Genomic DNA, 72,089 nt, shown 5'->3' with positions numbered 1-72,089 from the left:
AGATTGCCCTTTTTTTCCAGTCCGTATTTTATTTATTTCTGCTCTAATCTTTATTGTTTCCTTCATTCTACTGGCCTTAGATTTCATTTGTTCTTTGTTTCCCAGCTCTGTTAGGTGTTAAGACTAAGTTGAGATTTTTCTTGTTTCTTGAGATAGGTCTGTATTACTATAAACTTCCCTCTTAAGAAGAGCTTTTGTTGCATCCCAAAGATTTTGGACCATGTTTTCATTTTCATTTATCTCCATATATTTTTTATTTCCCCTTTGATTTCTTGGTTTGTCCATTTATTGTTGCATATTACTTAGCCTCTATGTATTCATGTTCTATCAGATTTTTTTCTTGTGATTTATTTCTACTTTTATGCCATTGTGGTCAGAAAAGATGCATGATAGGATTTCAATCTTTTTTAATTGATTAAGACTCATTTTGTAGTCTAATATGTGAACTATTCTGGAGAATGTTCCATGTGCACTTGAAAATAATGTATATTCCACTGTGTTGGGATGGAACATTCTGTATATATCTATTAGGTCCATCTGATCTAATGTGTCATTCAAAGCTGCTGTTTCCTTGTTGATTTTCTGTCTGGCTGATCTATCCATTGATTTAAGTGGGGTGTTAAAGTCCCCAACTACTATTACTGTCAGTTTCTTGCTTTATATCTGTTGATAATTCTTCTATGTATTTAGGTGCTCCATGTTGGGTTTATTTTATTTACAATTGTTATACCCTCTTGTTGGATTGTTCCCTTCATCATCATGTAGTGTCCTTTTTCGTCTCTTGTTACAGTCTTTGTTTTAAAGTCTATTTTGTCTGATAAAAGTATTGCTACTCCAGCTTTCTTTTCACTTCCATTTGTATGGTTAATATTTTCCATCCTTTCTTTCACTTTCAGTCTGCATGCATGTTTAGGTCTGAAGCAAGTCTCTTGTAGGAGCACATAGGTGAGTCTTGATTTTTTTTATCCTTAAGTCACCCTATGTCTTTTGATTGGAGCATTTAGTTCATTTACATTCAAAGTAATTTTTGATAGCTATGTACTTATTGTCATTTTGTTACCTTTTTATGGTTGTTTTTATAGTTCTCTGTTCCTTTCTTCTTCTCTTACTCTCTTCCCTTGTGGTTTGATGGCTTTCTTTCATGACATGCTTGGATTAATCCTCCTAGTTTTTTGTGTATATATTATAGGTTTTTAATTTGTGGTTACCATTAGTTTTATATATAACATGCATATAGCAGTCTATATTAAGTTGATGGTTTCTTAAGTTGGAACCCATCCTAAAAACACTATATTTTTAGTCCCCCCATTTATGTATATGATGTCATATGTTAATCCTTTTTTTGTGAATCCCTTGAAGATTTTTTAGATGTAATTGATTTTACTTCTTTAGTGCTTTAGCCTCCAAACTAGTTTTATAAGTGATTAATGTATTACATGTATTATATGTCTGCAATTACCTGTGAAAATTTTCCTTTCATAATTTTCATATTCCTGTTTATGGCCTTTTATTTCCACTCAAAGAATTTCCTTTAACATTTCTTGTAATCTAATTTAGTGGTGATAAACTCCTTTAACTTTTGTTTGTCTGGGAAACTATTTATCTCTCCTTTAATTCTGAATGGTAATCTTGCCAGGTAGAGTATTCTTGGTTGCAAGTGTTTTCCTTTTAGCACTTTGAATATATCATGCAACTCTCTTCTGCCCTGCAAAGTTTCTGCTGAAAATCAGCTGATAGCTTTATGGGGTTTCCCTTGTATGTAACTGTTTTCTTTTCTCTTGCTGCTTTTAAAATTCTCTCTTTATCACTACTTTTTCCATTTAATTATTATGTGTTGTGTCAACTTCCTTGAGCTAATTTGGTGGGGAGGGTTCTCTGTAATTCCAGAATCCGGATGTCTGTTTTTTTTTTTTTTCCTAGATTAGGGAAATTTTCAGCTATACTGAAAATAACTTTTCTACCCCCTTGTCTCTTTTATCCTTCTGGGATTCCTGTAACATGAGTGTTATGTTTGATGATGTTTCTGAATTCCCTTAACCTATTGCTTTCAATTACCCTGTGTTCCAGATTGCTGATTCATTCTTCTGCATCTTCTAGTCTGCTCTTGATTCCCTTTAATGTATTTTTAATTCCAGTTATTGAGTTCTTTATCTCTGACTAGTTCTTTTTTATATTTTCTATGTCTTTTCTGAAGGTCTCACTGAGATCTTCCACTCTTTTCTCAAGTCCAGTGAGTATCTTTATGACCATTACTTTGAATTCTTTATCAGCCACATTGCTTATCTCTGTTTCATTTAGCTCTTTTACAATGGCTTTGTCTGGTTTTTTCGTTTGGGACAGATTGCTCTGTCTCCTTATTTTGTCTGTCTACATTTGCTTCTATGAGTTGGGAAAGTCAGATATATCTCTTGATCTTAAAGTAGTGGCCTTGAAGAAGAGGCCGTGTGGTGCCCTGTAGCACAATGTCCCCTGTTCACCAGGATCAGGTGCTCCAAGGCTGTCTCCTATGTGGGCTGTGTGCACCCTACTGTTGTGGCTAGGCTGTGTTTGCCTTTAGTCCTCTCTGCCTGTTGGGGGCAGGATTTGGTCCCTGTGGTATTAAGGGACCTATCTGGGGCCAGCACAGGCTTGTGGTTGGGTGGTGTCAGCAGTCAGACCAGATGCTTGCCCTTAGTTTGTCTGTTGGGACTGCAGTTGCACCAAACTGCCGGGCACTCTCTCTGTACTGTGAGCAGTGCAGTGTTATATTTGGCTGCTGGAACTGCAGGCACACTGATGTATGTGGTTATCTTCTCCTTCCCCAGTGGAAGAGTCACTTTGGAATGGTGCTGGCCCCTGCCAGGCTTGCTTGTAGAGTGTGTCTGGGCAAGAGTGGCTTTGGAGGGACACCTGCCAAATGGGGCAAGTTGGAAGGAGAGGATCAGGAAGGGAACACAGGGACAAGGGTGGGGTATGCAGTGCTAGCAAGATAGTGAATGGTTGTTCTTAATAGGATTATTTCCCTCATGTTATTTTTTGAGGATCAAAACCTTCACACTAGTTAATCCTGACAGAAAGAAAAGTAGTAGCAAAAGTTATAATTCTTATTTCACCAAGGTCAGATAAAGATACAGAGAATGTATCAGTGAAGTCCATCTTCCACAATTTTCTTTGGTAAATATGCTAAAAATTTCTTTGATAAATCTCCTTTTTTGTTGTTTGTTATCTTTAAAGATTTACTTATTTTTAGAGAGAGAGAGTCTGGGGGAGGGGCAGAGGGAGAGAGAGTCTTAAGCAGACTCCAGGCTGAGCATGGAGCCTGACATGGGGCTCGAACTCATGACACTGAGATGATAACCTGAGCCGAAACCAAGAGTCAGACATTTAACTGAGCCACCCAGGCACCCCAGTAAATCTCTTTATAATATACATAAAGAAGTTTATTATAAGGCATTGGCTCATGTGATTATGGAGATAGGCAAATCCCAAGATCTGCAAAGTGAGTCAATAAGCTGAAGACCCAGAAAAGCCAATGGTTTAGTTCTAGTCCAAATCAGAAGGTCTGAGAACCAGAGAGCAAATGGTATAATTTCTGTCCAAAGGCTAACAGGCTCAAGACCCCAAAATAGTCAATTTTTCAATTTGAGTTTGAAGGCCAGAAAAAAAGTTGATGTCCCAGCTTGAAGGCAGTCAGGCAGGAATGCTCTCCTCTCAGTCAGAGGAAGGCCAGACTTTTTCTTTTGTTCAGGCCTTCAAGTGATTGGATGAGATCGATCCACGTAAGTGAAAGCAATCTGCTTTATCCAGCCTTCCAGTTTAAGTGTTAATCTCTTCCAAAATACCTCACTGAAACACTTAGAATAATGTTTAACTAAATATATAGGTACTCTTTGGTTCAGTTAAGTTGACACATAAATTAACCATCACAGCCATGGTATCTAATTTAATTCTTTTCTGTGAATTTTAGATATGCGCTTGCCCCTGTCTTTAGCAGAGTCAGCATTTTATAAATGTTATAATAAAAAATGTAGGTTTTAAAAATGGCATAGAAAACATTCTTTTACCATATTAGCTGGATCATAAAGCCCAACAAATATTTTGAAATTAATACTGGCAATAAATACTTTTTTACCATAGAATGTTATCTGATTTTTTGGCTAGTTTTATAATGCAAATAGATTTCAAGGCACAGACTGTTTTGAGAGTTTTAAATCTTAAATATGATAGAGACACTATACTGGACTGAAAAATCACCTATGATTGGTGTTCTGTATCCCAGTATCACTTAGCTCAAGGAACACAGAAACAAAGAGTTGAGCATCTAACTATACGACACCAAAATTAAAAACAAGACACTTCATCCTACACCTGTGACTTTTACCTGATTAGATCTTGCCTTCTACATTTGCATTTCATGACTACACATTAAAAAGTCTTTCAATTAATGGAGATGGTGCGTGTTGTTCCTTTTAATTATTCTGAATGTAGAATCACTAGAGGGTAGATTAGGCCCATACTGAGTTTAAATTCAAGGATTATATATGTTTTTAAAATGTCAAGGCAAGACAAGTAGGACTTATCAGAGATATAGGAAAAACAGTTTTCCTCTTTCCCCTATTACCTGTCCAAACTCTCCTCTGTGAAATTAATTCTGCCTTTGTCCCTTGATTAAATCCCAGGTTGGCTCCATAGGTTTTCTTATCTCTCATTTAGCAAAAAGAACATCCTCTAGTCTTAGTTCAATAATGACACAGCCAATCTGGGGAAATAATCAAGACTTTGAATTTCTAGATTATTAACTCACATCACACCCACCCCCACACACATAAATTTTAAATGCATGAGTTCTAATTGTTAAGAAAACAAAACAAATGTGGTGAGACAGCCTCCTGAACACCACACAGTTATGATCCTATTTCAGTCTAGAATTGTTGCTAAATTGAGGCGGTCAGCCAGGGATTACATTTCCCAGCCTTCCTTGCTTCAAGGTAGTGCCAAGGGAATGAATTCTGATCAGAATGTGTGCAAAACTTATGTCTCTACTTCCAGTATTAGCCCGTAAAACCTACCAAGCTATTCTTCCCTCTCTTTTTCTCCATCTGCTGACTGAATGTCAACCCTCAGGGCAATGTTGGAAGCCACATGTTGAATCTAACTGATGGGTATTTGGATGTTCATTGTATTATTTTAAAAACTTTCTAATTTTGTTTTATTTGCTTTCACCTCCCCAGCCAGGCCTAATTTGGGAAGACTATCTTCAGTGGGAGAGCAGTCACGCCCAAATCCTTCTCAATTTCCCTAACTTATCCTTGTATCCCTTCTCTCCCATATTGCTAACCATGGTTTCTGACATGTCCAAGGTTCATGTGGAGAGGAAGAAGATGAACAAGGGAGATATAAAAGAACAGAATATTTCTCTCTTGACTAGTGTTATTCCAAGCTGTTATTCAATTCTCTAGATGGTAGGAGAGTAAGGACTACTTTTTCTTTTTTGAAGTGCTGTGTGTGGTCTTTGGTGAACACATCAATATCTGAACCTCCTGTGTATAGTTTCCTTTCAGATGAGGTCTCATCTCCCCTCCAGTTAGTTGTTTGGGGGTCTTTCTAAGACAGATAAATGGCAGTCCTCTAATAATCTATGTCTGGTCTGGTGAAACCAGGCCCTTGGATCTAATGTCAGCAGGAGTACACCTACTTCTTAACTGAATCCTCCCTTTCTGATGGTATGGGTTGCTTCAGGCAGCCTCTGTATTTCTCAATTGGGAGTCATACATCAGTCCTCCAAATTGCTGGGATCATATCTAAATCTCCATTAGTGCTCACTTAAAGCTGCTATCACTAGGCTTCAGTTGAAGTGGGCACATCCACCGCTTCTTCTCTGTAAAGGTAGGGACTCACAGCACTTAACTAGAAGTTAATTCCAATCAAATTAACTCCAATCAAAATTTTTGTCCACATACAACTTCTCTTTGCTTCTTCAACTCCTTTTCCTTTTTAATGCCTTGGCACATGTGAGGGAAAAAAATAAACTATATATTCAACTTGCGTTAGATGTGCAGTGAAATACTGCCTGCTGAGAGTGGGAACCAAAGCCATGAATTTAATAAAAAAAAATCGTGCAGTAATTCAGTAATTAATGCTGGGAAAAGTGGCTATCCATACATTTTTAAAAATCTCTTCATAAAGTAAAAATAATTTCGAGATGATAAAATATGCAAAATTATATTTTAAAACTTTTAGAAGGAAACATAGAAAATGTCTTCATGACACTAGAGTAGGGAGGGATTTCTTAAATGATTCAAAAGGATAAATACATTTAAACATACCACTATTAAAAACTCCTATGTATAGCAACCCACAGTACTGGGAGAAGGCATCTACAATGCACGTAACCAGTAAAGGATGGAATGGACACATACATGAATATGTATCTTAGAAATTCAATAAGAAATATAGAACAAAACACTATTTAAAAAGACGAAAACAATGCTAAATCTGAGTAGAATGTAGAGAAAAGGGAGTTCTCATTACTGGTGAGAATATTAATTGAAAGCATCTTTTTGGGAAATAAAGTTTGAGATATGCATATTCTATGACCGACCAATTCCCCATTTAGGCATATATAGCTAAAATAGGCCTCATCTTAATTATTCACTGATGGAGGTAGAATAATAAATTACTATCAACTCACATGATGGAGACCCATACAATAAAATGAATAAACTGAATATAAATTAATCAAGAAAGGATCATTTCCAAAAACTAAAAAAATGTTTGAAGAAAAACAAAGCCAGACATTTCCTTCTGTTCAATCAATGCATGGTGGCATTTGTCCTGAAGCTTCTCTGCCACATTATCCATATTCTCTCTCTTATTATAGGATTTAGATGTGTTTCAAAGAGTCTGTTTTCTGGATTCAACCATACATGGGCAGTTCCTGTGAATACAGAGATCCTAAAAGTATTTGAATCTCTGAGATTCTCTGTCTTTTAAAATAATGACTTTAAATTTGTTCACCGAAGGTATCTGTCCATTGAGCTTTCTGGGCACATCACAGCTTTTTGTCTCACTAACTTTACTCTGCCAAATTATCTCTATTCCTTTCTTTAGGAATGGTGTCATTTCTCCCTCCTTAATTTGAGATATAGCCTCTGCTTTTCCACCTTTTTGTCCTACTAACATATTTGTTTTTATCAGTAAGCCTCTTGTGATTTCTTTATTCCTTAACGAATTTGAACAGTAACTATTTCAGGAAATTATCTTAAGCCTCTTCTTTGGGAATTATTTTGAATCCTGTGCCCTGAAGGCTGAAAACAGAATAAATAAGAAACATCAGTTCTGTTGACTAATTTTAGTTGCTTCTAATAGTTCCCACACTGGATTATCCCTACCCTTAAGAGAAACAAGATTTGGTCATCTTTCACAAACATAAATCAGACATGTTGTCTCTCAGCTGGTAAACTAATCTGCATTCAGATGAGAAAAAATGGGAGTTATTTTATATCTTACAATTATTCAGAAGACATGCTTGGAAAAATGTATCATCTATTTCTGGAGATCTTAAACATGCTTTATAGTCACTGGAGAAATTTGTTCAGATTTTGCATTTCTGAATGTATTCACCAAAGAGTAGAAGTTTCTTGATTTCTAAGAACCCATTTTGCAATGTGAGAAATTTTCTTCTAGATTGCTCTGATTTGAGCTAAAAACTTCCCCAAGCCTCTAAGACCAGTTAAACCAGGTGAGAGGAGGCATTACAAACTTGTCTGGTGAACTTAATGAAGACAATCAATCTGACTTTAAAAGACAAGAAAGACTTAAAAAGGCTCTTCTAGAGTATGCTTTCCTCTTGATTTTTGAATGATGTATTTTCCCAAATAAAATGTCTCAGTGTTCAAAAAAATTGAATGTCCAGAGATCCAAATATTTGGTCTGCATAACTGCCAAACATCCAGAATTTGGGGAACATCTGGACAGCTGTTTCAGGGTATCTATTACTATACTCCTAAATCAACATCTGTCCATTTATAAACATTTTTGTGAAAAATTTTTTGTTTCACTGTTGGTTTTTTCAGTGAATCCCTTTGATGGATGACTGATAGTGTACATATTGAGATAGCGTTTTTGAGAACATAGGATACCACAGTGGTTGTGCCAGTTTCCTCCAGGAATCTGGGCATATAAACATAATGGCATGGGGCATAAGACAATCCCTTTTTCTTAGACATCACAACTGTAGGCTGTGCAATATTAATCATAAAAGCAGATATTCTAACCTGAATCTTTAAGAACACAGAGATTGCTATAGCATTTGAGTTTTTAAAAAAGCTTTGAGAAAAGATAATTATTTTTAATCTATCATGATTGATATTAGCAAATACAATAATTAACAAAGCATAAATTGCCTTTTATTAGTAATTGCAATGGAGTGGCTGGGAACATGGTAAAGCATGAGAATGTATTATTTACTTCATATATTCTGTCTTGTTATTTAATTTATTGTGTTTTGAGATGAGAATGTTTAGAAACATGCCAATATGAGAAATGATACCATATATAGAACAAGCATGCTTGTTCAGGGCTTGCTAATAGAAGTGTCTTCTCGCAATCTACAGCTTCATTATTTTTTCATTTCATCTCTCCTAGTTAGCAGAGTCATCTATCTAGTTTGCTCCTTAGTTTAGAAACCTTCGGTGAATCCTCACAAACTTCAGTATTAAATCTATCTCCCAGACTGACACGCTTAAGTGGTGTTATACAACAGAAACAAGTGGCCCCCAAATGTCAATGACTTACAGTAACAAAGATTTATTTCTTTCTCATGATAATGCTTTTGCATGTTGACTGCAGTTCTCCAAATTATTTTTATTCTGGAAGCCATCTGAAGGAGCAAACTCAATCTGGGCAGGCATCGAAGAAAAAATGTATATAGTAGACTGTACACTGATTTTTTTTAAACTTTGGTTTTTGCTCTTTTGCTCTTATTTTATCGGTCAAAAGAAATGACATAGACAAGGATATCAATGGAGTATGAAATCCTCCTGCAGGAAGGGATGCTAGAGGGAGAAGCAAAAATCTAATCCATCACCCTCTTCACAAGCTTATTTTTATGTCTGTCAACTGAAAGTACTATTATCTTTCACAACCTGCTGTTTCCTTGTTGTGTTTGCACATAGATCTGAAAATTTAAATCTGTCAGAATCCCTTAGAGTATCTTCCTGGCAATTTCCTACTCATTTTTAGGAACTGTAAGATCTATAAAGGTCCTATTAGCTTAAAGAATCTATGTGGCATATTTAGAATTACTTTTACTGGGAAATTTCTGTTACGTGCATAACCCTTTTTCATTATAGCCTTCACTATAGCCATAGCTGTGAATATCAGTCTGGTGCTCATGCAGTCTGTTTCAAAGCTTCCAAAGTTTAAGTCTCCTAATTTTGAAACAATACCATGTTTGTTTTATTATAAGGTGGTGTAGGCCAATTAAATAGATGACTGATAGATACCAGACTTTGCTTCCATTTGAAGGCAAATATATTTATTTGTTGAGTTCCCTAATGCGAGGGAACAAACCTACCACTGGACCTCTTCAAGTAGAAGATTTTCTCGCATGTCATGTGGGCTCAGTATCAAAAGATCACTATATAATTAGTATAATTTTTGTATATTAATATAGTATTTGGTGCATTAATATAACATGTTGCTTTGTATATTATTAAGCATATTACTTTTTCTTACATGTAGTAACTGTTGAGTGGTTATTCTGTCTTTCTTAAAGTAACAGCTGTCCCTTATGTCCAGTCTTTGGTTCAGCAGTCCTGTTCTTCCATAAGAATAGTTTGATGGTCTCCAAACCATCCTTCATTCCATGGAAGAGAGACCATTTGATTGTAATCATTAAAGTTCTGCTGTTACAGAAGAACATAGGGGTAAAGAGTTAGACATATAAGATAGAAATGTTAACGTTATAAGATTAGAACACTCTTGTTCTTCTCCCATACTTCTGGGAATTTCTCAGACTTTCCATCTCTGGGGGCTTTAATTGGCTTTGGAATTTCCTAAACATGAGCATATCTGAGATTTATGAGGCTCTCATGGTCTTCTATATTTTAAGGAGAGATGAGAACTAGCAGAACTGCCAGCTACTAGTAAAAACCAGTAGGCTTGTTGAATACATGATGAATGTCTTAAAAGATGAAATTTGAGAGCTGAAAGAAACTCTAGAAATGATCCAATCTAGAGGAACTTAACGTAGCTGCATATCTGAATCACCTTGGCAGATTTAAAAATTACGGATGCTGCAGTCATAACTGCAGAGATGCTGATTTTGCAGATCTGGAATGAGGGGCACAGAAGACTTAGTCAGTGAATCCAAGCCTCTCTTTACACTCTACCAATCTCTTCTGTTATCTCCCACAATATACAATTGAGAAAGCTATAGAAAGTAGGTTCATAATAAATGTGACTGAATGACATCTAGTATAAATTCAGAATACATTTTTTACTGACAATATATCCCATGCTTGTCTTGTAAGAAGAAAGACAACTAGGATATTCTTTTAGTATGTAACATTTAAGTCAGGTTCTTTAGTTTTGATAAATATTCTGGTTCCTACCTAGTGGTTCCCACTTAGATTCCAGAGGTGGAGAGTAACCCGAATACCACCCCAATACCACCACCAAAAAATAAAAAAATCTGAGAGGAACTCCTATTTAACATACTCAACCAAAAAAGAATGCTCATGAATATCCTGAAGTATCTTTCAACATCCCATCCTAATAAAAAAATTCAACCTTCTAATTCAATGTAATCAATAATTTTGAGCACTACTATATGCCAGATACTCTGCTAGGTGATGGATTATATGACCTTAGTTACTCTGATGAAGAGCATGCAATATCAGAGCAGAAGACTGAGCTAGTTACCATCCTATCAGCACTCTTGCCCCTCACTCCAGCTTAACTATGTGCCCCTAACATGTTCAGGGATCCAATTCCAATGCCTAGGTATTATTTACTCCCAGTGCTTTTATCTTTTTCAAGGTTGCATTAAACAAATATATCTCTTTTTACTCTGTCCTCTGATTTATCCTCCTTTTCTTTTCCCAGGATCCAGTGTACTTTTTCTCCCTCAATTCTGCTTATGAAATCTAACATGCTTTATCTGGTTTCTGGATTTTTTTACCTTTTGAAAGTACTTACATTTAATTCTTATATAGTTACTTAGGAGAGAACACCACCACCTACCTTTTAAAAGAATCTGAATTAAATTGAAAGTTTCTGTCACACGCATTCAAGTAGTCATGTTGAAGATACCACCAACCATCCAAAATCAGTCTAGTTAATTTTTAGGTGCCATACTGACTGGTTCCAGGACAAATTTGTTTTTGTTACATACTCTTGCCATTGTTTGTGTCTTGCCATCACTGTTGGCCAAGACGCATCAATACATAATTGTTATCACCTGATCTTATGTGAATTTGGTAAGGTGCTATTCACATTGTTGTCACATCAACTGAATTATGTTTGTAGTTGGTATGACTCATGTTGAATTTAATTGATTTTCACAATGTCTTCAAAAAGATTGTTATGATTTACCACTGAAATAAAAAGTGTATGTGTGTACAATGTCCTGGACACAGAACAACATGATATATGATAACATTCTAAATGTAAACAAAAATCTAAAAGTATTCTTTCAGTGATTATCAAGTAAATGTTCTAAGTGGAAAGAAAATCATGCCATAGTTTCACTGGCAGGAGATTTTCTTTTTCTTTTTTAGGCGTATATAAAATGATGTGTTTTTGTGACTCAATTTGCTGGAGGTGACTTTACGCCCAGCAAAGACCATTCTCCAAGTTTGCCTACTGATTAACATGGCCATGTAACTTCGTTGTATACCTAGAAATATAAACAGAAGTTATTTGGTTGATATTTTGGAAAAAAAAAAAACCAACTCCTTTATGTGGGCAAACTTAACTGAGAGATGGTATCTTCCTTTCTCCTCATTGAAATGGGGACTTGATGCTGGATCTTGAGTATCCTTCTTAAGACCAAGTGACCCTGAATACATAAGAATGACTGAGAAAGATGGAAGTAGCCTGAGCATTTTATGACCCTGTAGGACCAAGAAACCAGCCTTAGACTTCTTACCTGTGAACCCCTCGTGCATTAGAAAAATAAAATCCTTAATTTTTACTATTTTTCAGGTATCTAAACTCACTGTTGATGACAAATCTTGACTCTACACATAGAATCAAATGCATAACATGAAATTCATAAAACTTTTGATAGCCCCCTAATGAAATTATTTCCAAATGATTCAGTAAGAATGGTTTTCCAGGATATTTTATTATTTTTTAATTTATGTAAGTAATATATCACCATTGTATTAGAATAGAAGGATAAGAACCATATGATCTCCATACATACAGAAAAAGCATTTGACAAAATACAGCATCAATTCTTTATTTTTTTATTTTATTTTTTTATTTTTTATTTTTTTAACAGCATCAATTCTTGATAAAAGCCATCAACAAAGTAGGGGTAGAGGGAACATACCTCAACATCATGAAGGCCATATATGAAAGACCCATAGCTAATATTATCCTCAATGAGGAAAAAATGACATCTTTTCCTCTATGGTCAGAAACAAGACAGGGATGTCCACTCTCACTACTGTTGTTCAACATAGTACTGGAAGTCCTAGCCTCATCAATCAGACAACAAAAAGAAATAAAAAACATCCAGATTGACGAGGAGGAAGTCAGACTTTCACTCTTCAGGAATGACATGATTCTCTATGTAGAAAACTCGGAAGATGCCACCAAAAAATTTCTAGAACTGATACATGAATTCAGCAAAGTTGCAGTATATAAAATCAATATACAAAAATATGTTGTATTTCTATATACTGATAATGAAGCAGCAGAAAGAGAAATCAAGGAATTGATCCCTTTTAAAATTGCACCAAAACCTATAAGATACCTAGGAATAAACCTAACCAAAGAGGTAAAACTCTAGAACACTTATGAGAGAAATTGAAGAGGACACAAAGAAATAGAAAAACATTCTATGCTCATGGATTGGAAGAAAAAATATTGTTAAAATGTCTATACTACCCAAAGCAATCTACACATTTAGTGCAATCCCTATCAAAATACCAACAGCATTTTCCACAGAGCCAGAATAAACAATCCTAAAATTTTTATGGAACCACAAAAGACCTTGAATAGTCAAAGCAATCTTGAAAAAGAAAAGCGAAGCTTGGAGGCATCACAATTCTGGACTTCAAGCTGTATTACAAAGCTGTAGTCATCAAGACAGTATGGTACTGGCACAAAAACAGACACATCAGTGGAACAGAATGGAAAACCCTGAAATGGACCACAACTATGTGGTCAACCAATCTTCAACAAAGCAGGAAAGAATATCCAATGGAAAAAAGACAGTCTCTTCAACAAATGGTGTTAGGAAAACTAGACAGCCACATGCAAAAGAATGAAACTAGATCACTTTCTTATACCATAACAAAAATAAATTCAAAATGGATGAAAGACCTAACTATGAGACAGGAAGCCATCAAAATCCTAGAGGAGAACACAGGCAGCAACCTCTTTGACCTCAGCGAGAGCAACTTCTTACTAGACATGTCACCAGAGGCAAGGGAAACAAAAATGAACTATTGGAACTTCATCAAGATAAAAAGCTGCTGCACAGTGAAGGAAATAACAAAACTCAAAGGCAGCCTACAGAATGGGAGAAGATATTTGCAAATGACATATCTATAAAGGGTTAGTATCCCAAAATCTATAAAGAACTTATCAATCTCAACACTCAAAAAACAAATAACCCAGTCAAGAAATAGGCAGAAGACATGAATAGGCACTTTTCCAAAGAAGACATCTAGATGGCTAACAGACACATGAAAAAATGTTCAACATCACTCATCAAGGAAATACAAATCAAAACCACAAGGAGAAACCCCTCATACCTGTCAAAATGGCTAAAATTAACAACACAAGAAACAATGGGTGTTGGTGAAGATGTGGAGAAAGGGGAACCTTCTTACACTGTTGGTGAATGCAAGCTGGTGCAGCCACTATGGAAAACAGTATGGAGGTTCCTCAAAAAGTTGAAAATAGAGCTACCCTATGACCCAGCAATTGCACTACTGGTTATTTACCCCAAAGATACAAATGCAGTGACCCAAAGGGGCACCTGCACCCCAGTGTTTATAGCAGTAATGTCTACAATGGCCAAACTATGGAAAGAGACCAGATATCTGTCAATGGATGAATGGATAAAGAAAAGTGGTATATGTGTGCAATAGAATGCTACTCATCCATCAAAGAGAATGAAATCTTCCCATTTGCAACAACGTGGATGGGACTAGAGGGTATTATGCTGGGCGAAGTGAGCCAATTAGAGACAGACAGTTATCATATGATCTCACTCATATGTAGAATTTAAGAAACAAAACAGAGGATCATAGGGGAAGAGAGGAAAAACATAAAACAAGACAAAATCAGAGAGGGAGATAAGAGATAAGAGACTCTTAATCATAGGAAGGGGTTAGGGGTGGGGGGATGGGGTTACTGGGTGATGGACATTAGGGAGGATACATGATGTAATGAGCACTGGGTATTATATAAGACTGATGAATCACTGAACTCTATCTCTGAAACCAATAATACATTATGTTAATTAGTTGAATTTAAATAAAAATAAATTTTTAAAAAAGTGGTATATATAATATACACACACACACACACACACACACACAGTGGAATATTGCTCAGCCGTCAAAAAGAAAATCTTGCCACTTGCAATGACAAGGATGGAGCTAGAGTGTATAATGCAAAGCGAAATAAGTCCGTCAGAGAAAGGCAAATACCATATGATTTCACTCATATGTGGAATTTAAGAAACAAAACAGATGATCATAGGGAAGGGGGAAAAAGAGAGGGAAAGAAGTGCCTCTTATGAGAGATGCTTAATGATAAAGAAAAACAGTTGATGGAGGGAAGTGGGTGGGGGATGGGCTAGATAGGGGATGGGTATTAAGGAGGGCACTTGTGATGAGCACTGGGTGTTATATACAACTGAAGAATCACTGAATTCTATACCTGAAACCAATTTTATCAAATATTAACTAACTGGAAATCAAATAAAAACTTGAAATCAAAAGAAAAAAAAATAGGTGAGTTAATTGAAAATAAATTAACACCATCTAAATTCCCTCTCAAAGATTACTAATATTATCCAGTGGAAATATTAAATATAAACAAATATTTAAACTTTTATAAAATGGATCAATATATGTTGTAATCAAAGTGAGTGATTTAAGGGTGTTCATTGTACTAAGGATGTTTTTTCTCCATTTTTCAGCAGGCTTAAAAATTTTCAAATTGGAGATTCAGATCTCTAATGTGTGTACATATATGTGTGTGTACATAACTTTGTACATTTTCCAAAACACTTGATTGACAAATATCACAGTTGGAGAAACTTTGGCACTTCCTTCAGTGCTGCTTTGGGCAAGCTCAGGGTTCCCATTTCACTGAGCCTTGTCGCATAACTATCTCCACACAGAGACTTGAAAAAACTCATTTATTTATCCTTTTCCCCCATCTTAGAAATAACATCCCTCAAACATATTCCCACTACCAATTTTAAAATCTGAAATGAAAATCCTGACAATGCAGAGGTGAGTTATACTATAGGACTAATTAGAACCCTTTGAATTTCAATGAAAAAAGAGAAACTGCTGTACTGAGACAGAATTATCAGAAAATGCCTGCTCTTATACCCAGTAGTGCAATTACTGGGTATTTACCACAAAGACACAGATGTAGTGAAAAGAAGGGCCATATGCACCCCAATGTTCATAGCAGCCCTATCCGCAATAGCCAAACTGGAAAGAGCTGAGATGCCCTTCAACAGATGAATGGATAAAGATGTGGTCCATATATACAATGGAATATTACTCAGCCATCAGAAAAGATGAATACCCAACTTTTACATCAACATGGATGAGACTGGAGGAGATTATGCTAAGTGAAATAAGTGAAGCAGAGAAAGTCAATTATCATATGGTTTCATTTATTTGTGGAACATACGGAATAGCATGGAGGACATTAGGAGAAGGAAGGGAAAAACGAAGGGGGGGAAATTGGAGCAAGAGATGAACCATGAGAGACTATGGACTCTGAGAAACAAACTGAGGATTTTGGAAGGGAGGGGGTGTGGGGGGATGGGTTAGCCCGGTGATGGGTATTAAGGAGGGCATGTACTGCATGGAACACTGGGTGTTACATGAAAACAATGAATCATGGATCACTACATCAAAAACTAATGATGTATTGTATGGTGACTAACAAAACATAATAAAATTAAAAAAAAAGAAAAAGAAAATGCCTGCTCTAAGTATATTCAAATTTGATAAGTGAAATGGCTTTCAGTATGTTGTTTAGGAATCCCATAGTAGAGCATTAATAAGTCCCCATAGCTGATTACAAGTCAGTTCTAGCAAGGGATGTAATTAAAGTCTCAGATGTTTCGATTTTCACAAATAGAAGTTTGTCCTCCCTTGGTGCCTTTTATCCATGCTCAGAGTTCTTTGCAATTATTAGCTCATTAGTCCTAGTGGATTTTTTAACTTAATTGTAAATTAATAGACCCTACAGAGTTAAATATAAAACAAACAGAATGTTAATAGCCCATTTCATGAATATATATACCAATGGCTCAACCTTTATTATCTCAACATATACATTAATAATACCACCAGTGATTCCACCTCTCCTCTAAAGCAAGCACAATTTCATGTGTCCTACATATCAGTAGTACACAAAATGTGTTTCAACCTCAAAACTACTTTTCTTTTTGGTACTTTTTTACATGTCATTTCAAAGTTTAGCTTTTTGAGAATTTCTACATATCTTCATCCTACTACTTTGCAATATGTATAGCAAAATTGTCTCATACATTATGGACAAATAATAGAATGTTTTCATCAAATATACTGATTACTGAGATATCGTTTGATTTATCAGGCATCTTACATTAACATTACTTCCATTAACACCTTCAATCTGGGAAGGAAATCATGGGCATTTTCAGTGTTTCTAGGGCCCTGAGAAATATTTGGCCTTGTGCAGAATTTGAAGGACTGAAAGAGAGCAAAGATTTATCACATGGATAAATGGAGAAGTGAATCTTGATGCTCCTAAAATTGAGAGAAGAGAAAGAACTATATAGTTGAAAGCTGAAATTTTTTCTAACCAGGTTCCATTCATCCTCTAACTCCAACTTAACTCCTGCAAATCACCCCTTCCCTCATTCTGTTCCAGTGCTGTCATTCCATTCCTGGTATGGTAGACCTGCACATGACTTAAGCCTGGCCAGTGTATTGTTTTCACTGGATTATGGTGATTGGTCCATGTAACAAAGTACCACAAACTGGGTGGCTTAAAAACAGGTTATTATAGTTCCAAGATCAAAGTGTCAACAGGGTTAGTTCCTTCTGGATGCTGTGAGGGAGAATATGTTCCATGTCTTCTCCTTAGCTTCTGGTGGTTTGCAGGCATTCTGTGGCATTTCTTGGGTTTTGCTGCATCACCCCAATCTCTGCCTTCATTTTTCTGTGGTGTTTTACCTGTGTGCCTGTTTCCAAATTTTCCCTTTTTGTAAGGACACCAGTCATACTGGATTAAAGAGTCACACTACTCCCATAAGACCTAACCTTAACTAATGACATCTGCAACGACCCGATTTTCAAATAAGGTAACATTCACAGGTACTGGGTATTAGGACTTCAACATATGAATTTGGAGGGGCACAATTCAATCCATAACAGTCCAATATAAATGAATAAGCCATTAAGATCCAATAAGGCTCAATAAAAATTTCATTGTGAATCCTCAAATATACTCCCAATTCTTTTTTTTTTTTTTTCACCACATAAAAGCATGCAGGGACTGATTCTGCTGCAGTCATCTTACAACCACTGGCTGGGAGTGGGGAGTTTGCTGAAGGTAAATATAACTGTGGAAGTAGAGCCAAGAAATGAAGATAGAAATGTCTATTTCCTTCTTACTGAACACTGGGTAAAACCATAACTGAAGTCAAATACTCCCTTAATTGTTCAGTTATATTAGCTAGAATGTACCCTCCCCTAACCCTGTCTTAGTATCACTTTCTGCCCATTGCCAAAGAAATAAAGTCATAAAGGATATGATTAAACAGTGGATTAGGGGTGGGGTATCCATGGGAACTCAAGAAAAAGGGTGATAGAATGAATAATTCCTTTCTACTTTTGTATTATTTTAAATCAGATTCAGTTTGATGAGTTCCTCCATAGGAATATGTAATACCTCAAAGGCATAAGGAATCTAATCATTCTGTTCTATGAAATATTGAATCCCTTCACACAACAGGAATACACAAAGGTGCAGTTTCCTGTAACAACAAATCTCCCAGTGAATGATCGAGCTATATGTTTCCAGATGCTGGGCCTGCATCTTCTTGGGAATAAAGAGACAAGCTAAGGGCAAAAGGATTAGCACAAAGCTAACAGAGGATCAGAGGTCGAATGCAGACATTGTCAGTGACCACAGAAAGGTGGTCTTCAATCAGAGATAGTGTCTAAACAGTGGAATTAGAAATGCAGGCTAATTCAAAAGGAAAACTATTCTTGGGAATGGGGTGGGAACTTGACTTTCAAAATGCATACTGGTGATGATGGTATATAAGGTGAAGTAGGTTTATCTCTGAGAAATATTTGGGAGCAGTGATGAAGAGGAGCAAGGTCCATCTTCCAGAAACATGGCAGATAATAACAAGCCAGGCAAATGTGTTGTGGCAGGTTCTCCACAAATGTCATTGACCATGAATCTTCAGAATATTGTTGACACTCCATCATTTTACTTGTATGCCTTAGGAACCCAAGGAGCCTGGTGTAGGAGCACCAGATAGTCTTATTATCTCTAGTGGTGTTTGATAGTGAGGTGATACTAGTCATAGAGGAGACTTATACCCAAAAACATCATTGAGGTGCCTGATATACCCAATCTAATTTCCATATCTTGTTCATTTTCTAAATGTATACCATAGATTTGGGGATTAACTAGCTTCTCACTGGTCACAGGTGAAATAGAAAACAATTGCTCAATAGAAACAGAGGTGATGGGGATAAGAAATTGACAGTATGGGAGGAAGGGAGCTGCCATCGTACAGACTCCCAATGTACAGTATGTAAGGAGCATAACTTCATGTTAATTTTGGTAATTTGGAGAGTTATGGGAATATTTCAATACATAAATCAGAGTATTCAGCCTTGGGAATCTCACACCTCTAAAGTGCAGATTCACTACAGAACAACAGCCTCCTGGATACATGCATGACTGTTGGACAACTTTTGTGCCTTGTCTATGGTCTTCTTGGCCCACCTTTTAATCTAGCCATAATGTAACAACCAGCTTCATACAAATATGTAACCTGAGAGCACTTCACCTTTTCCTGCGGCATACCTTCTGTTTTGTGCTCCAGGTCTTTGACATTGTGGTGTGGGATGCTTGTGGGAACCGGGTAGCACTCACACATGGACACACTGGAGGGCCAGAGAATAAACATCTGATGAGGCAATCCTTGACTAACTGGAAGTGGGAGCTTATGCATGTATTTCCTCTTCTTTCCTTCCAGTGAGCAATTTTGAGGCATATTCTACATTGCTTCTCAGAAGATCCAGCATAATCTTAACTCCAGTGCCAACAGCAGTGACCAAATTGAGAACACATCCTCGTACTAACTTTTCTTCCTTCCATGTCTCACTCCCTAACTTCTATTCCCTGGGATTACTTCCCCCCAAAATTATCTGCACTCAAGCCCTCTCAGACTCTAATTTCTGGGGGGAACCTAGGCTATCAAAATAACCTTCTGGGTTCTCTTTATGTTTTATAGCTAAAATCCCATTGTAGTTCAAGGTACTTACTTATCACTTATAAATCTCTACATCTTTTTACAGTAGAGGACACTAAAAAGCGTTGCTGATGTGTGAGTCACAACAGATCACAAATCAAAGCTGGCAATTGAGAATATCAAGCCTTGTGATTTACACTTGTACTTAATATTTTACTGTTTATTTTCTTTATAATGTATGTCCTGATCAGAAGCCACATAGTTCTGATCTGGTACTATGGTTGCAATAGCTATGGATGATGAAAGATACTGTTTTTGGATTGCCCAATGGGTGCTCCAGAATTTTGTGTGTCCTTTGTGAACCAAATATTAAGTCAGACAATTCAAAGTCTAAGTTTGATAACTGGCTTAATTTTATGTAGATTCTGTTTTTGGAGTATGTGGAAGAATTAATGAGGATAGCAGGTGATGGTAGGAGATACTTATCTAAAATCTATTCTCAAATTTGGTTATACATCAGAATCACTTGGAGAAAAAAAATTTAATACAGACTTTTGGGATGGCTGTGTGGCTCAGTTGGTTAAGTGTCCCACTCTTTATCTCAGCTCAGGTCTTCATCTCAGGGTCGTGAGCTCAAGCCCCACATTGGGCTCCATGCTGGACGTGGAGCATACTTAAAAAAAAATACTGATTCTTCAGTTTTATCCCCAAAGGTTCTGGCTCCATAGACCTAGGCAGATATCCTGAGATATATATTCTTAAAAGCTTCCCAGGAGATTTTGATGCACAGTCAAATTAGGGAAACAGTGATCTAAATAATTCTTGAATTTTAAGAGAATTTGTTACCAAAAACTATAAATTTTTCTACCATAGATTTGGAAGCTTGGGCATTTTAAAATTACATTTTCTTTTCTTTTTTTTTTTTAATTTTATTTTAAAGATTTTATTTATTTGACAGAGAGAGACACAGCAAGAGAGGGAACACAAGCAGGTGGAGTGGGGAGAGGGAGAAGCAGGCTTCCCATGTAGCAAGGAGCCCAATGCGGGGCTCAATCCCAGGACCCTGGGATCATGAACTGAGCCAAAGGCAGATACTTAACGACTGAGCCACCCAGGTGCCCCTAAAATCACATTTTCTTATTTTCAGAGAAAAAGTCTAAATTTCTTGATTTGGAAAGGGAACTTTAGAATTAAATTTTCAAAATAAAAGGTCTAATTTCATATATTTTGATATTTCTGAAAAATTAACATGAGGTTTTTTTTACATATTTTCATTTATAGACATCTATAGGCAGGCTTAATTTAAAAGAAATCTAGGTGTAGTAGTATATAATAGAAAGTATGTGTGGTTAATTATAAATACTTCATCGACTAATTAGCATTAATTAACTGTATAATTAAGACTTTGATTGACAAAGATAAGTAAGTTGATTCTCCTTAAATATACATGTTCCAAAAATGTTCATTAACTATTTTCAACCATAATACATTTCCTAATAGACTATCAGATATGGATATGGTATTTTTTCTTCTTTTTAGAAACTACCTTAATAAATGAGTGTAACTTTGTGTCCAGATGATTCCACAGCTGCTTGAGATTGCTGAAAAAACAGTGAGTTCAGGTGCTTAGTTACCAAGAGAGTATGGGACATTCCCTTTGTTTTTGTTTTCTTCCTTAATTTTTATTTAAATCCTAGTTAGTTAGCACACAGTGCAATATTGGTTTCAGGAGGAGAATTCAGTGATTCATCACTTACATATACACCGAGTCTCATCACAACTAGTGCCCTTCTTAATACTCAACACCCATCTAGCCCATCCTCCACCTCCATCTCTTCATCAAGCCTCACTTTGTTCTCTACTTTTAAGAGTCTCATATGGACCTACACATTCAATGCAATCCCTATCAAAATACCATCCACTTTTTTCAAAGAAATGGAACAAATAATCCTAAAATTTGTAGGGAACCAGAAAAGACCTCGAATAGCCAGAGGAATGTTGAAAAAGAAAAGCAAAGCTGGCGGCATCACAATTCCGGACTTCCAGCTCTACTACAAAGCTGTCATCATCAAGACAGTATGGTACTGGCACAAAAACAGGCACATAGATCAATGGAACAGAATAGAGAGCCCAGAAATGGACCCTCAACTATATGGTCAACTAATCTTCGACAAAGCAGGAAAGAATGTGCAATGGAAAAAAAACAGTCTCTTCAACAAATGGTGTTGGGAAAATTGGACAGCCACATGCAGAAGAATGAAACTGGACCATTTCCTGACACCACACACAAAAATAGACTCCAAATGGTTGAAAGACCTCAATGTGAGACAGGAGTCCATCAACATCCTAAAGGAGAACACAGGCAGCAACCTCTTCGACCTTAGTCGCAGCAACTTCTTCCTAGAAACATCGCCAAAGGCAAGGGAAGCAAGGGCAAAAATGAACTATTGGGACCTCATCAAGATAAAAAGCTTTTGCACAGCAAAGGAAACAGTCAACAAAACCAAAAGACAACCAACAGAATGGGAGAAGATATTTGCAAATGACATATCAGATAAAGGGCTAGTATCCAAAATCTATAAAGAACTTCTTAAACTCAGCACCCAAAGAACAAATGATCCAATCCAGAAATGGGCAGAAGACATGAACAGATATTTTTCCAAAGAAGACATCCAAACGGCCAACAGACACATGAAAAAGTGCTCAATATCGCTCGGCATCAGGGAAATCCAAATCAAAACCTCAATGAGATACCACCTCACACCAGTCAGAATGGCTAAAATTAACAAGTCAGGAAATGACAGATGTTGGCGGGGATGCGGAGAAAGGGGAACCCTCCTGCACTGTTGGTGGGAATGCAAACTGGTGCAGCCACTCTGGAAAACAGTATGGAGGTTCTTCAAAAAGTTGAAAATAGAGCTACCATACAATCCAGTAATTGCACTACTGGGTATTTACCCCAAAGATACAAATGTAGGGATCCGAAGGGGTACATGCACCCCAATGTTTATAGCAGCAATGTCCACAATAGCCAAACTATGGAAAGAGCCAAGATGTCCATTGACAGATGAATGGATAAAGAAGAGGTGGTATATATACACACACACACACACACACACACACACACACACACACACACACACACACAATGGAATATTATGCAGCCATCAAAAAGAATGAAATCTTGCCATTTGCAATGACGTGGATGGAACTGGAGGGTATTATGCTGAGTGAAATAAGTCAGAGAAAGACATGTATCATATGACCTCACTGATATGAGGAATTCTTAATCTCAGGAAACAAACTGAGGGTTGCTGGAGTGGTGGGGGGTGGGAGGGATGGGGTGGCTGGGTGATAGACATTGGGGAGGCTATGTGCTATGGTGAGTGCTGTGAAGTGTGCAAGACTGTTGAATCACAGATCTGTACCTCTGAAGCAAATAATACATTATGTATTTAAAAAGAAGAAGAAGAAGAAGATAGCAGGAGGTGAAGAATGAAGGGGGGGGGGAATCGGAGGGGGAGACGAACCATGAGAGACTATGGACTCTGAAAAACAAAGTGAGGGTTCTAGAGGGGAGGGAGTGGGAGGATGAGTTAGCCTGGTGATAGGTATTAAAGAGGGCACATTCTGCGTGGAGCACTGGGTGTTATGTACAAACAATGAGTCATGGAACACTACATCAAAAACTAATGATGTAATGTGTGGTGATTAACATAACAAAAAAAGTCTCATATGGTTTGTTTCCCTCTTTCTCTTTTTTCCCCCTTCCCATATGTTCATCTATTTTGTTTCTTAAATTCCACATATAGTGAAATCGTATGTTCTTTCTCTTTCTTTGGCTTATTTCACTTAGCATAATACACTTTAGCTTCATCCACATCATTGCAAATGGCAAGATTTCATTCTTTTTGATGGCTGAGTAATATATGCAATACATATATATATATATCACTTCTTTATCCATTCATCAGTCAATGGACGTTTGGGCTCTTTCCATAGTTCGGCTACTGTTGATAATACTGCTATAAACATCAGGGTGCATGTACCCCTTCAAATCTGTATTTTTGTATCCTTTGGGTAAATACCTAGTAGTACATTTTCTGGGTTGTAGGGTAGTTCTATTTTTAACTTTCTGAGGAAACTCTATACTGTTTTCCACAGGGGTTGCTCCAGTTTGTATTCCCACCCCTAACAGTGCAAGAGGGTTCCCCTCTCTCCACATCTTCACCAACACCCATTGTTTCTTGTGTTGTTAATTTTAGCTATTTTGACAGGTATGAGGTGGTATCTCTTCATGGTTTTGGTTTGTATTTCACTGATGATGAGTGATGTTGAACATCTTTTCATGTGTCTGTTAGCCATCTAGATATCTTCTTTGGAAAAGTGTCTATTCATGTCTTTTGCCCATTTCTTGACTGGATTATTTGTTTTTTGAGTGTTGAGTTTGATAAGTTCTTTATAGATTTTGGGATACTAACCCTTTATCAGATATGTCATTTGCAAATATCTTCTCCCATTCTGTAGGCTGCCTTTGAGTTTTGTTGATTATTTCCTTCACTGTGCAGCAGCTTTTTATCTTGATGAAGTTCCAATAGTTCATTTTTGTTTCCCTTGCCTCTGGTGACATGTCTAGTAAGAAGTTGCTCTCTCTGAGGTCAAAGAGATTGCTGCCTGTGTTCTCCTCTAGGATTTTGATGACTTCCTGTCTCATTTAACAGAAAATCAGCTTTTAGTTGTTGTTCATTTGTTTATTTTGATTGTGCTTTTGTGAATGGGGAAAAAAGTGATGGAAATAGGGGCACGTGGGTGGCTCAGTTGGTTAAGCGACTGCCTTCGGCTCAGGTCATGATCCCGGAGTCCTGGGATCGAGTCCCACATTGGGCTCCCAGCTCAGCGGGGAGCCTGCTTCTCCCTCTGACCCTATCCCCTCTCATGCTGTTTCTCTCTCTCTCTCTCTCAAATAAATAAATAAATAAATAAAATCTTTAAAGAAAAAGTGATGGAAATAAATAACTATAAAAAATTTAATAAGCAAGATTATAAATATAAATTGGTCTCTGGATGTGATTTTTATTGCATATATGCCTTAGCTAAGGGATTTTCTGACATAACTAACTTAATTTAGATGAGGTTTTTATGAAAAAGTTAATTTGTAGAATTGTAAAACATGAACTGTGACTGGAGTTCCTTTACTGCTCTGTGGCAGAGATATATATTTACCATGGAAAATAAAAAGGAAATTACAACCATTGGTGGATTCAATCAAACCGAATGAAAACTATAAAAAAATAGTAAAGCTACTAATCTGAAATTTCCATTCATTTACTCATTCAGTCCACAAGTATTTACTGAGTGCCCACTCTCCCAAGTAACTGTCCTAAACAGAAATATCTGGTATTAGTGAATAAAATAGAACAAAATCCCTGCCTGACTAGGGACTTACATTTTATATTTTCTGCTTCTGCATTTTATTAGAAAAATCTCTGTGATATCACAAAGGGTAACTGAGAATTACTTATTGCTGCTTGTCTGAATATAATGTCAAAGCAGAAATGCACCTGAAATATGGTGCAAACTGCAAATTACAGTACCTGTATTTTACCTTCACCTTCTTTTTGTTGTGATTCATGGAGACACCAGCAACACTTGGAAGTATACTGGACTTATGGAAATTGTTCTGTGTCTTGAGAATGCAGAGTGTATGCTACACCATTGATGTAATTTATGAAACCATCTCAACTGAACTGCCTGTATGAGAAATTTTGATATCTCATTTGGCTATATATCTGATATTCAGAAAGTCTCAAAAGAGTATATTTTAAGTGATGTATTTGACAGTATTAGACTAAGATAAACTGTAATAAGGGTCTTTGAGAAATTAGAGTCAAGTTAGCAGTTTAATAAAAAATTTAATTTTCTGAAAGGTAACCTCATAATGAGTCTGATCTAAGCCCTTGGCTCTCTCCAAAAACAATGATTCAAGTTCAGTCTCTTTTGTCTAATGTTGTTTTGCCTGTGACTGTTCCTTTACATCTGAAAATCCCTTATTTGTGTCATTGAATCTCAGAAAAAGAACATTATGACTCATTAGTGGAGTAGGGCCCTCAAAGGAGTGGACAGTCTTGATTGTGAAGGGCAGCAGCAAAACATGGTCCAGAATATTCCTGTACTGATAGTAGGGTATTCTAATATTGGTATTTAAAAAAAAGAAAGAAAAGGAAAAGGAAAATCCACAGTGAAAGTGCCTCTGAAACAAAGGATGAATAATGACTGTGCATTTTGGCTACTATGAAAAGGCAGGATTTTTGACAAGCCCTTTTTTATCCTCATTTTTTCTTCCTTTTCCTTCTTTTCTCTTTTACCTTCTCCTCTACTTCCTCCTGTTCATTCTTCATCTTTGTCGTCTTCTTTCTTCTTTGAATTAAAGGAAGAAGAAAGTTTTCTATAACTTATTCTTTGGGTCACTTTGAAATGCTCCTAAATGGGAAACTTGGCTCTCATTTTTCTTTACAAGTAGCTTATGCTGTTGTGTCTAGGCTCTACATCCTACGGCCAGTGAGAGCCAAGTAAGGATATCTACATTAAGATCAGGGCCATGAAGTACAGGAATATCAGACTCTTCTCACGCTTTAGTCATATGTGGAGGTCTACAGACAATGGCGGTCTGGTCAAGCAAGCCTGATGGGGCTAGAGGTGAGGATTCTGACTTAAAGTGTTCGTTGATTTATGGTTTAAAGTACTCTCACTGTGGCTGATTTCAAGTATCAACATGATATAACTGAATTCAGAGTTAGGAAAAGAGCCACTTTGCATTCATGTTTTATGAAGGAATTTTTTCTAAAGCCCCAAGTGAACTACTTGGTGATTGATATAGGACTATTTAAGTTTAAATGTAAAGAGCATGCGTCACTATAGGGAAAGCAAAAGGAAATTCTAATATGAAAACTACTTAGGGAATTTTTTTGCAAGAGTTTTAACTGAAATTGGGGGAGCTATAATCTCCCTACTGAAAGATACGAGGAACTAGACTCAAATTTCCTGGAACCAAAAAAAAATTTCCTGGGAATGTTATTTCTGGTCTCCAAGATTAGACACTAATACAGCCTTCTATTATCTAGTGTATTCATATGTGGTATCAGCAGTTACCTGCTATGTCATTTATCTCAGAATATTTTGCCTTTCTCTTTCTTCAAGTGTAGAACTTATCTAGCTTTGGATGCCATCTGATTTATTGAGAAATAAATAGGGAAGGCTCCAGGTGATACATCAATACCCAGATATTCAGAGTCCAGATCCATCTGGAAATATTTCAATGCTTAGGTCAATAAAAGTTTCCTAAGATTCTCCAAGGTCAGTGGCTATCTATTTTCTCTACATTATACAGGACTTAAAGGGGCTGCAGCTTCTAAAGTAGGACAGAGGAGAGGGAAAAACCCTCATTAGTACTTTCACAAAAATTTGGTCAGATTCATCTGTTATCACAAGTTAAATTTCCTATTTAAGAAGTTGTATTGATTTAGTCATAAGCTTTTTTTTATATGAATCTCCATCCATGAGAGATATGTCTTCATGAGGACTGAGGTTAAGTTTTTTCACTTGAATTTATGCTGCCCCTTATCACTGTTTCACTTAGGTGTAACTAATTATATAATAGGACAATAGAAAATAGAATGAAGATCCTCCTGACTATCCAAATATGTCATGATACCAAATGCCTATTTTAAGTAATTTGAAGCAGATTCATAATCTGAGCAAAACAGATCAGTTCTATGGTGATTTTAGTGTCAGGAATCATTCGGTTCATTGATGTTTCTAAAATCCACTTAGTGACCTGAGATATATGTATGTTAAAATATCACAAAAATTATAAGAATAAAAATTATATGTACTCTATGATTCTAGTCCTATATATAAACTATAGAAAATATGCTGTAATGTTAATGTATAGTAGTACTATGGATAATTCATATTTTTTATTTTTAAGTTGTATATAATAGTATATTACATAAAATTTTAAAAATTAAAAACTCAGTTGGTTCATAATAAAAAGTCATCCAAAGCAAATCACAATCTTTTAAAATTTTGGCTTTATCTCTGTTTGAGAATATATGAATTTCTTTTTATCCTCATCAACTTTTAAGTCCTAGATCAAGAATTTCAAGCCTGCCTTTAAATTTCTCATAAAGAAGATTTACAGGGTTTTAGAAGTGAACAGATATTACTCCCCATGATATCTATTCATCCCCCAAATCGAAACCTTCCAAACCCTTTGTGTTCCTGAGTCAGAGTTTCTGATGACTTAATTTTCAGGAAAAGTAGGGCAAAAGTTGATGATCAAAGGACATTTTTAGAAATCAAATGAGGTCAGAGATCACTGAGCATATCCATACCATCTGGGAGGCCAGAGCCAACAAAAACTGTTAAATCTTGAAAACACAATTTATCAGGGGCTTTGAAAGTTCTCTGAGGGTCACTTATAGCTTTATGCATTTCAGCTTTGATTTTATTCCAGGTTAAATGAAGTTATTGTGTTTTTAATTATAAAATATGTACACATATTTTATAGGACACAAACTATGGGAAAAGAGAAAGTTGAATAAAATCAACAATCTACCCCATGAAGGCAAAAATGACAACATTTTGTTGGATTTCCTTTCAGTATTTTTCCATGAATATTTTTTCTCACAGATAAAATCAAAGTATCACATTATGTACAACTTAAGTTTCTACTATGCTTCTTAACAACTTAACAGAAGAGTTTCTCCACGTTATTTATAGAGATACTAAATAAGTTTAGATTGTTGGGCCAGAAATGGAAAGTTACACAATGGAGTGGAAACCCCACCCCAACTGGGAGTTGAGAGCCATAGGTTTCAGTCCCCACAGTGTCTCTATTTGAGGGTACAAGTGTGGGTACCACTTTCTTTGGATGTCAAGGAGGATGGAATGAGTGGACAAGGACGAGAATAAGGGTCTTAAAATACAGATCTGGACTCTAGCCCCAGATATTCTGATTCAGCGCCCTGAAGTAAGACCCAAGGATCTGTATTTTTAATAATCCTGGGTGATCATGTTGTAAGAGATTCTGGGAGCACTCACTGAAAAGCAATGCAGTAGATCAGTCTTAATTTTCAGAAATTGTTATGGAGGAGTTGGAAAAATCCACAGACACTAGAGGAGGTGCAGGAGAGATACTGAAGTTATCAACAACTGCTTCTCTTCAATTCAAAAAACCCAGGATAAGTGGCACCGCAGGCATAGCATAGCTGGCCAAAGGGCAACAGCCACAGCCTTCAAGGCCCTCAGTCTCTCCCCCACCCCCCGCCAATTTGTGTCAAGCATTCTTTCATAGCCCCCTTGCTTTTCCTGTCTCTTCCCTTTCTGGCCACTTCCCCTCGCCTTTCAAGTCGCAAGTTTAGTTAATAGCAGAGTTCATACTGGAAGCTACGTCCCTCGACCCCTTTCCTAAGATCTTCCTACTGCACCATCCTTCAAATCCAGATTTTTTGGGTTCCCAAGCAATAGCTCTTTCAAGAAGCCTTTCCCAGTTCTCCAGTCTTTTCTGTGTTTCTTTCTTTTTTTTTTTTTTTTTAAGAATTTATTGATTTGACAGAGAGAAAGTGCACAACAGGCAGAGGGAGAAGCAGGCTTCCCGCTGAGCAAGGAGCCCGATGTGGGACTCCATCCCAGGACCCTGGGATCATGACCTGAGCCGAAGGCAGATGCTTAACCGACTGAGCCATCCAGGCATCCCCTTTTCTGTGTTTCTACAGTAACTTCCCCCACCCCTCTGTGCTTGCTTCTTTCATCATGTTTATAATATAGTTAACTCCCTTACTATCCTTCCCTACTGCCCTGAGTTATCCTGAGCCTAGCACAGTTGCTGGAACAGAACATACACGCAATAATATTTTATGAATTAACAAATAAATATACAATCTCTTCTTAAGGCATTTATGGTTAAAAGGGCCTAATGTATTGTAGTACATCTATGTAGTATGGGTCTTCCCTCCTTGGTTAAGCTCTATTTTTTTTCAGATGCCAATATTTTGAAGTTTCATCTCTTGTTTAGGGAGCATTCATAGTAATTGATCTTTTCTGAAACAGCAGGAGTAAATCATTTCATGCTATTACACATACAGCTTGAGGAGGGATTTCTTTTTAAATTTATTTCAATCGGTTGGCCTGATTTCCATCAGAGTCTTCATTTTAAGTTTTTATTTTATCCTCTGATCAGAATAACTACTCTGTAAAGGAAAAGAATAAAATGTTCAAAGAAGATAGTTATATCATTGACATTGTGTTAAAATGCAAATGCAGTGCAAACTGGAAGAAGTCAAACTGCCAAATAACCTGGATCATTTCCGAGTTCAGGAGAAAGATTCAAATTACTCATTTTCTGTATAGCAAACCTCTGTATGCATATTCTTTGCAAGAAAAATGGAAGTGAACTGGAGGATATTCATTCTTCATGCTTGGTTACACAGGGAGAACACCCACTGACATTTTCTAACAGATTTTCAAAAACAAACTTTCATTTAAAAACATATGTACCATGCATAATTATTTCAGAACCATTTTGGGTTTCAAGGAAACCCCAACCCCACCTTCTTAGCCCCAAGCTGCCTCCATATTCCTTTCATACCTGTCAATAGACCTCAAATATTTACCCAGTTTTGTTCACCCTTGATAGGTTTTGCCTTCGGGATTCCTTTCCCCTTAGACTAACTGAAAAGTTGTATAGAATCGCTCTAGCTACTTGCTTTTTTGTATAAGTCAGATATAAGCCTTCATAATTTAAGAATTTCCTTCCTAACCCTCATCTCACTATGTTCCCTGGCCCCCGATTACCTCTGATTTTATCTCTTACATTCTTCCTTTGCCTTACTTCGCTCCAGCTTCTTTGATTTCCTGGCTGCTCCTTAGCGACTAAGCACACTCCCAACTCAGGGCCACTGGCCTTACCTTTGCCTCTGCCTACGTGCGGTCCTCCTTTCCCTTGGAACAGGATAGCCCACTCCCTCACTTCCTGGGGGCCTTTGTTCAAATGTCAGCTAATCAAAGAGGCTATGTCCTCTATTTCTTCACTCTGTTTTTTTTTTTTTTCATAGCCTGCATCACCCACTGACACATTATATATTTGATTGCTTTATGTCTATTACTGTGAATCTGAGAACATAGTAACATGAAAGTAATGACTTTTTCTGTTTTCTTCACTGCTCCTACCTTAGGACCTAAAATAGTGCCGGGCACATACTAGGTGCTCAAAAATAATTGTCAAATAAAGGAATGATTACAATGGGAAAATAGGCAGTTTCTGTAAAGGGTAAATGACAAAAGTTCTGAGGTTTTTAAATAGCATTTAAAATATAGTTCCTGACCTTTATTCTCTAACTCCTTTGGAGACAGCTATTAGAACCAGTGGCATTTATGGACTCAGCTTTCATTTCTGAGAGGAATCTCACCATTACTATCTCCTCTCCACACCCTTGACTTTAAAACAGAGTTCCATTCTCTGCAGGAATGCTGATTTGTGTCAAAAAATGGTGTATAAAAATGGCATCATGAGCACATTGTTTTATAGCCTCTTGCTGCATAAAACTAATACAAGAGTACACTTCGCTGTAGCTTTGAATGATGAAATAGTTTCCTTGGTAAATCCACAATGATCAGACATTTAAGTTGTGCCCAGTTTTTTAGTTTTCTAAACTATACTGAGTTGTCTATTCATGTAGAGAAATCTGTAAATGCATCCATAGATATTACTGTTGGATAACCTCCTAGATGTGGAATTATGTCAAAAAGCATGACTTTATTTTTAAAGCTATTTTTAAAGCCAAATTCCCTTCCAGAAAGGTGGTAGCAATTTACCATCAATGAAAGAAAGTGACTATTTATGGTGTCTGCATTAGTTAGGGTTCGCCAGAGAAACAGAACCAATGGGATATAAAAGGAGATTTATTATAAGGGATTAGCTCACCCAATTATGGAGGTTGAAAAGTCCCACTGTCTGCCATCTACTTGCCGGAGACCCTGCAAAGCCAGTGGTATAATTCAGTCTGAATCTAAGGCTTGAGAACCAATGATGTAAATTCCAGGGCCAGAGAAGGGATGAAATATCTCAGCACCAACAATGAGGCAGAAAAAAGGGGCAAATTCTTCCTCTTCTGCCTTTTTGTTCTATGTAGGCCCTCACCAGATTAGATGATGCCCGTTGGGGAGGGCAATCTATTTTATTGCACCTATAATTCAAATGCTAATCTCATCCTGAAACACCCTCCTAGTCATACCCAGAAATAATGTTTAATCAAATATCTGGGCATCCCCTGATCCAGTCAAGTTGACATTTAAACTTAACTATCATGGGGCACCTGGCTGGCTCAGTCAGAGGATCATGCAGCTCTTCATCTTGGGGTTGTGAGTTCGAGCCCCATGTTGGGTGTAGAGATTACTTAAATAACTTTTTTTTTAATTTAAACAACTATCACAAATTCATTCCTTGTCAATTTGGCATTCATATCCCTGTCATTAAACTATACTTAATTTCCAAATAAAAACAATAATGAGGTTATAATTTCACCTAACATGATACAACTATCCTGCCTACAACTGAGAACCCACTAACTCTTTCCCCAGGAGAGGACGCAAAGTCAGGGGCACCTGGGTGGCTCAGTCGTTAAGCGTCTGCCTTTGGCTCAGGTCATGATCCCAGGGTCCTGGGATTGAGCCCTGCATTGGGCTCCCTGCTCAGCCAGGAGCCTGCTTTTTCCTCTCCCACTCCCCCTGCTTGTGTTCCCTCTCTCACTGTCTCTCTCTGTCAAAAAAATAAATAAAATCTTTAAAAAAACCAAAAGAGGACACAAAGTCCTTGGGTGATGTTTACTCTTCTTGATACCATGTAACTTAAATACTATAATGTAAAACTAGCAATACTTAAATACTATGATATAAAGTCAATACATCTATCTTATGTTACATGTTAAGGGAATGATAGGAAAACAAAGGTATTTGATACACACACAAAAATTGTGTTTTTCCTAACAGAATAAGGAGGACTGCTCATGACTCTTATAGTCCTCTTTTCTGTAACTGGTCACATGACTGTAGCTGATGTATAGCTACCTTCTTTCACTACCATTCTGTATTCCCTTGTATGACCAGTTCAGCTGGCCATGGTTTTCTTACTGGTGTGGTGAGACTGAATGTTTGTATCACACCCAAATTTATGTTGGAACCTAATCCCCAGGGTGATGGTAAATGGAGGTGAGCCTTTAGGAGGTGATTTGGTCATGAGGGTAAACCCCTCATGAATGAGATAGTTCCCATACAAAAGAGACCCCAGAGAGCTCCCTTGTCCCTTCTGACCTGTCAGGACACAATAAGAAGGCCATGTAAAAATCAAGTCCTCAGGTTAGTGGGCCCTCACATGTCACTGAATCTGCTAGCAACCTGATCTTGGACTTCTAGCCTCTAGAGGTCTGACAAGTAAGTGTTTGTGGTTGAAGCCGCCCAGTTTATGGAATTTTGTTATAGCAGCCTGAACAGACTAGGATGATGTCCATGAAAACTATTCTGATTCCTTAAAATCTTTGTTCAGTTGATAGGTGAAAACTTGTTTATTTGCATTTGTTTCACTCCTCCTGTGGTTGAAATTTTTATGTCTCTTGACCATTTATGTATCTTCTTTGTAATATATTCTTTTTTCTTATTGAATTGTAGGAAATGTTATATACATTATGACTATTAAATCTTTGTTATATCTATGCAAAAATTTTCTCCCTTTTTTGACCATTAATTACCTTTTTTTGTGATAGTCTCATTCCTCTGTTTTGTTTTGTTTTGTTTTTTATATTTCTCTTATTGGATTTCAGGAAACTTTTATGTATATTATGACTACTATAAAAAATTTTCTCTTTTTCTTTTTCATTAAATTGATTCTGGGTATTTTTTTCCCAATCAAATCTGTCACCTCTCTTTATTGCTTCTGAATTTTGTGACATGTTTGCTTAGAAAGTTCTTTCCAAAAATTTTTTTTGTGGTTTTTTAAAGAAATATCAAGATGTTTCAACAGCCTAGACATTATTTTGGTCCAATGATTAGTCTGACATTTGTTATTTAATCTTTCTCTATAGGTGTAGATCTTTCATCTACAGACATCTCTCAAGTGACACCTTTATTATATTCTAAATTATTTATATTTACATAGGTCTTTTTCTTGACTTTCTAGTCTTTCCATTGTCTCTTTCTCTCTAAGCTCATATTGTACTACACCAATTACTACTACTTTATACAAAGCCTTCTTTTTTTAATTGTGCAGGGCCATAGCCCACTGTTTCCTCTTTTCAATATTTTCCTCACTAGTCTCAAACAATTGTTCTTTCAGGTGAACTCTATGATCATTCTAATAATATGCCAAAAGTCTCATTGAACCAAATCATCTTTCAAAAAAATGTAACATGTCAATAACATTTTGTTATCTGATATATAAAGTAAAAGTAATAGTAATAAAAAGCATGAAGCCCTGTCCCACTTACTGCATTGCCAGGTGGATGGACTGGGTGCCCAGAGGGCTCCCTGGTGTGCATGCATTTCTGGCACCATGGCGGCCTGACCTCACTTCCAGGTCTCCCCAAGCAGCATTTCACCGCAACTCTTTAGATTTAGTTGTTGGTAGAGAAAAGGCAAAATATTCTTCCAATAAAATGATAACTTGAATAATCTAAAAAAGGTTTATTAAAATAAAATTTGTGGGGCACCTGGGTGGCTTAGTCTTGATTTTGGCTCAGGTCATGATCTCAGGATCATGAGACTGAGGCCTGTGCAGGCTCTGGGCTCAGTGGGGAGTCTGCTTAAGATTCTCTTCCTCTCCTTCCCCCTCTGTCGCTCCCCCCACACATGTGTGCTCTCTCTTTCTCTAAAAATAAATAAATCTTTTCAAAAATAAATAAAATTTTCTACAGAAGTCAAAGAGGTCACATTGAAAAGAGAATCATGGTCATCTTGGACCCTATAATTAAGGTGTTTACATGTACACACAATCCCTATCAGTTGCATGTCTTTGAAACCTGCTGTAACCCTGCCTAACCCTTTGTGTCTTGTATTGTGTTAGTAGCAATTCTTTTTTTTATTTTTATTATGTTATGTTAGTCACCATACAATACATCATTAGTTTTTGATGTAGTGATCCACGATCCATTGTTTTTGTATAACACCCAGTGCTCCATGCAGTACGTGCCCTCCTTAATACCCATCACTGGGCTAACCAATCCCCCCTCCCCCCTCCCCTCTAAAACCCTCAGTTTGTTTCTCAGGTCCATAGTCTCTCATGGTTCATCTCTCCCTCCAATTCCCCCCGCCCATTTTTCCCTTCCTTCTCCTAATGTCCTCCATGTTATTCCTTATGTTCCACAAATAAGTGAAACCATATGATAATTGACTTTCTCTGCTTGACTTATTTCACTTAGCATAATCTCCTCCAGTCCCATCCATGTTGATGTAAAAGTTGGGTATTCACCTTTTCTGATGGCTGAGTAATATTCCATTGTATAGATGGACCACATCTTCTTTATCCATTCATCTGTTGAAGGGCATCCCGGCTCTTTCCACAGTTTGGCTATTGCGGACATTGCTGCTATGAACATTGGGGTGCATATGGCCCTTCTTTTCACTACATCTGTGCCTTTGGGGTAAATACCCAGTAGTGCAATTCCTGGGTCATAGGGTAGCTCTATTTTTAAATTTTTGGGGAAACTCCACACTGTTTTTCAAAGTGGCTGTACCAAATTGCATTCCCACCAACAGTGTAAGAGGGTTCCCCTTTCTCCACAACCTCTCCAACACTTGTTGTTTCTTTCCCTGTCCATTTTGGCCATTCTAACTGGTGTAAGGTGGTATCTCAGTGTGGTTTTGATTTGGATTTCCCTGATGGCTAATGATGATGAACATTTTTTCATGTGTCTGTTAGCCATTTGTATGTCTTCTTCAGAGAAATGTCTTTTCATCTCTTCTGCCCACTTTTTGACTTGATTATTTGTTTTTTGGGTGTTGAGGTTGAGAAGTTCTTTATAGATTTTGGATACCAGCCCTTTATCTGTAGTGTCATATGCAAATATCTTCTCCCATTCTGTGGGTTGCCTCTTTGTTTTGTTGACTGTTTCCTTTGCTGAGCAGAAGCTTTTTATCTTGATGAAGTCCCAAAAGTTCATTTTTGCTTTTGTTTCACTAGCTTTTGGAGATGTATCTTGAAAGAAGTTGCTGTGGCCGATGTCAAAGAAGTTACTGCCTATGTTCTCCTCTAGGATTTTGGTGAATTCCTGTCTCACATTGAGGTCTTTCATCCACTTTGAGTTTATCTTTGTGAGTGGTGTTAGAGAATGGTCGAGTTTCATTCTTCTGCATGTGGCTGTCCAATTTTCCCAGCACCATTTATTGAAGAGACTGTCTTTTTTCCATTGCATGTTTTTTCCTGCTTTGTCAAAGATTATTTGACCATAGAGTTGAGGGTCCATATCTGGGTTCTCTAGTCTGTTCCATTGGTCTGTATGTCTGTTTTTGTGCCAGTACCATGCTGTCTTGGTGATCACAGCTTTGTAATATAGCTTGAAATCGGGCAACATGATGCCCCCAGCTTTGTTTTTCTTTTTCAACATTTCCTTGGCGATTTGGGGTCTTTTCTGATTCCATACAAATTTTAGGATTGTTTGTTCCAGCACTTTGAAAAATGTCATTGGCATTTTGATTGGGATGGCATTGAAGGTATAGATTGCTCTGGGTAGCATAGACATTTTAACAATGTTTATTCTTCCGATCCATGAGCATGGAATATTTTTCCATCTTTTTGTGTCTTCCTCAATTTCTTTCATGAGTGTTTTGTAGTTCCTAGTGTATAGACCCTTTACCTCTTTGGTTAGGTTTATTCCGAGTTATCTTATGGTTTTTGGTGCTATTGTAAATGGAATCGTTTCTCTAATTTCTCTTTCTACAGTTGCGTTGTTAGTGTATAAGAAAGCAACTGATTTCTGTGCATTGATTTTGTATCCTGCCACATTACTGAATTGCTGGATGAGTTCTAGTAATTTGGGGGTGGAGTCTTTTGGGTTTTCCACATAAAGTATCATGTCATCTGCGAAAAGAGAGAGTTTGACTTCTTCTTTGCCTGTTTGAATACCTTTTATTTCTTTTTGTTGTCTGATTGCTGTTGCTAGGACTTCTAGTACTATGTTGAACAACAGTGGTGAGAGTGGGCACCCTTGACGTGTTCCTGATCTTAAGGGAAAGGCTCTCAGCTTTTCCCCATTGAGGATGATATTCGCTGAGGGTTTTTCATAGATGGATTTTATGAACTTGAGGAATGTTCCCTCTATCCCTATACTCTGGAGTTTTAATCAGGAAAGGATGTTGTATTTTGTCAAATGCTGTTTCTGCATCAATTGAGAGGACCATATGGTTCTTCTCCCTCCTCTTATTAATGTGTTCTATCACATTGATTGATTTGCAAATGTTGAACCACCCTTGCATCCCGGGGATAAATCCCACTTGGTTGTGGTGGATGATCCTTTTAATGTATTGTTGGATCCTATTAGCTAGGATTTTGTTGAGGATTTTGGAATCCATATTCATCAGGGATATCGGTCTGAAATTCTCCTTTTTGATGGGGTCTTTGCCTGGTTTGGGGATTAAGGCAATGCTGGCCTCATAGAATGAGTTTGGAAGTTTTCCTTCTGTTTCTTTTTTTTGAAACAGCTTCAGTAGCATAGGTATTATTTCTTCTTTGAATGTTTGGTAGAATTCTCCAGGGAATCCATCAGGCCCTGGACTCTTGTTTTTTGGGAGGTTTCAGATCACTGCTTCAATGTCGTTACTGGTTATTGGCCTATTCAGGTTGTCATTTTCTTCCTGTTTCAGTCTTGGCAGCTTATAGGTTTCCAGGAAGGCCTCCATTTCATCCAGATTGCTCAGTTTATTGGCATATAGTTGTTGATAATTCTAATAATTGTTTCTATTTCCTTGGTGTTAGTCATGATCTCTCCCCTTTCATTCATAATTTTACTAATTTGGGTCCTTTCTCTTTTCTTTTGGATAAGTCTGGCCAGTGGTTTATCAATCTTATTAATTCTTTCAAAGAACCAACTTCTAGTTTCATTGATCTGATCTACTGTGTTTCTGGTTTCTAATTCATTGATTTCTGCTCTAATTTTAATTATTTCTCTTCTAATGCGTGGCTTAGGTGTCATTTGTTGCTTTTTCTCTAGTTCTTTAAGGTGTAGAGTTAGTTGGTGAATTCGGGATTTTTCTATTTTTTTGAGTGAGGCTTGGATGGCTATGTATTTCCCCCTTAGGACCGCCTTTGCAGTATCCCATAGGTTTTGGACTGATGTGTTTTCGTTCTCATTGATTTCCATGAATTGTTTAAGTTCTTCTTTGATTTCTTGGTTGACCCAAACATTCTTGAGCAGAGTGGTCTTTAGCTTCCAAGTGTTTGAATTTCTGCCAAATTTTTTCTTGTGATCGAGTTCCAGTTTTAGAGCATTGTGGTCTGAGAATATGCAGGGAATAATCTCAGTCTTTTGGTATCGTTTGAGACCTGATTTGTGACCCAGTATGTGGTCTATTCTGGAGAAAGTTCCATGTGTGCTCGAGAAGAATGAGTATTCTGTTGTTTTAGGGTGGAATGCTCTGTAAATATCTATGAGGTCCATCTGGTCCAATGTATCTTCAAAGCTCTTGTTTCCTTGTTGATTTTCTGCTTAGATGATCTGTCCATTGCTGAGAGTGGAGTATTGAGGTCTCCGTGATAGTAGCAATTCTTTCTTGGCCTTTTGACATGCAACTAGGCATGTGCAGCTTGTGGACTTGGCCAGCACCAAGAAGCTGCCTGTGGACATTCCCACACAGAAGGGCATCCTGAACTGCATTGCTGTCAACCTGTAGGGAGCACAAATTGCAATCTGAAAAAGGGACTCTTAGAAAAATATTTGCTACTTCATCAGGGCATTGAATCCAGAAACCACGAAGAGGATCACAAGCAGCAAACATTTATTTCATTTACTTCAGTCAGGATGCTTCCCTCATCTGTGTATCTAGTGACCGTGGCATGGTGCACATTTTTGCTGCCAAAGATCCAAAGAAGGAATAAACAGTCTAGTTTGGTGTCAGCAATTTTCTTCCAAGCTACTTCAGTTCTAAATAGAGTTTCCCAAATTTCAGGTTCTCTCAGGCTCTCCATGCATTTGTGCTTTTGGAACAGACTCAAATGTTGTCATTTCATTTTGCACAGAAGGTAGCTCCTATATGCATTCCTATTCAACTTCAAGGAGGAGTGCATCCAGGATGCCTATGTGCAGTTTCTAGGAATGAGCAATGACAAGCTGTGATTCTTCACAAGTGTGGGCCCTCAGCACCCACACTGACCACCCCACTGAAGTGCTGAGTGTGCCGAAACTCACCCAATAAGCCCAGGAGTTTTGTGGTATCACTGACAGGAGTAGCTAGTCTTCTCATGGGGCAGGACTAGGTCTTATAAATGAGGAGAGTCAGTTTTATTCAGGGTTAAAACTAAATTTCTCTGTTATGTGTTAGGAACAAAGTAATGCATAGACTTTAAAAATTAGTCATTTAATTTAGAACCTACAAAAGAAAATATTCAACATCTCTCAACAAAGTGATATTCAAGAATGTCCTCTGGTAATTTCTGTCAATGTTGGGCATAATGCCTTATATAATACTTCAGTCTGTCATTTCTACTTCTGTTTCTTGCCATCTTTTTCTGTCTTCAACATTTTTAAGATTAGCTACAAACCAGTACTTTGGGAATGAAAGGCACATTACATTTTTTGAAATCATTGGGTAACTACCATAGGTTATGGGCTCTGTATTTTAAAGTACTGTTTGAGGTATATTTAATTTTCTTAAATTCCTGATAGATTTGATTTTGTGTTTTTGACTTCAACATTTAAAATCAACATAGCATCAAATCCTCAGTTTTGCAAAAATATGACAAAAAGGCTAAAGAAGCTAAAGCATGAGCAGAATATAATTATGAACTTTGTGGTCTTGATCTTAACCCAGGTGTCCTTAACGGGTTCCCACAAGCAACATGAACTAGAGTCTAGACTCAATAGCCTAAGCAGCTTGCAAAATAAAAAGAAAGCCCAAATTCTTCCAATGGGGTATTTCTGAGCATCTCAAAGTATCTATGATACAAAGAAAATCTCTTCCTCCCTTAATTCAAAAGAGGAAGATGAAGAAGACCAACACTCCAGTAGAAAACTGGTAATAAGACATAGAGAAACAAATCACAGAAAATAGTTGCACAATAAGCACCATGAAAACATCCCCACTTCACATTTAATAAGGAAAAGTAATTATTAATTATGTATCATGTTTTGTCTGTCAATATAAACTCCTGGTGCAACTGCATATTAGTAACACCTGCCCAAAAAGCAACTGGACAATAACTGGCAAAAGCTTTAAAAATATAACTTACACTTGAACCTAACAATTTTAGTTCCAGGATTCTACTTTTAGAAAGTCACCAGAGATGTGGAGATGTGAAGAATGATTCATGTACAAGGATGAACATTGCAGAGTTCCTAAAATATAGAAAATTAGAAACAATTCAATGCCCAATTGTAAGTTAATCGTTGCATAATTTATGGAATAGCCTTCTGGTACAATACTATGCAGCTATTAAAATATTATTTTCAAATAACATTGAATATTATAGGAAAATGCTCATTGCATAATTTAAATGAATAGAAATAGGTTATAAATATATAATATAATATACATGTGTGCACGGAAAGGAGTATGAAATATTTACAATAGTTATTTCTGATTCCTGACTTTAACAATAATTTTTATTTTCTCCTTTATACTTTGTCAGGGTTTTAATGTAAACCTATAATCACTTTTAACAGAAAAGCACTAAATTTTATTTTAATACCTAACAACTTTAGGAAAAAATAATCTGTGAAACACAACACATTTGACTTCCAAAATATATTGCATTCTCATAAAGTTTTTGTTTTATTTCTAATTCTAAACTTGTGCTTTAAACTTAACTTTGTGAAATAAAATTCTCAGTTTTAGGAAGTGACATTTTAGCACTTGTTATTCTTTTGGGAAATTTTACCAGACTAACCCTCAGCTCAAACTAGTAGAGATTGATGGGCACATATGTTGAGTAATGCACACTGATTTTTCACAGGAATGGAAACATTTGTAGAGATTGATAGAGCAATTCTTTTCAGACAGTATACACTTTGCTTTTCCAGACATTCACACTAAAATAAGAAAAAAAAAACAGTTTTCTTAGCTTGATCTTTCTACTTTTCTATTTGTTTTGGGTTAAAAAGCAAGCATATCTTCTGAACTTGCATGTCAGTAAAATAATGCTCTGGATGAAGCCAACATAAACAAAATATAAACAGAAAATCCATTAATAAAATCTTCCTCGATTATATGCACAACCCTGAGGAAAGCATTTAACTACATTATACCTTGGATTTTGCATTTAAAAACTAAGATAATATTTGTGTTATCACTGTGGTTTTAAATTTTGCGTCTCGAAAAGGCTTCACTTCCTCTTTATATCCAGGAGGCTTTGCAATAGTCCTGCCCTCTTTCACCCATATAACACCACAAAGATTTTCTAAACCACCAATTTGATTATGTTTCTCTTCTTAGGAGTCTTCAAAGGCCCTTCCTTCAGGATAGTTATAAAGAGGTAAGCACTGATTTGAAGGATTTTTAACCCACTTCCTCTGCCTGAACATTTGTCCTTCCTTACTATTCTGCCCCTACTACCCCTCAGTCTGTGTTTTGGCTGTTAAGATTTTGCAAACAGGCTGGGCTATTTCCAGACTATATGTCTTTGTTAGCTGTTCCTTCTGCACCAAATGCATTTCCCCAGCTGCTTTGCCTAGCAAGAAAAACTTCGTCCTGTAAGATGCATCACAGATGTAATTGTCTTGGTGAAATTTTGCCTGCTTGCCCCAGGGTAAATTTGTCCTTCCTTCCTCTTCACTCCCATCCCATCCTTAAGTCTGCTTTATACCATTTATTGTGCTATTATATATGTATATGTAGTTGTTAATTTATGGCTGTGCTTTCCAGTAGACTGTGGGCTCTGTGAGGATGGGGATGGTGTGAGTTTCCCATTATTCCAGATAGTCAAGCCTAATGCTAGAACCAAAGGGTGAGGCAGGCTGTAGTAGGAACCCAAACTTCAATGGATGATTTACCAAGGCGACTATGGGTGCCCCTTTCAGTTCTAAGCATATGGGAGTCCCCTGCCCAGCTTGCCATTCTGCCTGGGGAAGGGAGAGGAGAAAGTTGTTCCTGCAGGCTGGGGCAGGGGTGAAGTGCCTGGTAGCAGTGCATCTTTTCCAACTCTAATCAGCAACTTTAATAAATACATTCCTTTCTCACTGTTTCTTGAGATCCCAGGGCTCTGATAAATGCAAAGTAGCTCTCCTTACCATAATACATTTGAGGAAACTGCTGAGCTAGTAATAACTAGTGTTATTAAACATTTACTCTATGCCTGGCATTCTTCAAAGGGCTTTCCGTATATTAATGCACTTTATCCTCATGGTAACTCCATGAGATAGGTATCATTAGTGTAGATGAGAAAAATGCAAACATAGTTCATAGAATTTGTTTGAATATACATTGCAAGTAAGTGGCAGACCTGAGATTCCAACCCAGGCAATAGGATCCAGGTTTCTACAGCCATGATCAAGGGTACTTGTCTTCAGAACTATTGCTGCCTTCTCAAATTGTTAACCTCTGAACAGTTATGGAACTCAAGGTCAACACTAACTGAACGTAACTGTTTTTTAAAGTTGTTTTCCTTCAAAATCCTGTTTACACACTGCAACCATTTTACCTTACAATACACACATCTGATCATGTCGCTTCCCACCAAAACAGGCCTCCAATATCACCCCACTGCTTTGGAGATAACATCCCAACACCTGAGCATAAAATGAAAAGCCTTGCATGAGATGGGCTCGCTATTCTAGTGTCCAATCTGGGCTTCGTAAAAGCTAGAAACAAAGGAGGTAATTAGGCCATAAGGAAACCCTGAGTGCAGTTGCAGGATCTAAGGCTCACTGGAACATCTGTGCCCTAAATGCCCCAGAACTTCTCCAAATACATTCTCCCATGCATCACACGTGTTGTTCCCTACATGACCTTTCCCCCTCTTCCTGAGAAATTCTTATCTATCCTAAAATGTTGAGCTAGGCCAGACTGCAAAAGAATCCACTTGGAGCCTTCAGCAGGAACGCTGCCAACAGCTGGAGTGCTTTGGTCCTAATGGGGTCCTAAAGTGCTTTGGGTGGTATATCACTATATCCATTCAGCCTACTGCCCTTTATGGCCTGTAACTGTGCCATAGTTGTTGATTTCTGGGTTTTATTTCCTATTGTGTCATGAAGGCTTCTACCATTCTGGCCATTGCCTACCACAAGGGTACAGCTGAAATATCACTGTGTCTGTAAACATTCCTGTATTTGCCTTTCTCCACCTTTCTCCTATGCAGAATTATTCTTTCTCTTTTCTGTGTTCCCATGTTATTTTGTTCATACCTCTTCTAGTACTTACTCTTCTTGTGTAATGATTCATATTCACATGTCTGTCTTCCCTTACTAGACTATTAGCATCTTAAGGGTAGGGTACCTATTTGTTCCTATTTGTAACCATCTCAGTATCTGGCAGATAGTAGGTGGTCATAAATGTTTAATGAATGGACTAATAAATGTGGCTTAAGGCAGCAACTCTTCTGCCTCTTCATCAATTGGTGGAGCAGACGGAACAGCCAACTGTATGAACAAAAGCCATCAAGCATGTCCAACAAAAGTGACTGAGTGTGTATCAGGAGGCAGTAAAGTAAACAATATCTCAAGGGTCACAGCTGTTTCACTCTGCCTTTCAGCCAAGAAATGCCATGATTTACTTTCTGCTCCTGCCAAGGATGAAGAAATAAAGTCATAAACAAAAAGTGAAGGAGTGAGGAATTACTCAGTTTGGATGGACAGGTCAATCTGCTTGCCCACCTGTGGCCAAGCAAGCATGATCAAAGAATAATATACATTCCCCTTCTGTCCCCCATTTCACAGGCTTCATTCTTTAACAAAAATGAAGGGATCTTCAGCAAGAAATGTAGTTTCAAACTTGATATCACTATCAAAGTTGGTTTTATAGACAGATTATATTGGGTATCCCCAACATTGGAGGGACTGTTTCAAAATATCTGCCCCCAATATACCCCTTCTTGCTCCAGGCTGCAATATTCTAAGAGTACTCCTGTGTAGTACCTATTTCACAGGGATATTAGGGGAGATTTAACAGATCAGGAATTGATAAATGTAGAAACTCCTAGGATAGTTCACATGATATGTGCCTAATAAATGTTTTTACTTTATTTATTTTCCTCTAATAGTTTAAGTTCAATAACAAATCATGTATATGGAAGGTTTGGAGGAACAAGGTCAATATGGCAGTTTATATGTATTTTATTTTGGAAATTTTACATTTATTAAAGTAGCATAGATACATAGTAAAAGTTCAAACAGTATAAAGCAATATTAAATGTCTTCCTCTCCCCAAACCTGCTCTTGGTATGGTTATTCTAAACAATATACTGAAATCTGTGTTTTTTCCATGTATCAGCTTTAAATGCTAGGTATAAACTTGCCTGTGAACTTTTATATGATTTATATTTATATGATTACTTAATTCTCTTGGTTTCATTTTTAGCTCTGTATCATGTAGATTATTCCTCAACACCTACCATTTAAATAACTAAGTTATATATTTGCAGAACCTCATACACAATGGTTTACAGCTAAACTGACTCATGATGGGAGGAGCTGATTTGTAGCATTTGCCTATTTCTGTGGCTAATTTCAAGCTACCAACCTGACTGTACATTCCCTTTTATAATTGCAGTCATATTCGATGTTTTCCCTACGGTTTGAATTTTTTAAAAAATCAATAAGCTACATTTATAGAATTATGGTTATGCAAATGTTATTCAATATAGAACCAAATATTATGATTTCTCATAGAGAAATAAATGTAATCCTGATAGGAAATAAAGTAGATAATCAAACTACAGTTTTCAAATTCCAATTGTATTTTAGGAATAATTAAATCTATCATTCTGAAGAAGAACATGGTTCTTCTAAAATTCAAAAAAGAAAATACAAGGCAGCAGGAACAACAGATAACAGAAAATATATGCTTTACATAGTTTTGATTACAGAAGCATGCTGTTTCGTGTAAAGACTTGGGACAAAAACGAATGATGTATAGTGATTAACATAACATAATAAAATTAAAAAAAAAAAAACACTTGGGAGGACATCCAGAAGTCTTAGGATTATTAAGGGTTACCACTAAAAAGAGAACAGAGACAGAAAATTATTTCCTAGTCATATTAAAATGATGCCACAAAGGAAGCAACCAGAAATATGGGCCTGGATTCCAAGCAGAAATCTGAGTGGTGTGAAACAAAGGGGAGACAGGTTTGTGGTTTTGTTCAAACATGTAAAATCATGCCTTCTTGCCTGAGAAATTATTGGCAACTGTAGACTTGTTGCTTCTCCAAGAACATGTAAATACTAAGATGCAAAATTGCCTGTCTTCTTTGATTCATTTTCTGTACTGGTTTCCACCATTTGTTAGAACAATGGGAGTTTCTGTGATGATTAAAGTGTTTTATTTCTTCACTGTTCAATTTTATTCATTCGTTCATTCGTTCAACAGTAGTCATTAGCCACATGTGGTTCCTAAGCACTTGAGATGTGGCTACTACAACTAGGAAAGAAATATTTCTTTATGTAATTTTGATGCCATTTACATTAAAAAGCCACATGTGGCTAGTTGACTATGTCCTGGCAATGCCGTTCTTAAAAAAGCTATAGATAAAGGAAAGACAGAGATGCCTCCACTGGGAGCTCTATAGTTTGGCCTGGGAATGAAACAGTCTGCTCAGCTACTACTTAGAAAGTCCTCCTTGCCCTGGAGGTCTGGGTCCCACAGTCAGGAGGAAATGAGAGTCAGCAATTTGATGACATTAAACCTGCGCTACCGGAGGCTGAATATTCTAAGCATGAAAATCAAATACAGTCTCTTTCATTTCATTCTCTTTATTGCTCAAACTCATGATACATTTTGTTTTGGTTCATATTTGGGCTATGATGTTCTTTTATGTATCTCTTTATTTCTGGACATTCTAAATGCTTTTGCTTCACCTGGTAGGCAGAAAAACCATATCCCTTCAAACTATTAAGAGCTTCCAGTTGCTTTTTTTAATGGTATATGGTTTTGTTTGTTTGTTTTAATGCTATGTGTTTAATGGACTCCACTTTTCATGAAGACACTATTCTTAGGACCCTGTGAATTCCTACTCTTGCTTTAGGCCTCTTGCTTTACCTGCTCAGCAGCTGACATTTTGGGTTTTCTTGTCATATTCTTGAGTTCATTTATTCATACATTCAATAAATATTTGTTGAATGCCTACTAAATGCCAGATATTCTCATAAACACTGGGAAATCATTGGTGAACACAACCAAGTCTCTGAAATCATGAAGTTTATATTTCAGTAAGGGGAACTACCAGGTAAACAAATAAAAATATGTCAGGCAGTGAAAATAAAGCAGAGTAAGGGGGATAGAGAATGCTGTGAATGGAGAAAGATATGTAACTGTTTTAGAGGTTGGTCATGAAAGGCTTTAAGATGACATTTAGAGGGGTGCCTGGGTGGCTCAGTCATTAAGTGTCTGCCTTCGGCTCAGGTCATGATCCCAGGGTCCTGGGATCGAGCCCCACATCAGGCTCCCTGCTCCGCGGGAAACCTGCTTCTCCCTCTCCCACTCCCCCTGCTTGTGTTCCTGCTCTCGCTCTCTCTCTCTCAAATACATAAATAAATAAATAAATCTTAAAAAAAAAAGATGGCATTTAGAACAGAGGCCAAAAAGGGAGAAAGAAGAAAGCCATGTGAATATTAGGTAAAGAACATACCAAGCAGAGGGAACAGCAATGCAAATGTTCCCAGGTAAGACCACTTGAGGTGATGAGTTGAGTTCTTTGTCCATGGACAGGGTTTGTCAACCTGTCCTAGTCTGTGTGAATGGGAGAACACAGGCAGGATGCCTTAAAGAAGGTTTTAACTCCAGGGCACGAACACCTTTGTTAGAGATTCTAGTTTAGCCTTGACAGAATGCCAGAACGCCTTTGTTTGAGAAGGAAGATCATGACTGCAGCCTGATTCAGTGTGTGTGTGTGTTAAAGGTGGGTGGTTATCTGGCAACAGTTCTCTAATTACTTGGATTTCTCCATCGTGACCCATTTGAGTTCTGGGTTCACAGTTTCCTCTCCAACTACAGGTTTTCTTTGCATTCTAGACTATGCTTTCTCTGTTCAGACTTATCAAACAAAAGAATTCATACTGCTTTTCATTATTATAAAAAATGCCTCAGTATTTGTGGTTGCTGATGTCTCCATTCTCAGATTGGGGCTATATAGAAATTATTCTCTACTAACATTTTAACAGGATTTTGGAAGGAAAGTAAATTTACGTGGTACCTTGAACTTGAAATCAGAATTCTTATGGGCTGATGTGGCTGGAGCCTGAGGCAGAGCAGACTGTATGGGATAGTCCTGAGTGGGCCATCACAGGAGGAAAATATTAGAGATCAGCCTTTACTTCTATGTTCTTTTTTTTTTTTTAAAGATTTTATTTATTTATTTGAGAGAGAGAGAGCTCATGAGAGGGGGGAGGGTCAGAGGGAGAAGCAGACTCCCTGTTGAGCAGGGAGCCCGATGTGGGACTCGATCCCGGGACTCCAGGATCATGACCTGAGCCGAAGGCAGTCACTTAACCAACTGAGCCACCCAGGCGCCCTTTACTTCTATGTTCTGAGAGCCCTACTGTGTGAAGATGACAGTAACTGGGCTGTTATGGTTTTGTTATATGTGATATGCTAAAATTTGATGTCATAAGACTATAAATCAGGGGCCTCACAGACTGAGTGACTTATGGAGGGTCCATAGGAACGTAAGATAATAGATAAGGTTGGGGATACAGACATCAGTAACAGTGGTTTGGGGTATCAATATCAAAATGAAATGGATATTTCCCTCAAAAGATATAAAGACATCTCAAATGAGAGAGCATGTTCTAAAGAGTCTTGGGTGTATAGTTGAACAGGATTATGTTTTAAAGTCTTTTACTCATTTTTCCTAAAAAGGGGGGATCTTGAGGAGGGCTAGCCTAGTTAAAATTGAAGACTCCAGAGCCAGGTTTGGGGGATTTGAAATCTATCGGTTAAATATGACAGCATGTTAAATAAGCAGTAGCCTGCAGACCTAAAAGACTGGGAGCCAGAAGTGGCTCAATGAAATGAATGTGTCTGGATTATCATTCTGTGGCAGGCCCACCACTGGTCCCTTGAGCCAGAGAGATAGGAAATGTATTTTTCTGTGGATAGGGAGCTTACAGCTGGGTAGGGAGATGGAAATGATTAAGGCCATCTAAATTTTCTAGCTCAAATTCCAGAATAAAGATATGATGTCAAAAATCATATAAATATATGTTCACCATTAGACTATAAACTATCTTATATGTATATTAAACTGTGTTTTCAAATCACATATCAGAAGCTATGTAGCTTAGGAAAGTGCTAGCACATAGAAGGACTCTAAATGGAACTAGATTGAAATGAAGGAGACTATTAACAGAATTACTAACAAATTTGATAACATATAGTGAAAATATTCTAAACACTAAAAGAAAGGAGGTAATGTAGAGAATTCCCTCTTACTTTACAAATAAAGAAATCGTGACCTGGACATTTATCTGGGAAAGACCTGGAATTTAAGGCCAGATGCTAACTTTCAGTCAGAAGTTATTTTCCACTGTAGTTGCAGGATAAAAATCTCAGATAGGGTTCCACAGCACACACAAAGGCACAGAAATCAATTTTATTATGTCACAGTACCCGTCATAATAGGAATTTATACTTCTCTTGCCTTCTTTCATTTTAACCAATTATCCATTCATTCAAGAATATGAAGAGAGGCATCTGTTCCAGACCCTGTACTAAATGCTGGAGATACAGCTTTTGCCCTCATGGTCTAGTAGGGAACATAGTTAGAAACAGTATAATAATAATACATAATTATATTAAATATAAATATAAAATAATTATAATAACAATTTTTACAGTTATATATATACCCAAAACTATATATATAACTAATAAATATAATTCCCAGATAATTATAAAAAAAGAAATGATTACTCTATATGTAAAAGCAGTAACAGAAGCATGGAAAACAGAACAGAGTGTAATTGTGTAGTCAGCAAAGGTTGTAAAGAGGTTCCTTGATTGTGGTGCTGAAGAAAGAGTAGGATCCTTCAGGGCGACCTGGGAGGTAGCTGATCCAGGTGAATGTGCCTCCCTTCAGATGTTTGAGTAAGCTTATCTCAGCATGAAGAGATTCAGGGGTCCAGTTTTGCCACATCCTGGGCTGCATTTGCTGTTCTACTCCACGGAGATCCTTGCTCTTGACTTGTGCCCCTGAAACATTTCCTCAGCTGTACCTTTGCATTTTTACTGGCTGCAAAGTGTTGAGGGAGGTGGATTTACTTATCTGCATCATGGCTATTTTTATCTATTTACATTTTTTTCTGCTCACTAGGAATGGGTGGTGGTGAATAGAATTGTCAATTAAACTTTACTAAGAATATGCTATGGAGAATGGACCATATTATTTTTTCTGTTAAAAAGGGGAGGAAAACTACAAGGTGCTCAACCTTTGGGAATGGCTTACAAATAAATTTTCCAATGCAAACATCTCCCTCTCATTTTTCAGGAGAGAAATCTGAATGAACAATGACAAGCTCACTTGAAACTATAAAATTTGCCTGTTGCAACAAACTTAGACTACTCAAAACTGGACAGAGATTATTTTGGAAGACAGAGAAGGGAGAATTTCATTTTAAAATGAGTATTGATTTCTTTTATTATTAGAACAAAACATGCACATTGTGGACAATACAGAAAATTATAGAGGAAAGCAAAATTACCTAGCAGTCCCATTTTCCTGGGTTAGTTACATAGATAACATTGTGGAATATTTCCTTAATGTCTTTCTCTAATTATATGACATTATATTTGGAAGAGAAAATAAACCTCTTGACATACTGCAGTTTTTTAATAGAATCCAATTCTAATAGTCAAAAGCTTTGTTATACTTTATATTTCATGTGCTCAAATTATCTGCCCTTCTTTGGATTTTCTGAGCAGTAAGCAGAAACTACTTTTTCTTTCTTTCCAATGCACTTCTGTCACTATTTTCCAAGCTCCTTTTTCCCTCCTTCTCTCCCTCCTGAGTCTGTGATCATCATGTTATTCTGCATCTTTCAGGCTTCTGTCTTTATCTTCCATGATACCTCAGTTGGGTTGAAACTCTCTCTTACCAGAAGGTTTTTTCATAAAACAATATTAACAGTAATATAGAGAATTGATATTTGAACTTGACCCAGTTGGTCTCTTCTAGAATATTACAACAATTAATGAGAACAAGGACATACAGGGCTTTTAGATCACATATTACACAGAGATATATAGTACCAATTATTAAAATCTGGGATAATCTTACACTTTTAGTTCAAAGGACAGTCGAATATTTAGCTCTACTTCAGTGGGATATCATCTTAAGAAGAGATCAAAGTAGAAAAGGAAAAATGGCGAGGACTTACAAGTACAGATATACATAAAACAGAATTCCAGGAAAGCTGCACATGCTTCAAATAAAAAGTCCTCATTAAATTACTGAGTAAAACATTATTCATGCTGTTGTGATTAGGGTTAACCTTAAGTTTAGCACTCCTCAGAGAACTTATCTTTAATAAAACCATAATGGTGAAGTTGTTACTAACTAGACATTATCATATTCTTTATTTCTGAGTTTGGCAAATCAGAGTCTAGCCCATACTTCTATGATTAACAAATTTAAAAAGTGATTAACAAATAGTTGAACAAATGATGAACAAATGAATGAATAATGGATTGATCGTGGAAGTGTTTGATCAATTTTAAGATTGAGTCTGAAGGGGGCAGAATTAATACTTGGCATTGAAGTTTACTACAGATATCAGCAATAAGACAATACTCATTGTCATTTAAAATCATGGAAACAAAAGTCAGGGCAGTACTAAATGATAAACTAAAATTGAGCAGCCAGAATGCAGGAGGCAGGAGTAGAGCCAACTTCTGAGAAAATATAAGACTGTAAGATCCACCATGTCGAGGACATCAAGTGGACCTACTGTGTACTAGCCAAGCACAGTGTAGCTGCTCAGTAAATAAGATTTGTTAAGTGGATAAATAATGAACTCTAACCCAGAAGGATGGGTGGGGTGGGCATGCATATAAGAGTGTATGGGTGTGTGGGTATGTGCTCAGAAATATCCGACACAAGGCAGAAAGGGACAATTTTCTATACCTAATGAGTAATTGTTGTTGCAGCAGTTTTCAAAAGTTTAGTTATACATACAACAGATTTCACCCTGGGCTACATTGAATGACCCACATATCTTCTCACAGAAGCTGACAGAATTGATTCCAATCACTTGGGGGAATATTGATAGAATTCACTCCAAAGCAGAAATAGTGCATGGCCTATTTCTTAAGACAATTTCACCTTGTAAAAGTTCAAGATTTAAAAAGGAAATGGTGCAAGAAGTATTTATGGGGTTTTTTTTTCCTTTTTCTTTTCTCTTACCTCTATAGCATTGAGCAATAGGCTCAAGGGATAATACAAATTGGTATTACTTTCACTTTATTAATTGGTCTTTATAAAAATCTATGTGGTCAGTATTACATCCCATTTCTTAGTTGGAAAAATTGGTGTTCATTGAGTTAATTCAATGTTTTTCAAACTTTATGTGCATGAGAATCAGAAAACCTTGTTAAAATGCAGATTCTGATTCAGGAGGCCCTTGGTGGAGCCTGGGTGTGTATTTCTCAGAAGCTCCCAGGTGATGCTTTGCAGCTGGTCCAACTATTTTTTCAAGTAAATGAATAACTAAGAGACTCACCCAAGGTCACAAAGCTAAAAACAGTACAAAGCTAAAAATGGTAGGACCAAGATTTGAACTAAGCTCTTCTTACTATAAATCTGAGACCAGAAAGCATGGAGTTAGTACCCCATTTTCCCCAAAGATAAGAAAACAAAGATAAGTGAGAATCTATCACCTTCTTGACAGTGTCTCACACCGTTTGGGTAGGAGAGAAAATCCTAATTATTCTGATAGGAATCAAGAGACTATAATAGGAAACGTATACTTCTCTCATTGAGATATTTTCCAATAAAACTTCCGGACTTCACTTGCTATTATCAATAAACCTGCTCTCTTTTGCCAAAGTTGTCAATGATCTCCTTGATTTTAAAAACACTGGACATTTTTTTTTTTAACTTGACAACTCAGGAGTATTTGATACTGAGGATCATTCCTTTCTCTCCTCCCTTGATGTCCGTTTTAGTGCTCCATTTGTGTTCTACCTTTCTGGCTGCTGCTTCCCAGTCTCCCATGTGCGTTCCTTCTCTTCTTCTCCTTCTTCACATATATGTTTCCTGAATATTGGTTCTTGGACCAAGCCCTATTTCACTTTGCCCTCTTTCCCTATAGGATCAGTGTTTAACTCTTCCATGGAATTCAACTTTCACCTGCAAGTTATAACCTCTAGATTCTATCTTTAGCTTAGATCTTTATACTCCAGATGTCACATACAAGTACGTATTAAATATCTCCACTTTTATAATCCAAGTTGAGACACCTGAGATTCAAAAACTAAACCAAGTTAACTCATCCTTTTACGTTAAATTAATTTTTTCATTGGGTCATATCTTTGGTAAACCCATCCACCTGGTTGCCCAAATGAAAAACACGGTCATCGTCTTCACTTCCCTCTGTTACTTCCCACATTTAATCTATCTAATCCTACAGATGGCTCTCAGAATAACTCTCATCTCTCCACCTTTGCAGCCTCTTCTTATTTCAGATTCATGATATTCTCTCTCGTTTATCACTGACAACCCTTTAACCTCCTGCCTTATTTCCTCCTAATCCATTTTCCATACTACTGCTAGAATAACCATTCTAAAGTACTAATGTGATTGTGTCACCCTCTTCCTTAAAGTGCTCCCCTTTGCTTTTAGTGTAGTTGGTAATTCCTTAAGTAACATAAAAGATACAATATGCCCCTTTCTACTTTTCCTACATCATTGCCCATCATTGATCTCCTCCTGATGAACAAGACCATTAGCATCCTGGCCTATTTAGTTTCCCCATATGACATGCTTTGTCATATATCTATGCCTTCCTGCTATCAATCTTTTCAGAGCCCCCAGGACACTCAACAGCCATTTTCCAAGCTAACCTCAGTATTTCCTCTAAGATGTTATTTCTTGAAGGAAACGTTCCATAATTCTTTCAGGCTGGGTATCCTCTTATATGTACTAACATAGCACCTGTGTTTATATCTTAGCAATGGCTACACTCTATTATTTATTTGTGTCCTTTTAGAGTATGAACAGTTTGAGGAGAGCAAGTGTGTCTTGATTTCTGAATAACCAGAACTATGGACAGAGCCTGGAAGCTCAATTAACTTTTGCTGATGAGCGATGTTAGGGGAGAGTCACTTTCTTGATGAATTAGTCAAAAATTTCCTTTTAATGTCCCTGCCATCTTACAGGAACCATACATTCTAAACCCATAGATTATGGGCTTAATTTCTATAAGCAGTACATAACTAAACACATCCTGTTAAAAACATTCAATAGTAAAGGACCCTCCTCCTAGCGAATATCATTTTATCATTTACCAAGAGGTCTAATTATCACACTGGCAAGGAGATTAGACTGGGTCTCCTGCACTCTTTGCTTTTACCCAGTAGCACACTCTTGGCAAAGGGAGTGAATGGATCTCAGCCTAGTTGCTTTAATTCCTTTTTCCGTAACTTTAAATCAGGATGGAGTAATTCTATACTCATGATAGAAAGATAAAATAAATGCCTTGAATGGAGACATAAATGGAGGTGGCGTTCCTAAGGATTGGGGCTTATTCTTATTTTCCAGAATCTTTTTGGTTAATGCATTTTTATTTTTGTAACACAAGCAAAACAGTTAAAATTTTAAAATTAACACCTGTTCATTTAAGAAGGTTCAAGCCATATAAAACATTCAGAGAGGAGATAACACAAATCACATATAATCTTACATTCCTGTAATAGACTATTAAAATTTTGATGTATATCTTTTCAAAATAAATGGATCACGATAGATGAACCATGAGAGATTATGGACTCTGAGAAACAAACTGAGGGTTCTAGAGGGGAGGGGGGTTGGGGGATGGGTTAGCTTGGTGATGGGTATTAAAGAGGGCACATATTGAATGGAGCACTGGGTGTTATACGCAAACAATGAATCATGGAACACTACATCAAAAACTGATGATGTAATGTATGGTGATTAACATAACATAAAATTAAAAAAAATAAATGGATCACATTACTTATGCTGTTTTGTATTTTTTGAAATTAATTATATCATTTACTTTATAACGTGTGTAAGCATGTTGTCAAAATCAAAATTATTGTCATGAAAAATTTTTTTTATTTCTATCCATGAGATTTCAAAATGCAGAGTGGCAAATAGAGTAGAATACTAATTACTATAATATTATCTTAAGGGGTTATCAAAATTGGAAATCACCAACCTTATGTTTTTTTATATGTTGGAACAAATCATTTTAATTATGTGAAGAGTTTATGGAAAATAAAGCTGTGTTTAAAATGCTAGCCATTTGCCACATGTGGCTACTTTAATTAAAATGAAATAAAATTAATAATTTAGTACTGCAGTTGCACTAGCCAGATATCAAGTGCTTAATAGCCACATGTTGCAAGTGGCTTTAGCATTAGGCAACACAGACATAAAATAGTTCCATCATCACAGAAAGTTCTGTTGGGGAGTTCTGGTGTAGAGTTCTAATAGATATGTCACAATTTAAGTTTAACAAGCAATTTGTTGAGCACCAAGTGTATGTCAGATGTTATGTTAGACACCTTTCACTTTTCCAATGTTATTTTACCTTATATTCACAAAAGAGCCGTGGGATAAATAGTTGTCATATCAACTTTTCAAGGTAAAAAGAAAAATGGAGACTCATAGAAGCGAATTGATTTGATTGAAAGGGTTGGAAATCAGTTGTAATTTTCATGGAAGTGTACTGATTTGATTCAAAGGGTTGGAAATCAAGTTAATCTGTCCAACATCACAATGTTAGTAGCTGGTCAGTTGGGGCACTTGGCCTTGTGGTACATAGGTTGTTGATTTCCCATGTCAGAATAGCCAGAAAACTCACCCCTTTGAATTCCATGTTGGGAATTGACTTGAAAACAAGCATCTCCAACCACTCAGTTCTTCTTTATGACCACACCCTCTTTAATTGACCTGGACTCTTGGACTGTGGTCCTCAGCAACTCTCCTAAGGTATTAAAGTCCAAGCTTCTCAACATTATTCACAAAACCCATCACAGTCTTGTCTGAACTTAACTCTCCTGCAAATTTTCCCACTCTCTACTTCCCAGCCTGTGTGCCAGTAATGTCAAGTAATAATTCCCAAAGGAGGTATCATGTTGTCCAAGACTTCACATAAATTGTTCACTTGACCTGAAAGCTTCTTTTACTCTTTTCAACCTATTTAATATTGATGGATTTTACTACTCAGCTCAAGTTCTGCCTTCCCCAAATGCTTTGTCTTAACCACAGAATATGACTTAGGAATCCCCCTAATTTAGGAGTTCTTATTGTGCCTTGTTCTTAGCTTTCATAAATCACATTTACCACAGTGTGATGATTGGTTAACTTGTGTGTTTCTCATTGACTATAATCTCCTTGAGAGTAAGGCTCATATCTTAATCTGCCACAATACTGCATATAGGTGTAAATGTTCAACTCTAATAATTAGACAACTTTTTTTACAGATATGAGATATCATCTGAAGATAAGGAAGCAGAAGGAGCAAGAATCATCTCTCAGGATTCTCTCAGACCTCAAAGGATCAGTCTCCATCTTTCCTTTAATCCCACGTCTTCTCCAAAACAGGTAAGGAGAGTCACCTGTCTTTGATGGTCCTTATACTAAAATTCTCTAGGAATACTGTGGCTGTTTGCTTCAGAATATATGGAGAGGGAGATGAACCATGAGAGACTATGGACTCTGAGAATCAAACTGAGGGTTCTAGAGGGGAAGGGTTGGTGGGGGGATGGGTTAGCCTGGTGATGGGTATTAAAGAGGGCACGTACTGAATGGAGCACTGGGTGTTATATGCAAACAATGAATCATGGAACACTACATCAAAAACTAATGATGTAATGTATGGTGATTAACATAACATAATAAAATAAAATAAAATAAAGAATATATGGAGAGAGTCTGTAGTTGCCCAAGAAGGTGGGGACAGCACACTTCTCTGATAACTTTGTCCCTCTCCAAGGCTGGAAGTGGAGCTCTTTTCATGTGCTTAAGAGGGAAGCTTCTACCCATCCCCCAGCTGCCACCCATGCTTTCTGAATCATTTGAGAAGTCCTACCCACTCCTTCATTAACTCTCCTCCGTGCCAAATAGGGCTGGCTTGCTCTGACACCTGCCATAATGTGTCACCAGCTGACAGACAATCACTTCATGGAGGGTACTGTTCTGCTACAGAACACACATCAGATTGACACACTGCCTCTCCCTGATGGGGAAGTGCAATTCTTCTACATCCTCAGGTAGAAAAAGGTGGTATAAAATGCCAGGCTTCTGTAGCAATATGATGTGCATAGGGCCATTATAAACATGGGAATTTTTATAACTGTCATTCACCTTCCTGGCCTTGGGATGTGTGACATGGTTAAGATAATCACCTGCCCTCATCCAAGCATATTCATTTATCCACACATTTATTCATTCATGTATTCAACAAAATTGGGGGGTACTTTCTAAGATTTAGGTACTCACAGGAAGTGCCAAGGGGATACAGAGGTAAACAAAACATGGTCCCTGACATTAAGAACATCTCATTCAAACAGGAGACACAGGCACATAAACATGATTATAATGCAATGAGACAGAGGCTTGTAAGAGAGTCGGACATGAGGTACTGTCAGGCAGAGCACAGTGGAAGGAGCCATTTATGAAGCCTGAGGGAATCAGGGAATGTTTCATAGGAGAAATGAAATAGGAGCTGGTATTTGAAGGACAGTGACATTCATGCAAGCTGGGTAGGGAAGTCCTTGCTGGCAGTGGCAATAACAGGTGAAGAGGAAGTAGGTGTAAAGGGGTCCAGACTGCAGTGCTCTGTGGTGGAGCATGAGATAAGCAAGTGAGAGTCACAGGAAATGGCATCAGACAGGCCCGTGGGGAACATAGCATCCAAGGCCCTTGATTTTCTCATGTTGACAATGGATGGTCATCAGCTATTTAGTCAGGGTGGAGCACAATCAGAGATTTTAAGGTGAATGCTACCCAACTTTATGGAATCAGGAGAAATAACAGGTTTTTTAAACTTCTGTATCTCCCCCTTATTTATTTTTATCTTTTTTTTTATATGTGTTTCCATAATGGTTAAAAACTCTGAAATACACACACAAAAGGCCTGCTGGTTTACATTTGTGAGTAGCATGGGAAGAGAGGAGATTGGGAAACTTAATCTCACTCCATAGGGTAAAGCAAGTCACAGCAGAACAGAAAAAAAAGGAAGGAAATCTGAGAATCTTGGGGTTAGTTGAGTAAGGAAGAGAGGGGCCCAGAGATACCAATCTAAGACAGAGAAGTGGTCAAGTGTCCTTGGTGCCTAATTGCCTGATCTGGTGTCAAGGGACTATTGCAGGGTAAGGGTCTAGAGGACATGCATATATGAGGAAAGAGCCATGGGGTGAGGTTAGAGAGACATGGAAAACACCAGAAATGGTGACTAATCTATGCAAGTAGAGGTTGATTGCTTTGCTGACTGTGCATTTGCTTAGATAAGGTATGTCCAGGAAAAGCTGTATGTGGGCATAGAGAAGCAGATGAAAAAGATATTAGCAATAAGATGACCACATAGGCCTTCCTTTTATTCCCCTAAGGGATATGACCAACCCTAAAAGTCAGGGATACTGTCTAAGATTATGCCAGGTACTTAGAAGCAAAGGTATTGGAATCAGACAATAAGTTTAAATCCCAGTTCTACTGCCAAGTCTCTGTCTCCCCATTAATGAAATAGGCATGAAAATACCTTTCAGTGTGATTGAGGACCAGCTGATATAATACATGCAAAATGTTCAGCTCACTGCCAGGCATTCAAAGAACGGAGCTATTATTTTACACAGTTTTTATATTTTCCATGTAGCACCGACCTGGGCCTTCAAGAAACTTAGAAATATTCCTTGGGATGAGTTCTCTTGGTTTGCAAGTGCACCGGAAGTGTAAATTAATCTTTTGCAAGTATAAGGCACATGAAGAGTTATCACCGGTTGGTATTGAAGGAGATAGTCATTTGTCAGTAATATTGACCAAGAAAAACAAGTCAGGTGTAAAGAGGCATCACTTTGAATTGATGTGACAAATGAGGCTCCATCATTTGAATGAGGAGACAGTAATAGGGTCACTGGATCTTGTGGGCCTGCTCTGACACATAGTTAAATAGTCATTGCAATCGCAATACACAAGATTCCTTAGTCATTTGTACAGCTCGGAGTAGGGGATATGAGTCCCTTTGCTAAGAGTAGAGATAAAATCTGCGTACCTCAAGCATGGAAACCTGAGATAGAATGACTACTTGAGAAATAAACCTGAAGATTTGGGGAAAAAATACAGTAAATAGGTGTTAAAGTCCCAATAAAAGTATCAGTACATTTAAAAATATTTCTTTGAATAAGTACATCAGTCATCTGTTAAAATTATTCACTGATAAGCCTTAAATGTCCATCTCTGAAGGCCAACAAATCTTATTTAAATTTAACCAAGAGCAGGTGAAATTTTGACAAGCTTCTATTCTTCCTTCAGCATTCAAGCTTATGTTTAATTCAGTGTTTCATCATTTGCAATGAAATAAACTTCATGCTATGAAAAATTTACAAAATGTGAAGCAAAGGGAGTATATGTCAGGTACACAACGATATTATTAGCTGCTCAAAAAAAATTGTTTATGTGCCATGAACTTACACTTGTGTATTGAAGGGGGGATAGAACTTAATGTTTGAAGCTAAAGAAACAGAAAAGTAAATATTTAATTTCCAGATCACCATATACAAATTGGAGTTTCACTGCCTGTCCAGCATTATTCTAGAGACTCTGTGGACAGCACACCTCCAATCTGCTGGTTTCCTTGTCTCTAGTCTCTCTCACCTGTATATTTTAAAATATATATATATTTATATTTATAATATTTATATAATGAATATATAATATTTATAAAATGAATATATAACTCCAACCCCCAACTTTTAGCTTCTTAAGGTACCTCTTCCTTCCTCTCCCTCTCCTCCTCCCCTCCCCCTCCCACTCTCTCTCCCACTCCCTCCCCCCACTTTTCTCCTGTAGCAGCAGGAAGCCATGAACTCTGGGAGAAGCAATGGCAATAGCTATAGTCCCCTCCACCACCATCAGCAGTGAATACTCTCCTGGCTGTGTTAACACCACCTCTTTTCTGTTCTTACAGTCCTCAGAACTTCCTGTAGTTTCTAGTCTCTGCGTTACCTCATCTTCCCTCTTACTTTCTCAACTCTTCGAGCACTTTGGAAACATGTACTCTCTCTCAAAGTACCTCTATTTGTAATACACAGTGTGGTTTAAGTTTTTCTCATTGGACCCTGATTGATTCAAGGTCTTATTAGCCCATGAATACACATGAAGTCAGAGTAGCAATCAAAACACAAAATGTGTTTTTCCCATCATCTACTTATGCAGGTATTCGCCACCTGCAACATTCCTCTCACTCAAGTGTAATGGGCGTCGGTAGGAAGATCTGTGTGCCAACTTGGTTGAGCAGAACGACTGCATTGCTGAGTTTCTTGGGTATCTGCCACCTCCTATCATGCATCACAGTCTCCATCATTGCTCTGCTTCAGCCTTCCTGGGTACTGCCACTGGTGCCAAAGCACTGCTATGTGCTTCTTTCCATACGTCGTCATGTATTTCCACCTGGGAACAGAGCAGCATTACTTGTGTCACTGGAAATCAGACTCCCTCATAAAAATAACTCCTTCTTCTCTGATCTAAAAGTCCCATATTGGCACGGAGGAGCCAATAATTGACGGCAGTGAGTGAGACCTATGGAGCACCCAGCTAAGTCTCGGTTTGTCCCTTGGTGAGACATGGGTGTGTGGTCATCTCTCCAGAAATGAATAGCTAAGAGGGAGGCGGTGCGATGGGGTCTCAGAGGTGGTGGTCTCCAGCTAGCATAAGGGGTGGGTGAGGGCAATGGCATAAAGAAATGGAAGTGGCATGTTTTAGGGGAGAGTCTCAGGCATGCAGAACTGCAAGGTGGATCAAAGATTCCTTTTTTTTTTTTTTTTTTTTAAAGATTTTATTTATTTATTTGAGAGAGAGAATGAGAGAGCGAGAGAGAGCACATGAGAGGGGGGAGGGTCAGAGGGAGAAGCAGACTCCCCGCTGAGCAGGGAGCCCGATGCGGGACTCGATCCGGAGACTCCAGGATCATGACCTGAGCCGAAGGCAGTCGCCTAACCAACTGAGCCACCCAGGCGCCCTGGATCAAAGATTCCTTAAAGAGATAGCCTATACCGTTGTTCAACAGTTTTTATCAAATTTAAATTACTGGAGCTCTGTCTCCTTTGTCCCTCCAGTTAGGGCAGCCTCAACCTCAATTTGCTCAACTATCACATGGATAGCACCACAACAGCAGTTGATGAACACTTCAGATTTTGTATTTTTTTCAGACGCATTTCTAAGAATTTAAAATCAACAATAATAAAGACCAACAACTTTTTAGTTGGATAATTTTGAGGGAGATGTCAGAAAACCATAATCAACTAGTTTGGATTTTATTTTTTTGTTTTAATATGTGGTGCTTCTGATTGTTTTAGTGTGATGATGATGATGACCATGATGATGATTAAAGACCCAAATCACGTTAGAGGCCCTCATGGCTTATCAGGTGCTTATGAGGTATTTGAAATTGTGCCAATTGGGATGGGTTTGGAGTGAACCTATGAATCCGTGGGAGAGAAAGGACTGCCCTTGAGTATGTCCTGTGTTCCTTTTACCCTCCATCCCTCCTTCTCCCCACATAATGACATAGCACTTGAGCAGTGGGCCCACACCAGGATTTTGTCCATCTTTTTGTAAACATTGTGCAACAGAGCCAAAAGTCTATCTTCAAAAAACTACCTAGAAATTAAAGTGTTTAAACAAATAACATTTAAATGAATTGAAATTTAAAATGTACTCCTCGGGGCACCTAGGTGGCTCAGCCGGTGGTTAAGCAGCTGACTCTTGATTTTGGCTCAGGTCATGATCTCAGGTCCTGGGATTGAGCCCCATGTTGGGCTCCCCACTACTTGTGGATTCTCCCTCTCCCTCTACCCCTCCCCCCACTCTTGTGCTCGCCCTCTCTCTCTCTAAATAAGTAAGTCTTTAAAAATAAATAAATAAAATGCGCTCTTCCACCCTCAAAATTATTCTTCATCAAGCATGTTGGAGCACCTCATTGAGCTTCAGCAGGAGTTATTCCTGACCCCATGTGGCACTAAGGTGCTACCAGGGCTTCCTGCATGGAGAGATGAGGATGCATAGTCCAGGGACTCAATTTCAGTAAAAAAAGAGTTTTAAAAAATTTTCTCGAACCAATAAGAATTTGTGAGAAATCAAAATGTTTAGAATTATGTTTGAAGCCATTTTCTTTTGGCCAGGAAGCTTTTTATTGAGGTATATTTTACATATAATAAAATGTACTCATTTTCAGTATAGAGTTCAATGAGTTTTGGCAAATGCATACAGAACAGTTGAATCACCTCCCAAAGTTCCTTCATTCCCTTCCCAGTCATTCTTCCTCAAGACAACTAGTCTGATTTCCTTCACTTTAGATTAGTATTCCCTGGCTTAGAATTTCACACACAGGAAATTATACAGTATTTCTCTTTTGTGTCTGGCTTCTTTCACCCAAACTTATGTCTATGTGCTTCATAGACATATGAAGTAGTTTCTTCTCTTTCATTGTTAGTATTCCATGATCCCATTGTTGTGTTTCTTTGTTGGTTCTGCTGTTATTAAACACCTGGGCTATTTCCAGTTTTTTGCTATTATGAATAAAACTGATATAAAAATGAAAATATATAAAAAAGAAAAGCCCCATATTAGAATACAAGCTAGGCTGATATGATGAAGTGATCCCAACACATGGTGGCTTCTGCATGACAGAAGTTTATTTCTCATTATGTATATTCTGGAAGGAGCCCAGGGCTGATGGTGGCTCTGTTCCCCCCAGGTTGATGGACTAGCTCTGCCATCTTCAAAACATGACTTTGATCTTTGTATATAAGGTAGGTGTCCCATCATTGCCATCGCCTAGACAAAGGAAAAAGGAAGAGAGTATCCAAGATAAGGGACTTTGCTTAAGAAGGTGGCTGGAGGTTATATTATGGACATGACTGCTGCATATATCCCATTAGCTGGAACTAATTCATGTGACTACTCGTATTACAACAGAGGCTGGGAAATTTGTCTCCAGCTAGATAACCAAATGCCCACTTAAAACTCTGGGGTTCAGGGTACCAGATGTAAAGATTTGTGGGTTGTAGTCTGAAAAATAATGACCTGCTAAGAAGTTAGGGGAGCTGATACCCAACCCATGCTCTGCTCATCAAGCCATGAGTCCCAGTCTATCTTCTTTACACAAAACTTTCTGTTTGTCAAGCCCTGTGTCCACAGAGCTGTCTCTGCCCCAAGAGGAACTTTTTTCTAATTTGCACAAGGTGACTATTTAGGCTAGTGGCAGTCCTGGAAACTCCTAGTGCAAGATACTAGCAGCCTATGCCAGAGATTCTCTCTGTACAGGGTTTATATCTAGCTCATGGGGCTGAGCAAGGTGGGAGGAAGTTAGGAATAAACACCACCCTTTGGTCTCCAGCTTCTCTTTCTCCTGTGTGAATGCCACAACAAAATCTTCCTGCTTCAACCTAAGATAGAAACTTTATAAAAATTACCTCTTGCAAATCGAGTGCCTCCCTTATCTTCCCTGCTATTCTATTCACATCCTTCATCCTCAAAAGTCTGGGCATAACTATTATATATTTATTTATAGTTACATATGAGGAAACTGAGACTCAGAGATATTAGGTAACTTGACCAAGATCATACAGCTACTAAGCAATTAAATATGAATTTGGTCCCAGGTCTACCTGACTCCAAAGCCATTGCTTATTTTATTATATCAAACTGCCTATTAAGTTACAAGCACTGGTACCTTGTGATAAAAAATGAACTACTTGTAATATGAACCTTTTTAATAGAGAGGTTTCAGGAAACAGGACATCACCAGGGCCACACTGTCATTGTGGTTTACACTTCCCATGAACTCTTTCCAATAAACATTTAATTTAAATTTAATAAAGTAGTTAATAAAGCCATAAAGGTTAATTACTAGTTAAGGAAAAAATATGACTTCACTTTGGTGAACATGTGAAAAATGAATCAACTTCGTTTTGCAGTTAACCCAGGATTATACAGGCAATAAAGCATGATTATGGATTTAACATGTTAATTCCCAGTAGATTTAATAGTGGTGCTGTGAAGTACATGACCAATCGCTAACCCATCTGACAAGGCTTCAGAGAGCACTAATCAAGATTAAACCATTTGGCCTACATGTGGATGCAATATATCTTTCAAGATGAAATGACTGTAATTTTTCAGCATGGAGTTATTATAAATGCTGATAGGATGAAAAGTAGAGAAGGGAAAGTGGGAAATGTAATCTGTGATCTCAATCTGACACCTCACTTTGGTAGCCATTTTTTGAAGGAAATAACCTTTAACTTTTTTTCATTCTCTCCAGGGATGACTCTAGTGGTTTGTGATTTATTTGTATTTTGTAGAATAAAGCAAAGCATCTACCTCCCTTAAAATATTTTGCCTTTCCAAAAATAAACTATTGGCAGAGTCAGCTCTCGGTAGCACTAATATTCTATATTCAACAACTTTCTCTTTCATCAGTGTTGCTTTAATTCTTAAGAAACAGAATCCTAAAGAACAGTATATTTTGTTTATCATGAATTGTACCACCTGGTAACCATAAAAGAAAAATGGTACATTCTTTTCATTACTTGAAGGTTAGCAATAGGGACAATAGGGATCTGAAAATGATGGACCATGGGCCAAATCTAGCCCACCAGCTATTTTTGTAAATAAAGTTTTATTGGTACTTAGCCATACTCTCAATTATATAATGTCTTTGTGCTGCTTTCACGCTACAATGGCAGAGGTAAGTAGTTGTTACAGAGACCATATTCCCACAAAGCCTAAACTATTTACTGTCTGAACCTTTACAGAAAGTTTGCTGATTCCTGATCAAGAAATAAATTTTTTCCCCTTAATTCCAATTTAACTAAACATGGTTATTTTTAGGGCCTTTTGTTTCTCCCATTTATATCATGCATTTTAGACTTTGGTTCCCAATCTTCTAAAGTCTTACATCAAAACTGCTCCCTGCCTCACCTCATAGTGATGAGAATGAAATATGGGAGCATGTGCTCTAATATACAGCAGGTGCTTAAAAAATATGAATTCACTGCCACTCATCACACTGTTGTTGCTGTTTTAACAGGAGACAGTACAGTGTGATAGTTAAGAGCATGGACATGGGCTCCATACTGCGTGGGATGAGAGCTAGCTCTCCCACTATTATATATGTAACCTTGGCCAAGTTCTCTAAGTCTTCTGTGCCTCCGTTTCTTCATCTGTAAAATAGGGATCATATCAATATACCTGGTAACACAAGTGGTATATTTAGTATAGTGCTTGGCACACAGTAAGCATTACACTGGTGTTAGCTGCCACCACCAAATCATCATCATCGTCATCATCATCATCATCATCATTAAAAGAGCTTATCATATTGGAAAGAATTAGTCTGTTTCCTACTGATTGAACAAATTGTGTAGGAATTGTTTAAACAGCCCTGTGTTCAAGTCAAGCTCTATGGCCTTCTACTTTTTTTATCTCAGATAATTCATTTAGCTTTCCTGCATCTCTGTTTCCACACATGTAGTGTAGGTTGACAAGACAGACTTCATCAGTGACTTAAGGATTAAACCAGCTAATATTTATGAAGGCTGCTGGCACTGTCCCCAGCACATTGTATGTGTCAATAATTGATAGTTTTCTCCTCTTCTCTGCCTTTCTGTTCCTTTTATGGTAACCTGACCTTCCTGATTGTCTCCTATTTCCTGATTATTCATGCCCTAAACCGCAGTGATGCTCATCACATCACAATTGCCCTTTTGCCCTCCTCTATTCTCTGCCTCTTCAATTCTTGTGTCTAGAGCAACCTTTGTCCTTTCACATGCCAAGTTTTTAACAATAACAATAATAAAACAGCAAATATATATATATATAATTTTTATATTTATATAGCACTATGGGCCAGGCACTGTTTTAAACATCTTATATATCTTGACTGCTCATAACAACCCTTTGAACTAGGTACTATTATTATCCTCACTTATAGATGAGGAAAATGAGGAACAGATGTTTTGTGAGTTTTTCAAGCTTTTATTTATTTATTTGAAAGAAAGAGTATGAGCAGGGGGAGGGGCAGAGGGGAGGGAGAGAAAATCTCAAGCAGACTCCACACTGAGCGTGGAGCCCAAGGCTGGATTTGATCTCACGAACCTGAGATCATGACCTGAGCTGAAATCAAGAGTCAAACACTTAACTAAGCCACCCAGGTGCCCTGAGGAACAGATGTTTTAAATAACTTGCCCAAGGTCACACAGCTAATAAGCATAGAACAAGGATTTGAATCTAGATAGCCTGGCCCTGGAGTCTGTGCTTTTAGCCACTCTGTTACGCTGCTTCCTTAAATGCTTTCAAAATGCTCTGGTTAAATTTGTGTTTCCTAAAGCTTCCTTTGATCAGAGCTTGATCCTAATGGACTTAATAAACATACGCTACCAATGCATTTCTGCCTGTGAATTTACATTCATGTATGTTTCATGTATAGAATCGTCCATCTGCTTGTTACACATGTAATGTTAAAGTTATATAGTCTCTCTCTCTCTTCCCCCTCCCTTTTAAAATTTTGGATGAAACCATAATTTCTAGAACTTAAGAAACAAAACAAATGAACATAGGGGAAGGGAAGAAAAATGAAATAAGATGAAAATTGAGAGGGAGGCAAACCATAAGAGGCACTGAACTCTAGGAAAGAAACAGGGTTGCTAGAGGGGAGGTGGGGGGTGAGGGATAATTGGGTGATGGGCATTGAGGAGGGCACTTGATGTAATGAGCACTGGGTGTTATATGCAACTGATGAATCACTAAATTCTACCTCTGAAGCTAATTTTTAAAAAAACGTAATTTTTCATTGGAGTTCAGCCTTACAATTGTTATTTTAAAGAAGTGTCTCTCAAAATAATATGCATATTAATCACTGGGAATAATATTAAAATGCAGATTCAGATTCAGGTTGGAGGCTGAGATTCTGAATTTCTTTTTTTTTTTTTAAAGATTTTATTTATTTGACAGAGAAAGATAGTAAGAGCAGGAACACAAGCAGGGGGAGTGGGAGTGGGAGAGGGAGAAGCAGGCTTCCTGCCGAGCAGGGAGCCCGATGTGGGACTCGATCCCAGGACCCTGGGATCATGACCTGAGCCGAAGGCAGATGCTTAACGACTGAGCCACCCAGGCGCCCAGATTCTGAATTTCTATCAAGTAGCAAGTGTCATTTTAATACAGTACATAGAGAATTTCATATTAACACATGATGATTCAATAAGGGCATCCTTTAGAATCTCCTTGGGATTTACCTTGCTTGGACACAGTTGACTGACTTTTAGGTTCTAATACGGGACAGTGATTAGAATGGATCACAATGGACTTCATGGCAGGGATCCTTTTTGAGTCACTGTTTCCTCACACCTCATGATGGCTCTTACAACCAATGATCCTACTTAACTCATCTAAAACTTTGTTCTGTATCTTTCATCATTCATTTATCCATTCAGTGCTCATTAAGCACCTACTATGCACCAGGCTGGTCCTTGTCTTAAAGAAGTTCTCTTTCTTGGGGCAGGGGGAAGGGGAAGGTAGACATGGAAGATAAAAAGTCAAAATAAGCATTTTTGATGTTTCAATAGAAGTTTGTGTGGGGGCACAAGGAAAGTTACTGTTCACTTCTAACAGCTTGACATTTGGGGAAATAATTAAGTAAGGCTTCAAAGAACAAGTATCCCTTGAAACAATTCTAGAAAGTAAGTATTGTCTAATCAACAGTGGAGCAAAGAATATTCTAAGCTAAGAACTCAGCATGAAGACAGTGGCTTGGCCTAACTGAGGAACCAGCATTCTACTGGTATCACTGCATCATGGGATTTTGGATCACATTTGAAAAGGAAAAAGCAAAGAACACGATGCAGTAGACAGTAGAGATTGGGAAAGCATTAAATCGTTAAGCAGGGGAGAAATTGATGACTGCCTTGCATTAGCAATTAGGCTGTTGCATCTGTTCCTTGCTTGTTGTAACATCCAGGCACTATATTTATGCTGAAGTATAGCACCTTGTTCTTCTGAGTTCTCAACAAATAAGTGTATATGCAGGATCTTTATATTTAAAAATGTTTTGTGTAGTAGTTGGTATATAAAAATAATATTTATAATATATTTGCTTGTACTGTAACCTAACATAAAAAATATACCTATCAACTCCCTAAGCAGCTTTATAGTTGCACATCACTGAAACTGTTGAAGCTACCTGTGTTCAGACACTTTATACAATAATAAATGATATATCAATGAGATAAATCTGCACATGCCAGTATTTCTAAACAATGTCCTAAAATTTTACTTTGGGTCACTTAACAATGTGATAAAATTTGTTGTCAGTATTTCGCTATATAATACTAGTAGTTCAACAGTCACTTTGAAAAGACTGTTTAACTTAATTAAAATAAAAAAATCAAAGACACATAGATTAGAAATTGAAGGAAATCTAGAAAATCCTCTAGCAGAGTGTTGCCAAGTCCAAATTATATTATAACCCAGTATACAATTTAAAATCCACATGGACCCCAATAATGTGACAAAGAAGGCAGGTGAATGTGAAAGATGAGTCCAGTCAAAACCACTGACATAAGAAAGTATGGAAAAGGTTCAGATATAATGTGGTGACATTGTTTTATGGAACATCAGATCAGTGATTCAAAAAGTGATTGAATCAATTTCATTTAACTAAGGTGAAAACCAAATTGCAGGGAACTTAACTTATCCGAGATCCCACAGTTCAATAGTACCAGACCAATTATAGGAAATGTGTTTATTGAACACCTATTATATGGAAGACCCTGGAACAAATGTTGTGAAGGGAATGCATTTGTTTAAGGCAGGGAGGTTACAGTCTATACTATTGGCAAGAGACGATGTATGCAGATATAAGGATATGTATATATGTCCTTGTGTATACTATACATGTATGTTTGTGTGTTTTGTTTTTAAAGACAGAACAATATAGGAATGGATTGGGGCCAAAGGGTCCTTATATGTAAGAGTAAAGAATTTGGACTTTATCCCCTCTGCAGGGAACCAATGAAGAATTTTAGGCAAGGAAATTAAACAAGTAAACCTATATATTAGAATAACTGAAGATGAGGATCTGGACAGACATGTGCCCAGAAGCAGGGAAGCCAGTTAGGAAGGTACACTAATAGTTCCAGTGAGCACAGATGAAAAAGTCTTTCCTAAGCAGTAGCTGTGAGGACTGATAAATATGCATTGGCTAAAATATGCATGATAGAAAGATATAAGCATTAATAACCCATTTTTTTTTAATATTCTCACCTGACAATGACTTTCAAGTATCTTCAGACACCTCATTTCTCCTTACCTGCTTTTCATTAGATAGATGAAATGTACCTAAAGGAGTGTCAGCCCAAAGAACATTAGAGTCAAGGACAGAGATGAAAACTGGCCCTGGGCTTCAGAGATTCAACTGACCCACATGCCATAGAAGATACTGTGTGAATTGAAGCATGTGTATTGAAAAATCATTCACCTGCCTTCTCCTACTGGCTGAGATGAACCCCATTAGCATCAGAAGGACAATTCAGGGTGAACTTGGGAAAGAGGAATTGGCTTTTATCCTTATAAGTAAGTAAAGGTGACCCCTTAATACCTTACCCTGCATGATTATGTTAGTATTCTGGATTTTGAGTGAAAAAGTGCTCTCAGTAGCAGAGAAGAGTAGGTGATTAAGGGTCATAGGGTACATTTGAGTTAGATTTGAAAAGCTCGGTCAACCATGACAGGCTATATAAACAAAGCATGGGTAGTTAGACCTACAGTTTGGCTTTCAGCTCTGGTGCTTGTTATGATAAAACTTCTTTGAAACTTGTTTTCTTCATTGAAAACACAGGCATAATTAAACCGACTTTATTTACTTGTAAAGTTAAAATAACAGTGTTTGTGAATATGTTCACCAGAGTGTGAAAGATAGTAGGTAATTGAAAAAGATGACGCCAACAACAAAAAAGTAAGCAATGTCAAGTTGGGTTTAAGATCAGTGACTCTGGAGGTAAGGACATCTGGGTTTCAATCCAGACTTCAGCATTTACTAGCTTTGTACCCTTCAGCTAAGCCTCAGTTTCCTTCATCCATAAAATGTGAATCCAAATAATACCTGATAGTGTGTGTGTGTGTGTGTGTGTCACAAATAGTAAGCTTTCAATATTAATTACTATTACTGTGTTATCATTGAATGTTTTTTTCTTTTTCCCATCCATGAAAAGATGTTTCACATTTTATAAGTATGATGTTTTTGGTTCATTAACAACTGTCTGTGACTCTTCAATGAATCTTGGAATCTTTGAGTCAAATGGGAATGTATAAAACATGCAGTCACATTTCCCACATTATTGGGATCCACCCAAGCATGAACACTTCCAAGAATGAGAGTTCCTTCCCTCCATTGGCCTCTTAATCTACCATATGTCCATTCTGATAGGAACCATATGACCACTCTAATAGAACAGGCTTTCTTTCAGTAAGCAAAAATCACTTCCCTGTAACTTTCTCCTTAAAGTAATATTCATTTTCCAAATCATCTAGAGAAATATATTTTCCTAGAGAATATCTATTCATGTATTTGATGTCCATTTTGGTTTTCCCTACCTGGAGAATTTTTATCATGAAATGTTCAGCTCATTGTGGACAGTAGACTGCTCGCCTGAATTGATGAAAGTGTGGATTAAAAAAAATTTTTTTTGGTTACATTTTAACAATTTTACAATTGAATATGCCAGGACACATTTATACCTGTTAAACAGATTTTCTAAGATTTCTGCAGAAACATGTCTTGACTGTTTTTAAAAAGGAGTTATTAAGACATAATTTCATCTTTTTAAATTTGGAATTTGAGTCCTGTGCTACATTTAGGTGCTTTGTGACTACTATGAACCCAGAAAAGCCAGATTTCATTCCTATTTACAACTTGGGATCAGCATCCCTTCTCAGTGTCTCTCTCAGAATTTCCCAGTTACATTGGAAGGAGAGTGCTGGGAATTTTTATTTTTCTCCCTTTTTTTAAGTTGCTCATTTTTTTTAATTGAAGTATAGTTGACAATGTTACATTAGGTTTTGTTGTTGTTGTTGTTGTTGTTGTTAATCATTTTTCTTGATAGCATTTGCCAACACATTAACCTGGGAAACTCTTAGTCACTCTTCAAGACCATACTCACATTCCTTCTCCAAAAAGCCTTCAGAAACCTCCCCAAGGCAATTGTTGCTCCCTGATTGCCACTTGCCACTTCCCAGTGAATTGTTTGATTGCAAGTAACTGGAATTCTTTATTTAATAAGAGAGCAGAGAGGAAATGTATTGACTCACAAAACCTAAAAAGGGTTAAAAAATAAAACTACATGAAGAACTGGAGAACAACTCAAGTTCTAGAAGATCTAGGTCCTGACTCCAGGACTGTCTCTCATGACTTCCTTTGCTTTTCTTTGTTAGCTTTCTATTTTCTTACTTCAAACTGGTTTTCTTCACAAATTGAGAAATATAGCTCTTAACAGTATCCAAGCTTTAAAGCTTTTACTATCTGCCACTGGCAGGGCTGGGGGGTGGGGGGAAGGGGGCGCAGAATAACCCTCTTTATCAGAACCAGTTGAAAAATCTCAGGGAAGTATTATGACTTGACCACCACTGGACTCATCAATTGTGTGACCAGAGAGGCAAAATACGATCAGCAAAATACTATGATTAACTTGGCTTTGGTATAGTTACCATTACTGGACCAGTTTATGGTGGGTAAGGAATCAGTTATCTAAAAGTATGGCAGCCTTTAATGAAGATATCTAGATGTCAGGGCATGTAAAGGCACAGTTTTCAGGGTAGGGAAATAGGAAGGTGGTGCCAAATATCCCAAAGATGTTTATTTTTTCTATTTATTTGTATCTGTTTTTACAACTAGATTGTGAGATTCTTGAAGGCAATGACTATATCTTAAGATAGTGACCATGCCTCCTTATTTTCCATGGACTGAAAATGCATTAGGTCTGGAATATATACACACACACACACACACACACATATATATATATTTACACATATATATACACATGCATATATATACACACACACACATATATATTTACACATATATTTAATAAATATATTTTATAGAATTTATAGATTATATATTTAAAAAATAAAAATCAATACATCTATCTTTTCTTAAAAAATAACACTTGTGCTTAGTAATACTTAATATCCATAACTTGTGTTAAGTAACATATACTCCTATCATTAGTGTAGTCTTTGTGGTGTTTGCAACTTTTGGCAGATAATCTTTATAGTTAAATCTAGGAACTAAAAAATAAGCCAAATATTTTAAGAATTCAGTTCGTA

General features: G+C 37.3%; 1 pseudogene; it reads left to right on the top strand.

The window, feature by feature from the left end:
* Positions 1-18,808: 18,808 nt before the first annotated feature.
* LOC116641303 lies at positions 18,809-39,276 on the top strand (annotated as a pseudogene).
* The last annotated feature ends 32,813 nt before the right edge of the window (positions 39,277-72,089 follow it).

Source organism: Phoca vitulina, unplaced genomic scaffold, assembly GCF_004348235.1.
Source record: "Phoca vitulina isolate PV1807 unplaced genomic scaffold, GSC_HSeal_1.0 scaffold21, whole genome shotgun sequence".
Classification (NCBI taxonomy): Eukaryota; Metazoa; Chordata; class Mammalia; order Carnivora; family Phocidae; genus Phoca; species Phoca vitulina.
The sequence above is the reverse complement of the archived record's forward strand: the minus strand, read 5'-3'. Positions and strand labels throughout refer to the sequence as shown.